This window comes from Caloenas nicobarica, chromosome 7 (assembly GCF_036013445.1).
Source record: "Caloenas nicobarica isolate bCalNic1 chromosome 7, bCalNic1.hap1, whole genome shotgun sequence".
NCBI lineage: Eukaryota > Metazoa > Chordata > Aves > Columbiformes > Columbidae > Caloenas > Caloenas nicobarica.
In genome coordinates, this window is record NC_088251.1 from 28302534 (window position 1) to 28368818 (window position 66285).

General features: G+C 41.5%; 2 protein-coding genes across 5 annotated transcripts; one reads left to right on the plus strand and one right to left on the minus strand.

Moving 5' to 3' along the window:
• The first annotated feature begins 10591 nt into the window (after nt 1–10591).
• TMEM254 (transmembrane protein 254) lies at nt 10592–17663 on the plus strand. The gene is made up of 4 exons (XM_065639138.1): nt 10592–10714; nt 12422–12525; nt 13741–13800; nt 16118–17663. The coding sequence occupies exons 1-4, from the start codon at nt 10607–10609 to the stop codon at nt 16236–16238; spliced, it is 393 nt and encodes a 130-aa protein (XP_065495210.1). The 5' UTR covers nt 10592–10606; the 3' UTR covers nt 16239–17663.
• Nucleotides 17664–22989: 5326 nt separating this feature from the next.
• Nucleotides 22990–54657, minus strand: LOC135990657 (L-threonine ammonia-lyase-like). 4 transcript variants are annotated; one of them, XM_065638495.1, is made up of 13 exons: nt 54445–54657; nt 52935–52970; nt 49980–50006; nt 46985–47327; nt 42868–42984; nt 41757–41998; nt 37416–37581; nt 36879–36975; nt 35903–35978; nt 35078–35203; nt 33643–33810; nt 33275–33332; nt 22990–24758 (listed from the first exon to the last, which is right to left on the minus strand). In XM_065638495.1, exons 1-13 carry the CDS (start codon nt 54543–54545, stop codon nt 24660–24662), a joined length of 1656 nt encoding a protein of 551 aa, XP_065494567.1. In that variant the 5' UTR covers nt 54546–54657; the 3' UTR covers nt 22990–24659. The 4 variants fall into 4 exon arrangements, with proteins under 4 accessions (XP_065494567.1, XP_065494565.1, XP_065494569.1 ...); XM_065638493.1 differs by having other exon boundaries at nt 54251–54538; XM_065638497.1 differs by lacking the exon at nt 52935–52970 and having other exon boundaries at nt 54445–54589.
• Between the last annotated feature and the right edge of the window lie 11628 nt (nt 54658–66285).

Consider the following 66285-nt stretch of genomic DNA (forward strand, 5'->3'; position numbering starts at 1 on the left):
CTGTCAGGCGAAATAGTATTTTCCCTCCTGCAATATTTTTTTATTCATTTCACAAAGCACTATAGAAAGAGATGTCAACTGAATTGAAAGGGGAGAATGGGAAGAGCATGGGGAAAGAAGTACACTTAACAAAACCAGCATCTCTTTTGTTCACAGATTGTCTTCAGGCTCTCACCGAAATCCGTGGAACTTTGCTGTAGATTTCAGCAGGATCCAAATGTGGAAACCCACTGTGTGCTTGCCAATGCCCCTTTATGCCAGACTCGTGGTATGAGTGCATCTATAGAGGAATTTAAATCACACGTGGAATATGCTGAAAATACAGGGACAGGGAGAAGTATATGCATGTAAATAACATTTAGGAGAGTCAGTACAGTTGTTAGACAGGGACTAGCCACAGTGTTCTTTAAAATGGCTCTGAATAAAGGTTTGCATCTATCCTAGGCCAGATCAGGGCACCTGGAGCTCCTCTTCTCTCTCCCTCCAGAGCAACCTCAGTGTTAGGTGATGCAAAGGCGGCCCCACAATCATGCTAACATGAATGGGATGCCAAATTACTCAGTGCAGCAAGGGCTCTGTCACCAGGCGCCTGCCTGGGGAGTGTTAGGACAAGCACATACCTCTAGAAATCCCTACATCAAACATTTTCTAGGGCAGTACAATGCTATTGATGTTTAAGCAAAACTTTCATCCTGAAGGAGGCAAGATCAATTTCACTAGTTGGTCTTCAGACATTAACACCTCATAAAAAGGATGCTCATGCCCTGCTTATCTGGAGTGTATCTTTAATTATCTTTTGGTACACCTTTCGCAGCCCATTACTTACCAGTCAACACTGCTTTAATTATGGGCTTGGCAATAAAAGGCAGCTCTTACATCACTGAAATAAAAATGCTGCAAAGCAATCCTGGAGAATTGCAAAGAGATTTTATGTTCAAACGGAAAACTGTGGAATTCAGCAAAACAATGTAAATTTTCTTCCACAAAGATTTCTCCCTATGTGCAGTACTGTCATAGCCAGGTGTGCCTGGGAACCCTCCAAAGAACATGAACAGCCAAGTGGTGATTGTGCTCTCACCTACTCTTCAGGGAAAGGAGCATTTACAGCAGCCCGTCTTGTTTTGAAAATCATTCAGTAGCCAGACACGCACACACACTTCCATGATGTCTTACGGCAAGCAGGATGGAGGCACATTTTCACCTTCAGCAAAAAGAAGGCGAAACTTATGATAATTCTTGCTTTCTAAGAGCATTCATTCCCCAGTCCAGAACTGGCTTTTGAGAGCTGTCACCTGGACCACTGAACTTTTTCTTACAGTAAACACCTTTATTATGCAAAAGCATTGCTCTTGCCTTTTTTCCTCCCTGAAACAAATTTTGTTTCTAGCATCTGAAGGCAGAGGAAAACAATATTGCTGAAAACAATACGAACTGTTAAATCTTGCTCTGATTCAGTTCCCATTAAAATAACATTTCAAGATCCAAAAGGCATTAGGCCAGTTTCACATAACTTTTGCATAATCTCACCGTTAAGATTTTCTTATATTTAACCTTTAAAATGGCACTGATTCTAAGTATCTGAAACCTGGGATAACTGTAAAGAAAGGACCGTACTCGCTAAGACCAAATGCCTGTCTAGCCTGATATTTAACTCCTCAGCAGAGGCCAAAAATGGATACCTGTCCAGGGAAGGTAGGTATCTGCAGCCAGCTCAGTCAGTCAGCAACATACTGGTACTTTTACCTGCCTTCCCTATAGACTTCCTGAGGTGGACGAGAGTTTATCCTCCTCCTCTACTCTGCCCTGGTGAGGCCCCATCTCAAGTACTGCATCCAGTTCTGGGCTCCCCAGTTTAGGAAGGACAAAGAATTACTGGAGGGAGTCCAGCAGTGGGCTACGAAGATGATTAGGGGGCTACAGCACCTGTCTTATGAAGGGAGACTGAGAGAGCTGGGTCTGTTCAGCCTGGAGAAGCTGAGAGGGGATCTCATCAATGCTTATAAATATCTCAAGGGCGGGTGTCAAGAGGATGGGACCAGACTCCTTTCAGCGATGCCCAATGATAGGATGAGGGGCAAGGGCCACAGACTGAAGCACAGGAGGCTCCATCTGAATATGAGGAGAAACTTCTTTACTTTGAGGGTGCCAGAGCCCTGGAACAGGCTGCCCAGAGAGGTTGTGGAGTCTCCATCTCTGGAGACATTCAAAACCCGCCTGGACACCTTCCTGTGTGATCTGCTCTGGTGAACCTGCTTTTGCAGCTAGGTTGGACTCGGTGGTCTCCAGAGGTCCCTTCCAACCCCAACCATTCTGTGATTCTACGTTTACAGAAAACACAATATGCTTATATTTTGTGAATTTACCCAGTCTTTTTTTGAACCTATATAAAGTTCTAGCTTCCAAAGTATCCTCTGACTAGGACTTGCACAGCTTAACTATGTGTTATATGAAATAACTCTTTAATTTGTTCTTAACATGTTGCCTGCTAGTATCACTTGATGCTCACTACCTCCCACACAAGGATGTGAAATGACTCCACTGGTTCCAGCAGTTGATGCTGCCCATTATTTCATCAAATCCCATCACTTTCCCCTTTCAGCCATCTTTTTCCAGACTGAAGAATCCCATCTTACTCACTGGAGCTGGTCCACGATTACTTGCTCTATGGTAACTGCTCCATGCTTTTGATCATTCATGTTACCCTTCTCAGAATTTTTTCCAGTTCTACTGTGCTCTTCCTGAGATAGGACGACTACAGTGACTCTCAGTATTTAAAATGCAGATGAATCACAGTGTGTTAAGAATTATTATGGTGATTATGATTTTTTCTCCACTGCTTTCCTAATAACTCCTGACGTTTATTTTGCTTTTTTGTCTATCACTGAGCTGGCATTCTCATAGAACTCTCTGTCAAACTCCAAATCTCATTTCTGAGTTGTAATGGTCATCTGTTGCCTGGACCTGAAAATGGTTCCTTACTTGTACTGTCATTATGCTGGCTACTGGTGAGTTTTTGAGTCCTATGACAATCCTTAAAGAAATTGTCATCCCTCTCAAAAGACAAGACTGCCTTAACTTCTAAAGGAAATATGACCCCAGGTAAAACTGAAGCCAAAACATTTGCAAACTATGTGTCTTTTATTAAGTGGTAGCCTGGTAGTGCCTAACACCATTAATTTTTCTTGTGGGTAGTAGAAAAACCTCTCGGGAGATGGATGTAGGAAAGCACAGACTTGCTGGGAAAGCAGTGATGAGTGCTCCCGCTCTCATGTAATACAGTGTCCCGTGCTCTGGTAGGGGGAAATCTCTCTTCTGCCTCACACAGCCACACAGAACACCGATCTAGAGTTTGGACATGCTGCGCCTGAGCCTGTAAAGGGTTAGGATGACCACAGAGAAGGGCAAGTCAGCAGAGTCTGCACCACTGCAGGAATGGTCTGGAGTAGGATTTCCACTTCTAATAAGCCTAATGCATAGATTATCAGTATTGTACCCCTTTGAATGCTGAGTAGAAAAGCCACACAGGACCCCATGTGGTAGAAAACCTGTGTTCACTAAAATCCTGCCTTAAGAAACATCAAAAATTGTGTAGAACATATCATCCTGACATGCACCATGGGCCCCCAGAGAATTACTGAGTGTGGTTCAGCCTGGCAAGCCCTCACTTGCTCCAGCAACGCTGAGATAAAGACTGTTTCATTTACATGCAGCAGTACTTCATGCCCCGTACGGTCAGGTTCACAGTCTGCACTGCTTTATGGTAATCCTTTCTCTCCTGCTTCCTGCTGTCTCCTTCCCTGTCTCCTTTCCTTTGTAAAGGAATGTCTGTCATCGTCCTCACCCGTGTGCTGTTTGTGCAAGTGGCAGATGCCCCATGATGTCAGCTCCAGAAACACTTGTGGACTCTTAGCACCTGAGAGGATCAAACCTCTGAACTGCAGATGGTTTAGGACAAGGACTACATCTTTTTTGTGTGCTAGCAGAATACAAACACACCCTTGTGATACTATAGAAATACTACAAATCTCAACATCATAGTCTGCTGAACTTGATTACGATAACTAGTTGCCTAAAGATGAGTGAATTTGGCCTTAAGGCTAGTCTGCTGGGACTGGAGACAACTTGTCTGGAGTCTTCTCCTCCCTGTTCAAAGAACTATCGCTCTAACCTCCCTTGTCAGTCCTATTCCTTCTCATCTCCCAAATAACATCCCCACCCATGTGGTTGTACTGAAATGTGCTTCCCACCCATCTCACCCATCTGCTAGTGACCCCATTTGTTTGCTGGATCTGCGCTGACTTTTTTGTCCTGCAGCTTGCTTTTCCATCACAATATTTCTATCCAGACATGTAGGAAAAAAATACTCAGAGCTAGAAATCTGTGTCAATTGACATAACTTGTTCATTGACTGAGAAACACGATAAAGACAAAATAGTTGGTCCAACAGACTCTCAAGAACAGTGAACTAATTGGAGACCTTTCTCTTTTCCCAACAATGCACTCCTGTGTTTACTGCCATGCATGTGAAGAACTTGGCAACCTAAGGCAACGTCTTTCAAAATAGGAAGCAGAAATAAAGTTAGGAATTCCTTCAGAGAGAAATGAGAAGTGATACCAGATACCCAATACTATATATTAAAATACACATGCACTGTCATCAAGTGGTTAAGGGATAAAGCAAGGCATCAAAATGCTGATGGTTTGCTGGAGACTTACTCCTTCAACCCGTTTTAACCACCGCATCTATTACGCTGTAGGATGCTGGTATGCAGAGTCATGGACCTTTATCTGTATGTAATCCAGTTTTGAATAGTCTAAACTACTCAGGCTTTTCCAACATGACAAATATGAACAAGGCTGTCTGGTCACATGTAATTTATCCTTACAAGGTACGTTCAGTATTATTAAATAGCCTTCCCAAATGACATGAATTCTTTTTTTCCCCACATACATTTGAAAAACCCATCAAATACCCATAGCATGTATCCAGTTTAAAAAATTCCACCAAATACTTGTAGAATAAATCCAATATTTATAACCTGAGGTGTCCAATGGATCCTACTTGTTACTCTTTAAGTTTTTAAAGCTACCTCACACAATAAAAGAAAGCCACTGCAGATGTTCACAAAATATTTGTAGTAGGCTAGTGTTATTGACTTCCTGCAGACATCAGTAAAACTGTAAAATGCACAACTGTGATCAAAACTGAAGCTCTCTGTGCAACCTGGACTTCAGACTGGTGAGCTTTGGCTGTCTATTTAGAAGAGCCTATTAATCCAATGTTGGCTGAAGTGCATAATGATAAAAAAAGTCTGTTTCACCTTTCTGTTCCTTTTTAAGAACAGAAAAAAAGCTCACGGAGATAGTGTTAGGATGAGTATATAGAACTCTGACATGAATTTATCTCCAAAATGCACAAACTGAATTTTTAGTAAAATAAATGAGAAATCCATACCTTTATAGCTTATAGGTATTGCTTAGTTCTTAGTCTTTGAAAGAATAAAGTACTTGGCTGGAACCTTTATAGCTGACAATTTCCAAGACTTCAATTATGCTCCCAATTCTGTTCAAAATGTGAGAGAAGAGAATTAGTTTTATTAAATATCCAAGGAATCCATTTACCTATGAGAAGGATAGCACAGGCATATGTGCAAAGGTTTATTTACTTCCAAGTCACAAAGGATATTCATTACAACAAATAGAATTACTATACCCCAGTGTTCCTTCTTATGCATGTCTCATTACTTTTTTTTTTTAAGTATGAGAATCTGCTGAAATTTTGACCATTAACCTCAAAACTGCAATCCTTGTCAAATTGCAACATAAAACATTTTTGAAGACAGTACTTTTCCTTGGCTTCTCTAGTCTTAGAACTAAAAGATTAAAATGAAATAATTTTTAACTCTTCATTAAAAATGACAGAGGAGCAGACACATATTAACTAGTTACGTCAGGAATCAGACATTGCTTTTAGTAGTTCCATTACAGTATTGTGTCATTTAACTCTGATTTTTAAATGTTTTATTGATAATTCCATCTCCTTAGGTAACTTTCACTGAATACATCCCATCTCTTTTATACCAACTTCAAATCCAGTTCAAAGTTGGTTGCAGTCCATTTCCAAGTAACTTCCCAAAAGAAGCCAAATCCCTTAATTCTTACTTACACAGAAAGTTGCTGTTTACACAAGTCACATCACTGACTCCAGTAGGATGACTCACACCATAAAGGTTGCTCTGAATTAGACTAATCCTCCAGCCTGCCCCCTGCACCCCCCCTTTTTTTTTTTAAGAATTTTAAAAGACACAGAAGAGCTAACATGTCTCTATCTAGTCTCTGGCATCTACCGAGAACACCAAACAAAAGAGGCAGACTACCTGGCAAATACCCTTTGTACTTCCCGATGAAAGCGAGATAGTCAATATCTCTAAGTTAGAGATAGCAAATGTTTCTAAACTGAAGGGGTAACAAGTTTTCTCCACTACTTGGTACAACAGACGCTTTAGTATTTGAAAATCTAAGAGAATGCTATACTGATATACACAGTATGTGAAATGAGACAGCTATGTCTCAGGGGTTAGGCAGGAAGAATGCACAGGTCCATTATATTGTTTCCAGCAGAACCAACCCACCTCAGTTTACACACCCAGTCACTCTGGAGACCTCAGGACTCTACGGACACAACTTCAGTGAAAAAACTTTTTTTAAACTAATGCAGTTGTCTCTGAAATCTCAAAGAGGATCTCGCATCCCCTTTTCATGTTACTGTATGGTTAGTAACCCTACCTGTTGAGTTCATAACAAACATCTCTTCCGGTCTCAGATTCTTTAAAAGTACTTTATTATCAACCTAATTTGAAATCTAAACCAAGTGATGCAAGTGAAACAAAAAAAAATTGTGTGCAATTATGAGGTAGCACACTTTTTTCTTTCCACTTGCTTTTAAGATTATCTTTTCCCTCTCTTCTATGGCCCTGACTACTATAAAAACAGACTAAGTCTAGCAATTTGTACAGCCTGAAGCAGAGTAAAGCTAGATCAGCTCATCTTCTTCAAATACTTACAGAGCCTGTCATCATGACGGCAGCTGTGTCAATTGCTACCTATCAATATCTGCATGTTCTCTAGCATAGGAAAGGCCTGAGAAAGAACATGGAGCTGCGTTAATTGTGTCACAGCAGATAACATGTTCCAAACCATTAATCTAAATCTGGCTTCCAGTAAGCATGGCCAGAGCTGCCTGAGCTGGCTGTCTGTACTCAGCCGTGGTGATACACTGGTGTGTAGTATGCTAGTGAGAGCTGCCAACCCAGCGTGCCAGGTCTTCGTTCAGTCACCTGGTGGCACTGATTAAGAGAAAAAGAAAGGAAAAAAGTAGAAACCTCAGGAGTTACAGTTGGTAAAGCATGCAGAAATAGTTTTTTTTCCTGTAAACATGACAGAGTAAATTGTTGCTGCATTTCTTTTTTTCAATAATTCACATAACCGTTTGGGATTTTTAGTTTCTAATTTAGATTGTACTTGTCAATAAATGCAATTCACTGACAAATAACATTTCCAGTGTTGTTGCCACAAAGGCAGATAACCTATTGGTCCAAAATATGAAGACGTAAATTCAAACATTTTGCATAACACAATAGAGCAAGCTTTAAAGCTAGGTTCTGGAAAATTGCTCCTTCAAAATTAGTTGTTAGGTACTGTCATAGTAACAACACCTAGGAAACACAAGAAAGACTAATCATTGAAAGCAGTGGATTCTGTGTCTTTTGACATCTTCAAAGTAAGATAAAATGCCCCTTGAAAAGTATGCTTCAAGTAAGGGCAAGTTACTGAGCTTAACTCAGAGAAAAACGCTAATATTTAATGGCTTGTGCTGGCTAGACTAGATGATGCTATGGGACTTCTGGCTTAAAATTATGAAAACTGGAACTATATTTACCCTCTTAAATACTCCAAAGACTCCTCTCTCTGTCAAGAGAAACAGCCTTTTTAAAAAAGTCAGGTCAAAGACACTACTCTAGATTAGAAATGGAACTGCTGAAAGTCCACCTCCACGAAAGGAATGAGCAGGGAGTTGTCTTCATTAACTATTTCACCTTCAAGTCTGAGACTGTGGAGGTGCCCAGGGCTGGTAGAGTCACCTGTGTCAACAAGGCTGGCAGGGAGCAGGGGCTGCTGTCGTACATGAAGACTGGCCCCTTCTGGAGGGGCCACATGCTGGGCCAGCTGGTTTTGTGATCACGGTCTCTCTGGGCCAGGAAGAATATTACTTAATAGTAATAAAGAGGTAAATCAATTATTGTTGGTGAAAGAGAAACAAGAGTAAGCCAGCTACTCGTTCTCTGCCCAAGATGACACAGCACGGGCAGTCTTCAGTGGAGCGTGGCAGGAAGGATGACGTGACATCGTCTCTGACCTCACCTGGCTGCCTGTGGCCACCCAAGCCAGTCTAGCAAAGCAAATGTCCACAGAGATGTGCAAGCAGCTGAGATGTGTGTCCCTCTCCAAGGGGCAAGCGGCAGGGGGAGGGTTTGACTCCTGGTCTCCAGCTGTGGGTCACGCACCCCATGGCTGAGGTGGAAACACCTTCTCCTCCCACCACCTTTCTGCTGCAGCAGCTCGGTTGCTGGCAGCCAGTGTCTCTCCTGGGTACTTGACTGCCGCCTCCAGTCAACTCCCAGTAGCAGCACATCCATCCTTTCAAAAGTGCATTGCTTTTTGTTTACATGCTAATAAAACTGCTTTAATTGTGCCCTTAGAAGTTCCTGGTGTGTGAGCAGAGCTCCTTGTGTGGGGCAGTCCCAGGCACTTCTACCACAAAGATCAGGCCTTCTCAGGATCTCAGCCCAACCTTTGGACATGGATTTACAGGCAGATAGAAGCAATTTGTGCAGAATGTTCTAAAGAGCAAAAAATTAAGTAATTGACTAAAAAAAAAAAAAAAAAGTTGAATTTTAGAAATTTCTGCCAGATACCAAGACGTGGTGGGTGGAGCTGCACACACCTTTCCCCTGCATCAGCAAAGCATCCCAGGCAACCGTATCATGCAGGTGGTTTTCCACCCAGCCAACCCTGATGGTTTTCGTCAGTGGCCTCCCAGCAAGTTTTACCACTGCAGGAATTTCTTATCAAACTCTCCTGTAATCCCCACAGAACACCTCATCAAAAAGGCACACTGCTTTGGGCAGGAATAGCTGGGAATTAAACACAGAGATCAGGAAACAGCCTCAGGACAGAACAGATGCAACCACATGCCAAGTCAGTCTCCTCTCTAGCGACCCTTGTCTGCCCCACAGCGCTTATGCTGGGAAATGCCAGGACTTGCTGCAGTAGTTGTTCAAGAAAACAGTTTTACAGGCACATCATTAACACATAGTTAAGAAAGCAGCTGCATTTGGCCTTCAGGAGAGAGAACAGCACAGTCAACATTTCTCACTCTATTTATCCTCTACCCTGTCAAAGCCACTATCAAGCTAAGCTCTAAGGAAAGCATGAGGGACTTCTGCCCTCAACATTTCTATATGTGGACACCTTTCCCAAGGCCCTAGTGACTTCTTTGGACAAGTTCATCACTGAGTTCAAAGTCCCAAAATGGCATAGAGTAGAAAATGCTGGATTTAATGTGTTTTAAATCAGTAGTTTTCAAAAGGGAAGGTGTTATGAAGTATTCTATGAGTATCTCCTATATATAATATAGGATTGTATTATGCATATTTATGTGTGTGTTTTACCAGGAGCGGTTAAAACAATTTTTTATATAAAGCATGTCTCAACGTGCTTTATAACCAGTTAAATCTCATAAATGCAAGAGAAAATAACTTATAACTTAAACCCTTCAAGCTCCCCTTTTAGTTTTGCCTGAAGTTGCAGGTCATCTAAAGGCATGGTGTGTGTGAGCTCGGGCTTTCCCAGCTCAGCTGAGTTCGCCACCCGTGCCACAAGAGAGCACTCTCGGCTGCGCTGCGGCGCCGTTCGCCGCCGGGCTGGGGGACCAGGCGGGAGAGGCGCGGGGGTCGGGAGCGCCCCGAGCGCCCCGGGGAACGGCGGAGCCACGGAGCGCACGGCGCATATCCAACTACATTCGCTGTCGTCGCCCGATTTCCTACATTTGCTGCTTTTTCGCCATCCCTAACACCGATTGCTGTCGTTAATTCGCAAACAGCCGAGCTGAAGAGCCCACTCCAAATTTTGCGCCGAGTTGCGCAACTCTGCGGGTCTCCCTCCCCTGCTGCAGGGGCAGGGCCGCCCCCGGGGCCCGCCCGGCTTCCTGACCGCTCACCTGCCCCCCCACACCTCCGGCCGCATGCCGCGGCGGGGAGCGGCGGCCGCGGGCGGGCGGCCCGGAAGGAAATGACGGGGCAATGCCGCCCCTGCTAATGGCCGCGGCCCCCGGGGGCGCCCCCGCGGCCGGGCAGGGCTCGCCCGCTCCCGCGGCACCGGGCGCGGCGTCACCCGCTCTCTGCAGGTGACGCCGCGGGTCGCTGCCGTGGCACCGCCGCTCTGTCACCGACGGGGCGGCCCCGCCGCGGCCCCGCCCCCCGCGCGGAGGCCTTAGCGGCGGCGGCGCCCGGCGAGCAGAGCGGCGGTTGGCGGCGGCCCCGGCGGGATGACGGCGGCGACGGGCGCGGAGCGGCTCCGCGATGGCAGCTGCCACTTCCAGCGCTCCCGGCTCCTCTGGATGATCGCCATCATCTTCGGCATGGTCGTCCTCGGCGTAAGGAGCGGCGGGGGGGGGCGGGATGCGGGGCGGAGGGACAGATCCTGACCTGCAGCTGGTCCCCGTCACGCTCCGAGCGGGGGCTGCAGAGCTCACGGGCCGGATCGGGCCCTCCGGCGGGGGTCGCCGAGCCGCCGCGGCCGTCCCGGCGCGACGCGCAGATGCGCGGCGGGGTTTGCGGAACCGGCTTCCTCGGTCGGTGCCCACGGAAAGGCCGCTCTGGGAAACAAACCGGGAGAAAAGGGAAACTGAAAACGTCAGCTTGTGGGTTAGCTGGACAAATCCGTGAAGGATGTTCGGGGAAAAGGAGAAAATACTTGAATTGGATTGCAAAGCAAAACAGGGCGGTGGCACCGAGAGCAAACAGCATCCCCGGGTACGATCACAGCAACCCAAGTGCTGTGGCTCGCGGCGGTTTGCATTGCAGACAGCCTGTGAAAGTGCCTCCAACATTCACAGAACTGAAACCACGCTGTGCATCAATAAAACTCACCCCACGACAGCTGTGGGCTGTATCGGTAAACAAAGTGCATTTACGAGTGATGGCTGTAGTTACAGACTACAGTAACGGGTTAGCGTTGTTGGAAAACAGACTAGTTCGGTCACCATGTTGTCTTAATTAATAATGACTTCAGCTAAAATAGGTCCGATTACTGGACTGGGGAGATTAGTGACAGTTTTGATATATCTGACAAGTTTATGAATCTCATCCGTTGACTTCCACATGTTTTTATTCCGTTTGCATGGATTTTGACACGTAAGAACCACCACCTGAAAAAGTGACAATCAAGGCAGGCCAAACAGCTCACAAAGCAGCTTCTGGATTACTTCAAGAACCAGAACGAGCTTGAAGCAAATTCCTTGTTTAAATCCACCATGTTGCCACGTCTTTGGCATAGCCAAATTTACATATACTTAGAAACTGCAGCGTTGATACCAGAGGAAAGATAAGCCACTCTGAACTTTGGCGCAGCTTTGTGTTTACCTTACATGCCCAATGGACTCTAAAGCGTGCAGCTCCCTGACTCCCTGCTTCTCCACAGCTTGTTACAATAAAGGTAGACAGTGATGAGCACTGCAGACAGGTCAGCGACAGGAAAGATACCCTACACCGTGTGTGCATCTTTGGTCTGGGGCTTCGTGCTCGATTATCTTCTATGCCCTGTTCAAAATAGAAGAAAATCTGTTGTTTTCTTTTTTAATAAAAAAAGAAGACTGATCCCTTAGGTATAGATAGCTAACTCCTGCCTGTCAGTCTGGTCAGTTTGAATTCTTCAGGTCAGGTGCCTCAGATTAACTTCTTCGGGACAGAGACAATGTATTTTTTGCTGCTACTGTGTGTAATAGGTAATGAGCTTACAACTTAAATGCCGCTTAATGTGCAGGTGCCCTCTTAGTACATACATAGCAACCTTAAACTTATCACTTGGGCACCTTGTATGTCAACGAAAATAAATTTCATTGGTTCGAGTCTTCTTAACTAAGCGTGCTTCAGAAGGCCAGTGGTCTTGTTGAAGAATATGGGTCTTGGACAAGGTTAATGGAATCAGAGAGTTGAAATACTATGAAGAGGTGAGCCCTAAACCATGTTTGACAGACATGGAGGGAGGGCAGGAGTAGTAAAAAGAAAGCTAATTTGAAAGTTAAATTTATAATAATTCTACCTTGAAATAAGCTAACAATTTTTTTTTTTTTTTTTTCAAGTGGGTAACGCTTTGGCCTTCAACTATACCTTATAGATATTTGGGAATATTTGGTACCTTCCTTAATTATTTAGTTGCAAACCATCACAAGTGGGTATGCTATGGGTAAGTTATATTTGACTGTATAGTTATTTCGCATCTCTCCTGTTGCCTCTCTCTTCTGCTTAGTCTGTGTTAACAAGCTTTCCTGTAACCCACTTGTTAATTACATTTAAAGAGCTCTCCTTTCAAGCTCATTACAACTAAGGGCATAGGGTAATGAGAATGTAGAAGACTAGACAGGCTAAGACCAATATGAAAGTTTAAAAATTCAACTTAGAATTTGTCATCTGTGTGTGTTGTTACAGCGAGAAAGGAAAAAAATAAGGTACTACTTCTGGAGACAGTTTCTAGACCATATGTAAACTTTTATTTGTAACACTTCCTAAAAGTGGGTCTTCTGTCAAATTGTTACTCAAGTAGCCTAATTCTTTCTTTAGGAGTCTTCTTTTTCCAGCTTCAGTTAAAGAACATTTTCTACCCTGCTAGTAACTTATCCTGATCCTGTCTACATGAGAGAGAACCTGCTGAAGAAACTGCGTAGTGCAAAGTTTGACTGGGTTACAAAATTGAGGTTTTGTTATTTTAATTAACAAAAGAGCTGGAAAACACTTCCCTGTAGCCAGCTCTCTCACTTGCTGACTTCTTGTAAAGACAGGAAGACAGCAAGGCTTTATTGTTTATTTTACCATGCACTGTGTAGAAGATAAGCCTTCATCTTTGCTCAGAGCATCCTAAGGAATTGATCCTAACTGAATATCCTGTTTGACTTTTTTTTAAAAAAAAGCTTCTGTATGAAAATTTGTAGACCAAGTTTGACTGATGAAGTCACGTTATATGTTCTGAATCTATATACACAGTTGTTTTCATAGAACTAAATCTATAAACGCTCGAGCAGCTCATTAGGACTACTAAAAATACTTGTGTAAGTAAAAGGATAGATTTTGCGTGCTTAACTAAGATTAACTTGTACTGCTTTCACTAAGCCTTCGGCTTTTTGTCTAAATCTAAGTGCTGAAAGTTTTGGAAACATGCAATAGATATTTGAAATGGCAGGTCCATGCATATTGCATGAGTTATATTTCTTCTTTCTCACTTTAGTTTATTTTAAGACTCTGCTTTTTTTTTTTAATAAAAGATAAGAAACACACCTCACTTTCTAGGTTGAAGTGAGGCGTCACTTCTATGCTTCCATTTTTACATTGTCTGCATAATGCATCTTGGATACAACAGTCTTCTCCCTACTTTTCAACACAATAAAACATGTTTTCTTTTTATTAGGTTCTGGGTATCCTGGTTGATTCACGTAGTAGAAGCCCTCTACAGTGTTAAGTTATGCCAGTAAGTTGTTCCCTCCCCTCACCCCAGCATAGATCTCTGAAAAGGATTTCTGATACAAGTGACATAAGCTACAGACTGATTTTGGTGGTTGGCAGCAGCAATATTAGTTCAGAGGATACTGCTAAGATTCTTGCTGCGATGGTAGTTTTCTGTCCTCCGCAAGAGGTCAGTGCACATTCTGCTAGTGGTTACTGTCGTGTGGGGTGGCAGAAGTGAGGGCTGGCAGCTGGCAGAGCTGGCAGCAGCAGGTTTGCCAGAGCTGTCTGTCCGCCTCTGAACTCGCTGGGTAACACTGAGCTTCAGGAGGTGTGGGGAACAATAGACAGTGCAGAAATAGCCTGATATCTGATGAAGTTATAACACCCAAAGTTGTTACCTCATCAGAATTTTGAGACTGCTAATTACCTGCTTAAATGATTGCATCTATATTGCGTGAATACAATTGGACACTTCCATTTGGAACTATTTAAGATCTTTGTATCTGCCAGTTTGTGGGATAAAATACTTGGACTAGTCAGACTATAAAAGTAAGGCCAACAAAGTCTTATGGTAGGATAACATATTATTTGGAAAGGTATGCTGTCCAAACACATAGTCGTTCTGTTCATTTGAATTTTGTTTGCAATAATTCAGAAGAATGTAGATAATTGTTTTCATGCTTCACAGAGAAGATGGCTGGTATGTTTGCTATTGTAAAAAAGCTGGTTTTCCACTTCATTTAGTTCAGTTCACAGCTGCCTGTCACAGGCTTCTCAAGTAACATCTCTTGGAGGCAAAGGGATTTTGTTTCATGGAAAGCTGTTTGAGGTGGTTCTCAAGATAACAGAATATGGATGAACATTTTCTGCCTTCAGAATGGGAGTTAGTCATATTTTTTTACCAGGCTCCAGTTTTAAATTATGTAGCTTTAAAGTTTTAACTCTGATTCTGCAGATAGATAGGTATATAGGCTCAAGGGGAGTTTTAAGTACAAGGGAACTTGATTACCAGTGAATGTACCAAGTGAGTGTATTGTAATTAAGATAAGTTTTACAGAGTAATGTTAAAGCCCATAAGAAAGAGAGAGCACAGATTGCCTATCACTGTCTCTTGACGCGTACTTCTGTAGATTACTAAACAGTTGTACTTTACTATGAGCACCAAACACTATGTACTTTTTACTAGTGTAAAAGTGATGTCTACTTATGAACATCACAAAGGAGGCATGAGGAAGAACTAGCAAGGAAGCAGATACAAATTTGTTAATCAATAGTGGTACTGTCATTTGCCTGTATTTCTGCATGTGGTCTATTCAAGGAAGCTTGCTTTGCATAAGCAGGCACATTTCTTAATGCCTAGTTTTCCAGTTTCTGCACTCACTGGAAACACCGCAGCTGGGATTAGAAAAAAAAGTTTTCACAGCTGGTAAGACAGTTTAAGAGTCAACATTAAGAAATATTGTGTTGATCAACACTTGCTACACAATCATTTTGTATGTGTAGAAGCTATGGAACAATTAAGAGCTGAACTGTTCTAGCAAAGGTCAGTAGAGGGAGCTCCCTTGTATACCAATGAGTTGGAGTGCACTTCTGCTTGCTTGACAGAATTGTTTACTGGAAATGTGAAATCCACAGGTTTTGCTATCATTTTTATGCTCGTTCTTTTTCTCTGAAAATTTGGTAGTACATCTCAACATCAATGAAGTGGAGGAAAAAGTGACATTTTCTGTAACATACAGAAAAATTCAGATATGCTTAGATAAAACTGACATAGGAGGATCTCTGCTTCATAAATCAAGTCAGGTGTCTTCAGTCCCCTGTACCTGTATTTTTCTAGCCACAAATTCAGGTAACAGTGCTTCTCCATCCTGCATTGCACAGTAATTGTCAAGCCTCTTTGCCCTGCTAGCATATGATCTGTCTTCTGTGACTGTAGTCAACAAGAAGTTCTACACAGGCTTGTGTTCTAAGATTATTATCAAGCTACTCTAATTTCTTGGTTCTTTGTATATAAACTTCTAGGACAAGTAATTTCAAATAGCACAGACTGAGATTGCAAGGTATCTATTACTGAGGAAATTGTATGCATGAAATCTCTGAAAGAACCTTTGTTCTGTAGATGGCTTAAAATCCACTAAAATCACAGGAACTGGTATGTTTAGTTAGTACAGGAAATAAGTCTCAGTAGATTGAAATTAATGGTGCTAAGTTCAAGTGTTCTAGTCAAGGCTGATGTATCAAGGATGGGTAGAGATATCCAAGCTTGCTTTTAAAGTACCACAGTATAGTCTACAATACCATAAGCTTTTTGACACGTCATGCTTTTGTTAATGTTACAGATCTAAAGGAATCACTGACCCGGTGGCTCAGTTTCAATGGTTCGTTCAGACACTTTTGTTTGGGTACGCTTCCTTTGGTCTCCTGGTGTCTTACAAACCTTCAGCCAAGAAGCAGTACTAGAAGACAGCGAAAGAAGTCACTTCTCAAGTTCTTCATCCTCCTTTTTCAGCAAGCATCCTCATTTACATGTCTAGGTGCTGTAACTAGCTAATTACATTCCTACCACATGATACAGTGCCCTTCTACCCAAGTGACTCTCCTCTTACTAAACAAGACAATTATAATTCACAGGGCCCTGTGGATAGTTCAGTAGGAATTCAACCCTTCAGTCTTGGCACTGTCAGAGTTTAATCCAATTTATGATGCAACAAGCCAGAAGTTGTTCCTCTGCAATTTTTGACATGGACTGTGTACTCTGTCAGTGACGGGTCCTTGACAGCTGGCAGTAGTGGCTGCTAAAGAGTTGGAAGAGTTTTCTTCTACAACAGGGAGAGTTAAGTTACAAGCACAAGGCAACTTGCACCTGTTCTGTGATAGGAGTTAAATTTACCTATATTTTCTTTACAGAACATTTTACTGGCTGCATTGTTGTTGTTAGAGCCTGGTCTTTGTACTTTGTTTTGTGAACTTCTTCCACAAAGGACAGACCAGTGTATTGCTGCAGGCACACTAAAAAGACCAAGTCTCAGTTCAGGTTGAGGTGCAGCGATGAGCTTGGATACATAAAGCACTTCAGCTTGGGTTAATACATGCGCCTTAAATTTCATGCAGCGTAACTTCATCTTATGAATCAAATTTTAATCTTTGATTTAGCATAGCATAAAGTAGTAATCCTGTAGCTTTGAGGGCAGCTTTTTCAAAAAGTAATTTATTATCCAAGGAAAAAAAAAAATCAATTAGCATTCCAAACCCTAGCTGAAAATTTTATATTTGTGAATGAAATTGGGTGTGGTAAGGAAAGGTACATCACTGTTTCCCAGATGCTGATGTTCTGAAATCTGTGGTTGAGAGACCATCTTAAGCATCCCTCAAAGCGCTATGTGTAGTGAGCCTTTTATCATATTGTCTTTTACTTTTGAATATTTGAACAACGATTCAGCCTGTCTTGTTTTAGCACTTTTATAAGTAACAGCTATTTAAAATACTAACTATGGTGTGGGGAGAAGTTTTACCATGCCACCTGTGGTGCTACTGTTCTGGAAGAAAGGACAAGAAAAGGTTGTTCTTCCTCTGACAAAAAGCTCCTTGAGGCAGTAACAAACTTATGCCTTGTCCACTACCTACAGACTGTGACACTTCTGATGGAGAAGTCTTATTCAAGCACAAGTACATAAAGTTTTTGCTTTTAAGTGGGTACTAAAAGCATGGGGAACTGAAGGGTTAGAAATTGTGGTTTGTTTTGGTTTTGTTTTTTAAATGGCAAAGTGATAACATTTTGTAGAGAACTAGAAGGTCATGTTTAGTGGCTAGAAATTCAACTGGAATGTCAAGAGCCTGAACTATGTTTTACTGTGTTACCTTTTATCTTAGTCTGTGACCCTGAAATAAAGACTTTAAAAAAATGAAGTTGTTTTTCTTTTTAATTTATGCTGGAAATAATAGCTGGAATATGCTGGAAATACATAGGCATCATCTTTACACCAATGTCAGTATTCACGCTTGGAACATATAGGATCAGCTGACTATGTGCTTTCCAGAATAAGTCCCACAGAAGTCTGGTATTTCTAACAGGGCAAGGTATTAATGTGACTTGTCTTTACAAAGAAACCAAAAAATTCTCCATGGCACTAAAACACATATAGGTATAATACTTAGTGTTTCAAGAGGAATTCTAATTGAATACTTAACGAGCATTAACTTAATAATGGGAAGCGATAAAAGGAATAGCTCTGGTTCAAAGTTTTCTTTATAGCTTTCCTGTACAGAGGAAAAGATTTAACTTATGCCCGAGTTACTTAAAGACTTAGGAAAGGTAGTAAAAGACTTTTTTCTTCTTAATAGACATTTTTTTTTTCTATTCTTGTTTCTCACTATTCACTTTCCGTTAGTGAAGCTGTAATTAAGGTCAGTACTACGCTACCTTCCCCTCTCAGTGCCAGTCTGCGCACCAAGCACTTGTTCTGCTCACCAGCACAACTCCACAGCCCTTCCATGAGGCTTTGGAGCGGCTGCAGATTAATCACAGCTCTGAGGTGTTCATTGCTTACTGTTAGACTCCATATAACGATCTTCCTTTTACAGAAGCAATGGTAAAAGCTTCCTCGGTGCAGCCCAAGGAAGCAAAGAAAAAAAAATGTAGTCAACTTATAACTGCCTCAGTTAAAAAACATTTCAAATTTAGAACAAGTTTTAGCCGGACACTGGCCTCAGCAGATTTTTTTGAAGCCTCTGGGATTTGTTTGGTTTATGTTTGTTTAGGTTTTTTATATTTATTTGTGTTTTGTTGTTGTTTTGTTTGTTTTAAGCTTGACAGCTCTCAGCAGCTTTCTGTTTGGAGGCTGTTGGGCATTGCTTGTCAAACTTTCTAGAAATGCAACTACATTGTATTTATTCACCTTCAAACATTCTCCTACTCTTGCTTAGCAGCAGTTAACTTTTTCCACTTACTTAAAAGAAAGAAAAAAAAAAAAGAAGTATTTACTCTACAGTCCCAGGGCTGTAAGCAGCACAGGTGCCTGTTTTGTGACGTTTTGAAGCCCATGAGATTCCCAACTCAAAATCCGAGAAGCATGGGATAAACAATGCTGACCTGCTTTTAATGTAAAGTAGCCTTGAGGAAAAGAAAGAAACCTGCAGAATGACAAGATTCAAAATAATATCAAGATACCATTGCTGAATATTTGTTTACAGTGTCCCTAACATTGCAGCAAGATAAACATAGCGTAACACTTGACAAAATTGTTAAAAGAAAGCCAGCAGAAACCTGATTCCAGGTCAGCATCTCACAAAGTCCACAAAGAGACACACATTCATGGCTAGGAACAGGCTCCTTGCAAACAGCGCTGGTTACACCAGGCACAAGCGTTTCCCCAGGCTCTCTGTACAGCAATAACAAAGAATTACTCCTAATTATGTAGAGCAATTCTTTCCACTGCAATCAAATACCCTTTCCACAACAGAAGAAGAAATCAACAGGAGCATACCCTTGTGTTCTCACAGCAGCTCACAGGCTGGGCTGAGTGTCAAACCGTCTCCCACATCAACACCCAACCCACCCAGCCTGCCAAAAGAAAACACTTGCAAATTTCAGTACTTCACTGTAAAAAAGTGTTTCAAAATATTACTTCCCACCAAAAAAACCCCCAAAACACCACCAACAAACAAATGAAACTTACAGAAAGACTTTTACTATTAAAGAACTCCACTAAATCGGAAGATAAATCACCAAGAAAAGCTGACATTAAAAAATGTTTTTCAGGAGTGATATTTCTGCCAACCAGGCTGTTGACAGTACTGGAGAGAAATAAATACCGTTTAGCCATCTATTTCAAATTGAAAACATAAGAAAAAAAAAAAATCAAACCAAACTTGCTATGAAAGCCTAAGTGCAAAACTAGGTATGCTTTATGCTAATAATATAAAGCAGATGCCAAGAAAATGTAAAACAACAGTGCCCATTTTTTCTAGGTGTATACAAAAATAAGGCATTATTTGAGCTGCATTGGTGATAAAAATAAATCATTTTATACAAGGCACAAATAACCACATCACTTGCAACAGCACTTTTAAGCTGTGATTGCTTGGTAACTTTGTTGTAAGAGAAAACACAAACTACACTGATCCATTTTCACCTTTAAATCATAATATACAGAAATGAGCGTAACGTACTTTTTGAAGTAAGGTGAGTAACCCAGATGAGCACGTTCGGCAAATCACGGTTCTAATCAAGCTGTCTGGATGAGAAGCTGGGTCGGGAAGTGCAGCATCAGCTCAGAAGCTTTGCTGAGCCTCAGCAGAGGCAATGAGACATCTCCCATCTGCTTCCAAGAACTACGTCTAAAGCCTTAAGGGCTGCAGCTCACTTTTGCAAGGGAGCCATGCAAAAACCTCTCTCAGAATCACGATATGTTGTCTTGCTTTCCCTCTCTTTGCTGACCTACATTTTTCAGAACACCACAGGAGGCAGCTGGGCCAGCCTTTGGAAATACCCCAGTGCTGGTTAACTAAGGACATTTAATTCACCCTAGGGCTGGACAGCTGGTCTCCTGAATGGCAACAGAGCACAGTTAAAACTGGGGAAATGGCCTCGTTGACCATTGTCATAGAGTCTGCAGTAAGCTGGACTACTATAGGCAAAATCTTTGAAGTCCTACAGTCTGCTGCTTGTGGGCATTCTGGCGTGATCAGCAACCAGGACGGGGGAGGCAGAAATTGCAGACCCTCAGCAGAAATTCAGTAGATTTTAGAGGAACGTGGTTATGGAAAGCACCTGTTAGCTCACTGATTTTAAGACTTCCAGGCAAATGACCTTCACAAAGAAAAAAAAGTAACTAATGCAGTAATGTTTCCATGAACGAATCTGAATTTTATGTTCCTTCTGTATTTATACCTCATATTTGAATGAGGAGCAGGGAACATCAATTCACATTTTTTTAATTACGGTACTGTCATATATGAATCCACATTAATAACACTATCAGTATTTACAAGGCTACACAGTTTAAAAAATATTTTGCTTTTTTGCTTGTTAAATACAAGCTTGTACATTTTCATTTCCCTGCCTCCCAGCATATGATCTCCACATACAAAATGAAAATATATTTCTAGTGGTGGTGTTTGCTTGGGTTGGTTTGTTTGGTTTTTTTGTGACTCCATTCATTTGAGGAGTCATATGGCCAACAGCCTATACATTCAGTTTATCTTGTCAGCAATATGTGCTGTATGCAATGCCTGCATGAGCAGCTCCAGAAATTGTCATGGTTTGTAGAAAGAAAAAAAGAAATAAAAAATCCCTCAAGTTTTCCTTTACTATCACTCTTCAGAGGAGAGGCGGTAATACAGCACAACCTGCTCTTACAATGCCCCTGCAACTCCAAGCACAACTACAGCACGTACATGACTGGGAGGAGGAGAGAGATGTGTAAGGAACACCATTGTATCATTTATCTGCACTCTTTGAGACTCTTCTCTCACAGAAAAACCTCTTAGGTCTGCCTTGTGGGAATAGGCAGGGAGATCAATTTACTGAGTTTAGAAACCATGCCAGTTAAAACCTGCTTCTAATGACTCTCTAGACTTCTTATCAAAAGAAAAACCCCACACAAACAACACGCTTCTCCACAAATTTCAGAAGCATAAAAGATTATAAAAAGTTCATTATTGAAAAAAAGGCAAAGAAGAGTACCTGCATCTAGAAGAGCTTTCAGGCAGCATCAGTGGCAGAGCTGAGCCCCCTCACCAACACACCCATCCCTCCTGTGGGCAGGGCAAGCCCCTCACACCCTTCCTGTGGATGCTCTCAGGTGCAGCTGATCTGGCTCTGCCCCTTAAGGACTCTTCCTTTCATCAAAGGGATAAGCTGCATGAGCTTAGGGACCCTGTTGTTGTCTATGATCTTTATTGACTTACTTCAAAACATGCATATTTTATTGGAATGTTTTCCAACCACAGCCACCAATTCTTGCTGCAGCTTTATTTTTTATAAAAAAACTAAAAAAGTGCATTTGAATAATGCTCAGGAGGGCACAACATTCAGCACAATTCTGCCTCCATTGGGATGTAGCAAAAAGTTGGGAGCACGTGAAGGTTTGTGATAGAAAGAAACCCTGCAAACTTCAATATCCTGCGCATGGCAGGCTGCTTACAGTTCAATAGCAAATAAGACATCAGAAGAACCAAGACCATCAAATAAATGACTGGCAGGAGCTACAGCGCAAACCAAGAGTCTTACAGTTTCCTTTTCTGATCGCTAAACTGCATGCTTAGCTCTGGATCTAGCAAAAGTTTGATATAGCGTATCAAATGCTTTTACTGCATTTTCGGGATAGGAAGGAGGAACACACATTTCTATATCTTCCAAAAGTAGTAGGCTAGATGGAAAGGTGCGGTGCTGCTTGTGAGGACGTGCCACCTGCAAGGGGAGATGAACTTTTCCTGATGCTCTGTAGACATATAATGGCAGAGCTTTAGGTGTTAATCCAGAGCTAACAGGACCTGGCTAAAGAAATTAAGAAATCAATGTGGGAAGAGATTTTATTTATATTAAAGACACGTCTTTTTTTGCATCAGTCCTTGGAAGAAGTTGTGCTGTGTCCCTGACAAACCTTGTATTTGTAGGACTGCTCCCAAAGCTAAGTAGCTTAGCTCTAGCAGAATTACCTGGTCAAAGTGCCCTATTCCCCTGGAGACGAGAACATGTATTTTAGCTGGTGGAGTCTGCTGCACCCTGAAATTGAAGGACTGGTTTACCGAAGTTCATGTTATTTGTGACGAGTATCTCCGAGATCTGATTCACCGGATATCACAAACTTCGTTCAGCCATGCGAGCCCAGCCCAGGCACACAGCCGGGTGCCAGCAAGGCAGCGTTTGCCCCTGGGACAGAGCTGCCCGGCAGGCTCCCACCCCTGCGCAGGGCACGAGCAGCCCTCCTGCTCACCTCCCCACCAGCACAGAGCTTGCCCTGCATGAACAACGTGGATTTCGTGTTGATGTCAACAACGGAAAAAGGGGAAAAAAAAAAAAAAAAAAGAACTCTGAATTTTTAATGCAAAGCTGCTACCAGTACTATACGACAGAATGATAGATCTTTAATTGCTGAGGTTGTATAGCATAATTTTAATTCTTTTCAAATAAATACAATACTTAAATTTACATTTTGTTGATTTAAGAATTTGTGAAATTTTTACATAATCATTGAAGTAATTTTTTTCAAGGTACATAAGAACTCTATACAAAAATACTTCTTTAAATGAAACATTTAAAAATACATTATTAGATCTTTGAAATGCCATAGTCCTATTATATTTCATAATGCAAAAGGTTAATATTATTTCCAATTGCATACATTCATTTTTTTTCTTTTTTTTTTTTTTCTCCCTTGGAAGTATTTCATCTTAGCTTTAGAGCCAAGGGACTGGCATAAAAGCAATATAGGACGGAAATCAACTCTGGTGTCGTTATACTCACATGTAAAGAGTTTACCATTGAAAAGTGATTTACAATTTATATTTAATAAAAGTAAAACCAAACTGCATATAACATGTTTGACATTTTAAGTAAAGTCTAGACATCACTTTTTTTTTTCCTTCTTTCCCCAAAACACATTTTCAAAATCATACAGTGATTCTGAGTGCACTGATTTTTGGTTGTTCTATCTGATACCTCTCTTGCCCCAGTTTTGTGAAGACTTGCTAAATGTGCTTCCCACTGATTAGAAAAGAAAGTTGCCCAAGTAGAAAGGCAACTGCTGGACACACACTTATAAGTGGGCCAGAATTTCTCTTCCACTTCTCGCCATCCCATTATGCTACCTTATTAGTTGGTCTCTGCCTCTACTGATGAAAATGGTATTTAGGTCAATGTGTTCTTTGCTAATTGCATTAGCCATGTGCCTCAGACTTAGGCTGCCTCTTCTGCCAGTATCTGATCTTTAAATATATTTCACTCTTAACAGTGTACTTAATCTGTCAGGTGAGATGGATAGAGTCTGTTTTAGGGAGACTAAGATGATCAGTGGAATACTAATTCCAAAATTTGCATGGGCGGAGAGACCGCTTTTTACAAAGAAACACAAGCCATTTTATGTGCTACTTTTCATACTGAGTTCCCAAAAGCAGAGGGAACAACTACATTTTTGTTCCGCATATGAGGTCTGCTTATACTCAGAATACTTTTTTTTTTTTTATTGCTGCAACATCTTTTGGAACTTCACTTTATAAATGGGATCATCTTGCCTTGGGAGGAAAAAAAAAAAAAAAAAAGGAGTACAATATTGGCTTTTATCTTCCAAGGGTGGTTTTTTTTGTTTCGTTTAAATTGCATTACTTTAGTGTACTTTTTCCCTCACATGATAGCAAAGATCAGAACAGAACTGTGTTCAAACCCACAGCTGCACACATGTATATATCTCCCAAAGCAGATTCAGCAAATGGAGGGCTTCTGGCTTTGAAATGGAAAATCACTATACCAGTAGTATGGCAAAATCCAGCAGAAGGAGCTGCCTTACTTTAATTAGGGGCATCAGAATCAGAAGGCCTTTGAGAGGTCTGTATTCAGATGTAGAAGAAAAATGCCTTCTCCTTGTTTATTTATTGAATGCCATTGGATTCTACATACTAGCCAAAATCCAAGCAGCCAGCTGATAATGAAATATTGAATTCCAACACCGGCAGAGACTATGAAGTTTCCCTTAGCTAAGCTAAAGTTTTGAGTTTAATGATTCCCAAGGACATTCCCTACATTTTGAGCAGGAAATAAATATCCTGAAACTATTCACTAACAGTTCAGCTTTGAAAGATAATACTTGTTCTGAATGCGTCAAGGTTAGGGCTCTGTAAAATACTTGTCAGAGGACCTGGGCCCCCGCCCTCGTGCGGCGCCCATCACCGCTCGGTCCAGGCAGCTGTGGGGTACCGCTCCAGGAGCGCGCTCCTCAGCTGGGCGGCGTGGATCTTGTCTCTGGTCTCCACAGTGCAGGTGACCTGGGAAAAGAATTATGAACATTCCTGATGGCATGGCAGCAATCTCAGACAAAGGCATTTCCAACTCAATCCTAAAATACGCTCATAAAAGCAAAACGATCAGTTCAATGTAAAAACTCTGGGCTGCATGCTCCCTATCTATGCAGGGAAAACTGACATTGCAGACATCTGGGGCTTCTCCAGCCCTTCTGCCTGCTCTCAAATCCTCCCAACAGCCCTAACTTTATTGCCTTCAAAGTTTAAAGAAGATAGGCTGATTCCTGCTGGCTCCAGGGCAAGATACTTGTCTGCTGTCAGCCTCTCTGAAGTCATTCATTAGCAGCTTCTCTTTTCCATTCCCTCAGGTGTGTACGTGGCGCTGATGCACTTCACCCGTCTCTGACTCTTACCTTACCACATTTCCATATTTCTGGGCAGTATTTGTTTCAGTGCCTCTGTCCCTCAAGCTTTTTATTTTCTCCTCCTTCTCTCTCTCACGGAATTATCCTCCAGTTCTTTGTCATTTCTGTAGTATTCTGGCTGGCTTCATCTACTCACATACCTTCTTCTTGTATTCTCATTCTTCATTTGCTCATTACATCACTTCTAGTTTTCTGTTATGGTTGTTCTGCTGCTAAATCAAACTAAACCCAGGCAAACCTAATCTTGATAGTTTTCTTTTTTTTTCTTCACTTACCTCCACAAGTATATTGGCAATCCTGTCATGCAGCCACTGAAGACAATAACTTACATGTCCTTTTTTTTTAACTTCTTCTTTAATCCCTCTTTTCTACATACATCTCTACTGCATCATTTTAAAATCTGGACACCACCAAAGGTGAGGCACCAACGTGAAAGTGCAGAAGGAAAATTACACTTCACAATTTTAGACAAGTAATTTCTGTCACCACTGACCCGGCTGGAATTATCACTGATGCTGAAAGTGCCACATGGAAAAAAGACCTCACAGAAACACGGAAATCTAGCGAGGAAAGGATCCAAGATGAGTCATGGTGCAACAACAGAGAGTTTATTATAGCAGGCAAATCTACAGAGAACAGAGAAAAACCTGGCCATGGTAACCTTAAGGTGGACTACTAGAGATGTTTGCCCAGTATAATGTTCCTGTCAGAGCTATATCCTTTACAGAAAGCAACAAGACCAAAAAAAATTGTCTCTACTGAAATATGTTTATGAGGACATTTCTAAATAAGAACTTTGTGAATTCATGTTTCTGGGCATGAGCTTAAAACAACAACAAATCTTTAGCAAAACTGCTGAATGAGAGGATAAGACTCTAACTCTGGGTTATTCTAAACAGCCATGAGCTCGCTTAATTAGAAAACTGGTTATAGCTTCTTAAATATCCATCTCATAATAATCCACACTTCTGATATGTTTCAGTAATTCTTCACCTCTTATCCTGAACATAGTTCTATTCTTGTTTGGTTCTTCGGAACACAAATTAGATGATAATTTCTTTCTCATCTGAAAAAGTGGGATTTAGTCTCAAGAGAAGGACAGTCACAGAAGACAATGAGGGAAGAGGAGAGAACACACAGATTGGGGAAAGCATCTGAACAATATCTAGGTACCCAACTACCAAATACTCATTATCCATTCCCTGGTTAATATAAAATCTCTAAAGCTTTGCAGTCATATCCTCAAGAGCACACACTCATCTCTCGCGAAGTGTGTAGTTAAAAAAAAAAAAACTCAGCCTTTTTCTCCCCTTCCAAAGCAATCACACCTGTTTTGTCCTGAGCAAATCAGTTGCTGGACTTGGAACCAGTCTGGACTTGCCAGGCTCAGCTTTGAATGCCTGGCAGCTGCTCTGCCCTGGGAGCAAGCACAGGAAAGCATTTTGGTTTGTAGAGCTAAGTATCCTCCTCTGCCCTTTTCTTTCTGCTAATGATTGAAGCCAGACAGACTTGGATAGATTGGAGCCAGAGAGCTTGTAAATAGTTTGGAAAAATACTGTCTTTTTGTTCTGTGCATGCACAGCATTTAACACGTGATATGGCCATTAATATGCTGTAGTGTATTATAAAAGTAATAACAGCAGTAGCAGCAATAATAAACAACTCCAGAAGTTTACCTGATTTTCTACACTTATCAAATAGAGAACATTTGCTCACAGCAGGACCAAACAGAGAATCAGTCTGCTCTTCAGAGCAGCTACAGATCTAAATAGCAAGGAAGGCAAGAATTTGTTTTCTTGCTCAGATTAAGCCAATTTACGTTGCAGTTTTACCTCCACAGAACTCCTCTCTCTTATTCGCTTCACCTGGGAAGTATGATTTACATGAATGTCCAACAGGGCAATACTTGTCTTCATGGGGATGTACATGAGGATTATATTTATCTAGGGGGAAGAGTCACTTCAGTACTACTAGCTGCAGGAGGCTGCATACCTACTAAAGAACTAATAGCAAGTGCTTCAAATTGTCTTATTTAAGAATAAATGACAAAACATTGCCTGATGTTTCTTTTACTCCGGACAAGATAACCCATGACAACTAGAAAAAACTTTAAATTTGTTGCAAATCCGTAAGCCCTTACTACCAAACAGGCTTTTTGACCCAGTAGAGCTCTCATGGACTGCAGGACCATGTTTGCACAACAGACCTTTCCTTTCTGTGTATCAAAAAACCCCACAAACAACGAGAACAAAAAGAGTACATTTTATGTATTTCTCTCCTGCATATTATATCCTTGCTAGATTAAAAAAGAATAATAATTTAAAAATTATCTGGTCCTGTAAGGCTGTTAAAACAACCAGTCTGGTGGGCCTTTTACTGCATTTAGAGTTCTGCTCTCTGTGGCGGATAATCTAAACGTTGGTTCCAGCCTAAGGGTTTCGTTAGTCTTTTGGGGTTTTTTTTAATAGCAGACCTACAAGTAACGGAAAACAGAACAGTCTTCACTGAGTATTGATGTCTTGGGGGCTTTATTTAATAACTCGAAATAACTGAGGGGGCAAGACAAAAGCTGAAAAAAAAGATAAAGGGAGAAATTGATCACAAGTTATTACTCTGTATAACCCAAAAATCCAGATGCATAAATTAAAATATTCATAGGAATTAATTCCATTTCAAAGAGAGGAAAGTTTATAACTTCACAAAAGGAGGAAATTTGCAAAGTTCTGTACTGAATAATATGGGCAAGTGGGTGGGCGTCTTTGCTCCCTTTTAACTGTGTCTCACATGTGAGCACTTAGTCTTTTAGACCATTTTTTTCCTAGATATTGAAAATTAATTTGGTGTGCCTCTCAATTCCCTGATGCCCGATATCTGCGGGTTGTGTGCGCAAATAAAGATATTGGGTGGACGTGCTGAGCCAATGCTAGAGAGCAGAGGAAACCTGAGTAGCATTGCTTAAAAGATTTGTGTATTTTATGATTTTCCATGCTCCATATAAAGATAGCTGCAACTGGCTAGTGCAATTCCTTATGTCCCTGACTCATCCATTGAATCTTTGTGTCACGCTTCTTTAATCCTAGAAACCATATTCATCTTCTTCTAAGCTGTTGGTCTCGGAGGACCACATAAATTAATATTCATGATACACCATGCTCAGCAACAGTATCGGTTCGTTTGCATTAAAAAAAAAAAAAATCACTGGAGTTAGAAATGAAAACTTTATTCCTGTACCTGGTTTCACTTCTATAAATAAAGCAAGTATTTTAATTTCTATTAAGAGAAGTCAACAACTGGGCAATTTTCTGAGTTATTCAGTAAACACCCAGCGTAGGTTACTGCACATTACAGATTGTTTGGCAACAGCACTTCAGTTTATGGTTTGGGGATCAGCTGTCAGATAGTCCCCAAGGTCAGTGCAATGTGATGCCTGAGAAAGAGCACAACACCTGCCAGCACTGTCACTTGGTTGTGCAACCTGAGCCCTTATCTTTTGGCATACTCTCGCGTTCAGGTCAGTGACCACAAGCACGAACAAGTTACCGTTGTGTTACCTAAGTCAGATAATAACCCAACAGGTCTGCTCTTAGCTTCCCTGGAGTTAAGTTCTTATTTCTACAACTGGGACAGGCTGTTCTGTACTAGGTCAGTCTGCTGTGGAATGCCTTGAAAGAAAATGACCGAATAATTTTGGAGAGCCTCAGAAGAAGTGTATTGTCAAACTTCCCACTCCAAACTTCTCCGTTTTGCAGATGGGGAACTGGAGCATGGAAATACTGCCCAGGTGATGCAGGACATGCTTTAGGAACGACAGCACCCTTCTCGTAGCTGTACGCCTGCATGCTCCTCTATATTCTCTTCACAGGACAATACTACGGAATATATTGGCAACTGGGGACTCTAATCCAAAATAGTCTCCTCTAAGCCTTTTACAAAATGCAAATTAGCCCAAAGGCACTCACTCAAATTGACAGAGCAGACTAAAATAATTTAATCAGTTCTGGCCTGAGGTGAAAAAAACTGCATAGAAAAACAGGTATCACACCACAGAGAGTGAGCCATGAAACCCAGCACCGCTGGGACAATGTGTAATGTTATTGTAAAGAAAAAGCAACATTTGCTTTATGAATTATTTTGTTGCAGAGTCAGAGGGAGAAGTAATGTGATGGATGTTCTTTTTACAACTAGTCTCTTCCAAGTTATTTAAAACCACCACAGCAGAGTTAAGCTCCCAAGAGGTTTGAAGGGAATTGGCCAGGCAGCCCCATACCTTCAAACAGGGCTGAGGCCAGAGGGAAAACTGTCACCACGCTGCTTCTCTGCTGCTGGAGCACCGGTTCCAGGACCCTCCTGTACCTGCCAGTCTCTTTATGCTTCACTTTCATCGGTGAGGAGAAGACTTGAAGAGCTTAAAGATATTTTTTCCTCAGCTGCATTGCCTGAGTCCAAATATGCAAGAGGCATGAAGCGGGGAAGCTGCTGTTCAAGAGCAGAACCTTGCACAGCTTCATAGCAAACCTTGCTCTTACCTCGTTAAGTTGCTTATCGATTTTGCTCATTGACTTCTCTGTGAGTCAATAATAATATTAAATTAAAGGGATGTAAATGGTTGTAAAGAGGTTTACAGATGGAAATAATTTACATGATAAATTGTCTCACAGTGAATCTGAGGAACATTACTGAATAAGAAAGGGAAGGTTCACAGAAGCAAGTTGTAGCATCCTCCCACGAACTGTGTAATCCTTTAGGTCACTATATACAGTTAGCTGGTGCTACTAGATGATTTTTTCCTTAGTTCTGATCTTTTTTTTCTGTCTAGATATTCCTGGTCATCTAACCTGCTTCAACAGCTGTAAAATGTGAAGCCTACCAGACTTGTTATTTGTATGATTTATTAAGAGTTATCTATTTCAATACTGGGACTTTGGAAGCCATTTCCTAACTGCTCGGGTAAGAGCGAATTAGTGTGTAATCTTCTGCAAGACAGGAATCCAGTATAAGCCACAAGGAAAGAGAATCTAAACTGAAGGTAGGAGCAGGCAGTATCCAAAATAAACTCCTGTATTATTTCAAAGAATGTAACCAGCCAATCCCACTGCACAGGGCACTTCATCAAGAATCAGATGAATCTAATGTAGACATTTTTTAAAATTAAAAATATCTCTTATTTTTGCCAGTAACATGTTCCAAAAGTTATTTTTCCAAAAGTGTAGTTTGAACATAAAGCTTCATTTTAGGAAGTCCTTACTACTTCATGCAATCAGACTATCAGCAAGGATCTTCCCATAGAGCATTCCAAGTGTGTAGCAGATGAATAAACACTAACCCAGCAGGACATTTTACTAAAGGAGAAAAAAATTAGTCTGTCTTCCTGATAAGCAGTGACTAGAAGCCAAGTTTTTCACTTTCAGAAATGAAGGGGTAAATCTAAAAAGATGATTAAATACAGAGATGACAATCTTGACAGGACTGATTTAGTGTTTCAAATGAGCCACTACCATTACTGCTCTGTTCTGTCAAACGCTTCATCTGTATCCACAGTCAAAAGTATGTATTAAAGTTAGGGTGGAGTGGGTATAGCTGTAATGCCTTTCTTATTGTTACCACCAGTTCAACACACGATAGTTTTGGTTCTTGATCTAGATTTAAATGCATGCTTAATTTAACGTGCTGTGATTTACACTGATTAAAATGATACAAAGTTCTCTGCAGGGCTGCTTTAGTAGCAAATGTTTAAAGTGCTTTGCTGACACAGGGCTTTGGCTCTTATAATCAACAAAGAAAAAGCCAAACCTCCCCCACATGTATTAGCTTTACTATGAAAATATGTACATTTTTCTATATTTGGCTAGAGAAAATTAATTTTGATGCTTAAAGATAAATTCAATATTCTACCCTTTTTGACTACCCTTGTTTTAGTTTTCTAAGAAAAGCTTCATGATTCAGTAGGTGTCACCAGATAGAGCTGCCTCCAAAGTCCTCAAGGTCTATAAATCTGGATCAGTACTTCGTACTTCACATCTAATTATCCAATAGCCTCTTCCAGACTAATTAAAAGCCATCACGCAAATCCAACATCCAATTAAATTATTCAAGGATGCAAATTCGTACCTTCAACCCTCTTGTAGTGCAATACTGTCAGACTCTTGAAGTGGACAGTCAGTGAAAGTACTCTGTGTTTGAAGGGCAGACAATTGCTTACGGCACTTTATCATTCAGGGACTGTATTTACTACAGATTCTAATAAAATTGCCTCATTGGGAGAGGTTGCAAGAGCACTGGAAACTTGTTCTAACATTCTCAATCAAAAACCAAGAGAATGTATTTTCGTTAATATATAATACTTATTTCATAAAAATCACATTGAAAACTTTAGAATTACAGGGTTTGTAAAATCGAGCATTAAATAAAAAGGTTTTTCATACCTAAGTTAGTCACTGAATCGGAGGGATTTGTCTACCCCGTGCAGTGTCACGTTATTTTCAAGTTACCCAAACCAGTAAACTGGCCTATAGTTACAGCACACTGTGGAATAAAGTAGTTTTAGTCCTAGACACTTGAGAAAACCAATAATATCATGTTCTGAAAGACATTTTTGAACTTCATTGTGGTCCTTTGCTATAGTCATCATTAATTTAACCTATTCTTTATATCCACAAGTGAAAATACTGAACAGGTTTTTACATCCAGGTGGGAAATTAGATTTAAATGCCAAAATGGAAGAATGTGGTTACTCAATGGCATTACTGAATTCCAGTTATGAGCCTGTTTAGCAAAGAACCCTAATTTAACTTCCACCTGTGATTTCACAAGCTAAGTCGGGTTGACTCGGACAGCAGTAGCATGAATCAGTGGAACCACACCTTTGCCAAACCAGTTGAAATAAGAGCTATGCCATGAGGCAAATGATCATTTTAAGAGATGCCACTAACTGATAACACCTCGCTGTTACTGTATCAAATACTCAACAAATGAATCATGATTTTACTCTGTGCTCTTTGTGGATGAGGTACAAAACTGAGGCCCTAGTTAAACATGAGGACTCCTTAAGAGTAAGGGTGTTCTCCACGTTGCTTTAAGACAAATTGGTCTCAGATAATTACAGCCAGCCTACACAGCTGGCTCTTCAAGTTCTGGATGGATGCTGCAGCTTGCTCACCACCCCCAGCACACCACCACACATGTAAAGAAGGGTTGCAATAGCTGGAGTATTTCACCCACAGTGTCACAATAGCAGGTAAAACAGGTCCTGGATAATTTGTATGCCTGACTAGTGTTTGGTCAGGCAAGATGCTGTTTAACACAGAGGAAACCATCTGTCATGCTGCTCCCCAAATCACTGTGCACGTTCTTTTGGACTTCCTCAACATAGTCATACAGGAAAACAGAATGAACTGGGGAGGCCTGGGGAAGAGTCGTTGGAAAGCTGCTCAGCAGAAAAGGACCTGAGGGTGTTGATCAACAGCTGGCTGAACATGAGCCAGTAGTGTGCCTGGGTGGCCAAAAAAGCCAAGAGCATTCTGGCATGCACCAAGAATAGTGTAGTGCGGCCAGCAGGACCAGGGAAGTGATCGTCTCCCTGAACTCGGCGCTGGTGAGGCCCCACCTCAAATCCTATGGTCAGTTTTGGGCCCCTCACTATAAGAAAGACACTGAGGTGCTGGAGAGAGTGCAGAGGAGGACAACGAAGCTGGTGAAGGATCTGGGGCACAAGTCTGATGAGGAGCAGCTGAGGGAGCTGGGGCTGTTCAGCCTGGAGAAAAGGAGCTGAGGGGAGACCTGATCGCTGTCTGCAACTGCCTGAAAGGAGGTTGGAGCATGGAGGGGGTTGGTCTCTTCTCCCGAGTACAAGTGATAGGACGAGAGGAAATGGCCTCAAGTTGCACCAAGGAAGGTTCAGATTGGATATTAGGAAAAAAAGTCTTCACGGAAAGGGTTGTCAGGCATTGGAACAGGTTGCCCAGGAAGTATTTAAAAGACGTGTATAGATATGGTGCTTAGGGACACGGTTTAGTGGTGGACTTGGCAGTGCTAGCTTAAGAATTGGACTCCATGATCTTTTCCAACCCAAACAATTCTATGATTTAGGAAAGAAAATGAAATTGCATCTCATCTTACCTTAACTGTGAAGAGCTCAGATGTCACAAATGTGCGTTCTTGTTTGATATCCAAAACTCTAGATCAAATAAGGGATAAATTAGAGATCACAACAGTCCTTTGCCATTGTAAAATAGTTTCTGTGTGTGGACAGTAGCTATCTGTGTTTCTTTCTGTATTAGACACTTATTCTATGCTGCAAAGGTACTTTCACATTGGAACAAACAGGAAGGAAATGAAAGTTTTTCTGAAATATAACAAGAAAAAACCCTTTGATTAATTAGTTACTTACAGACTTGCCTTCAGAGAACATTTGGAAACATGTCCAAATCTCTAATAATCTTTGTGCTGTTCTGTGATTATATTACCCTACTATTAGTCTGATTTACCTTGCTTCTTCCCGAGCCAAAATCTCCAGTAGCTTTGAAGTATCTCCTGGGCAGTCAGGAAGCACAAGGGAAAATCTGCACACTCTGTTATCGAGGGTCAGGGCACGAGCTATGCACTGTTGTAGCAAATGTAACTCTACGTTTCCACTGCATATAACAATTGCCACTCTGAAAATAAGGAGAGAAAAATAGGGGTTTTGATTAGCACTTGTCTGCGCAAAGGAACCTTAAATCACAGACACTGTATTCAATATCAACTTAAGATCTGCTAGGATCACACTTCAATAAATACATGTTGCATGTCAGAGGGGCTCCTGGCTCTCTGTATCAATTGTGGGTAGACAGTGGGAGTCTCGATGCTGGTTGCATTAGTTGGTCTTGAAACTTAGTTTTTATTTTGCATTTCCTGGAGATTTTAGTTTTGCTAGGGATAATTAGCTGGAGAATTCTAGGTCTGTTTCATATTTTTAAAATCTGGCATAATTTTTACCTGGAAGTTCTGAGTCTTAGCCTCTTAATGGTTAGACAACATGTATGTTCAAAGCTTTCTGTAACCATTAATTAAATCCATCTCAACCCTGCAAAATGAGTGCAAGAGTGAAGAGCAAGTGAAAATTGAAGAGTCAGTACAGATCCACAGGGTTAGTTCATGGTAATCTCTCTCTGTGGAGTTGAACTCAGCCTCTTTAAACCCAAACCTTTGCATTTTCCCTTTTATTTTAGCTGTACTGAAATGAAAAGTGTGGCTGCTCTGTGGTGTACTCTGTCAGTCTCTTCTGAAGAATTGCCTCAGCAGTATTTCAGGGTACAATGCTGTGCATTGGAATTCTTATTTTGTCTTGAGTGCATGTGTGTTTAAATACATTCTGAACTATGTCCTAAGCCAAGGCTCAATCCACTTAATTCCTGAGTACTCAAGCCCAGATGCAAGAAGGCGCTTACCCACACGTTTAATGCTAAGCACAAGGATAATCCCACTGACTATTTGGGCAGGAGTTCTCAGGGCTGGGAGGCAGGTGTCACTGAGTGACTGCAGAGGACAGCCTAGCTCCTGTCCCGCTACAGACAGGGCTGATTTCCAGAAGTGCAATGAGACAAGGCCACAGGCTGACAAGAACTGGATGCTGTTCTGGCAGCTGTTACCATGCCTCATGGAGCTGTGTGTAACTGCCTTTCCCTCAACCATTTGAGATTACAGGAAAATGACGCTATTTGTCAGGTCTCCAGGCTGATATTTGTCTTGTTCAACATGGTCTTCAGACTGAAGAGACCACTCACAGGTCAGAAGTAGACACCACAGATAAGCCCATTGCCAGTTCAGGAGCAGGAACTGTCTTGTCACTCATAAAACAAGTAGCTTCTCTTCTTTTCCCGCGACCAAGGCACCCAATCCCATGCCTTTGCCACAGTTCCCTGTTTGCAACAGCTGCCGTACCTTTTACCCTTCAACTCAGGCAGCTTCCCTGCAACCAGCGCTGCGAGTCCAATGGCCCCTTCTGCATCAACTGTGGCTCGCTCATACTCCAGCAATCTCAGCATCGAAACAAGGACGTCCTCCTCCCTGAAGGCAAGAGAGTTGAGTCAAAACAAAACAAAAGAACTACCAAAAGCAGAAGACAATACATTTATGTATAACTGGATTCTGTCCAGGTACAATGACCCCAAGGCGGTGCTACAGAAAGCTGTGCTGCTGGGGGTGAATGTTCATCTTGTTATTAACTGAATGACAGGATGGCATTTTTTACTAGAACCATTGTGCTAGCTAATTCCTAGTGGTAAGTATATTCTGACAGCTCGGCCTTTCTGTGAAGATTTGGGAGTTTTGCCAAAGGCTGCCTTCAAGTGTCGTAGAACACAACAAGGACAAGTTTTACACCCAGAGCATGACCAGATACTAGCAGCAGGTGAAGTTTTGGCCATAGGGGTCATTCTGGATGACACCCTTAGTCATATGATGTAATTTTAGGTAGTCCTGTGAGGAGCAGGGAGTTGGACTCAATGATCCTTTATGGGTAGCTTCCAACTTGAGATATTCTGTGATTCTGTGATATATGGGATTGGGTTCAGTATCTCCAGTGCCCCTCTTGGAAGGAAAGGCACCCCACCAGCACCATGCTCTCACAGTGTGCACGATGGCAGCTTCTGCCAACCCGCTCACCACTGTACATGAAGAACCACCATACCCTGCCGGTACAGCACATTTTTCATATACAACAATGTTCATCCAGTATTATTCATTTCACTGTTTTTCCTCACCTACCTCACAGCAACAACTTTATCCACGAGTTTCCCAGTCAGCTGCAAAGAATTGCTGCCAAAGCAAAGTCCGCTCACATCTGTAGATTTCAAAAGAGAAAAATATGAAGCCGGCTGCTTTAGACAAGCTCAATATTTTTGAAAGTCCCGACTGTTTTGTGCCCTTAACAGCAGTACACTGCTGTTATATGATCTTACATTGCTGACTCTTTTTATATGACAAAAATATGTTTGGTAACAAAAGATCAAATATCTTAGAAAGATTTTGCCATTTTGGACCCCTTTAAAGAAATTATGATTCTTCGCTGGCATAGTTGCACTGTGAGAGTGATCCTGCAGCCCAGCACTTCTCACTGTTCAATGAGGCTTGGAGGAGAGAAGAACCAAACATGGCACCAAGTTTGTCAGCTACAGCAGGACAGCTAGCAAAGGAGTACAGAGACAGGCAGAGATTACCAAGAGAGTTAAGAAGGTGTTTGTTTATAAATCTGCCGTTTAACCCGAAGCTTCCAGAGATTTGAACATCAGGTAAACAGGATATTCTTAAATTGCTTAACAGCTGAGCTTTTTGAGCAAATGATGTGCAAACAACCGTATTGTTTATAAACACTGTTGTCCTGTGAACAATTTTGTGAGTCTAAATATTTAAGAACTGCATTTTCCTGCCTTTTCACAAATTAGTTTTTTACATAAGAGCTTTCCCACTGACACTACTGCTTGTGAGCACAATGGTCAGATAAATATTCTCCTGTTTCTAAGTATTCACCTGAACATTTCACATGCACCAGAAATAGTGTTCCACCCCAGGCTGGTTGCGGAGGAAATGTGGCAGAAGTTGCTCTTACAGTTTGAATTAAATTCTGACTCTTCAGAGATTTCGTTTAAGATATTTTTGAACTGAATTGGTGAGAAAATAATACAGTTGGGGAAATCAGTTATAACCTTTATTTTACCTCCAAAAGGATAATGTGTTTTCTTACCTCCATAAAAGTGATGATTGCTGCAAGCCTGGTCTTCAGTTGGGTGGCCAGCCTTTAAGGACTGTTGCAATACAGGGAAGTTTTCAGATTCAACTCCCTGGGGAAGACAAGTGTAGCCAATTTTTATTGATCTAGTCATAACACAAGTCACCACCAAAGTGGACACCAAAAAAGCTACACAGAGTTTCCTCTTTAAATTGACAATTAATTTCAATTTGCATAACAACTGTGCTATCACTAAACTTATCCTGTGGCTTCTTTAGGGCCAAACTTTTCCTGAAAGAAATTATTTCAAAACACAGATCTAGATTTCTTTTGCTTTGGAAGGGTCTTCCCACATTTTTTCTTAACCCAGCCAAGCAGCCAAGGGACAGGAGGTTTCCCAGGCTCTCGGACATGAAGCGCATGGGATCAGATAGTCCCTGTCCCCAGCGTACGCAGTCTCAGCCAGTGAACCGCCAGACACTCATGCCTTCTGAAAACAGCTGTGGCGAAAGCTGCCAAAATGCAACACTTTGTAAGCGGAAGGCAACTTACAATGACAGAAATGTGTGGGTTGAGGTGTTTGAGCGCAGCAGCCGACCCTGCCAGCAAGCCACAGTGGCCTCCCGCAGGGAAAATCACCGCGTCCAGCTTTGGCACCTGCTCGTAGAGCTCCAGCCCCATGGTTCCCAGGCCCGACAGGTACACAGCACTGTCCTCCCTGTGGGAAGGAAGGGCACAGCTCAGCAGGATTCACAGGTGTCAACACAGCAATAGCTCCATCTACTACTTTAAGGACATCATTCAGCAGAAAAATATATATGTGAGAGTAAATCACCAGCATAACAAGGCAGGGAGGTAATACAACAGGACACTGCCATCAGAGCATCGTGTGCTGTTACCTACTGGGAGAAAACTTGTGCCGCTGACAAGCCCTTTAAAGAGACTTTAGGCTGAAGAGCACGTATCTCCGTTGTTACCAGCACGAGGTGTTTACAGAGCTGGCAAGACAGAATTAATGTTTCCACTGCCATCACTTCCTTCAGCCTCATAAACTCTAAGTGTTGCAGTCCAAACTAAAAGCAAAGTCTCAAAAGGAAATCTCCTTCTCTTTCTCTATAAGTGGAATTTAATGTTTGTGATAAAAGGGAATTTTCATGAAACTTAAGCACTGAGTTCAACCTCACAAATACCAAACAGATTGCTACAGAGTTAAGTATTTCCGTAATCCAGGTCCAACATCTGATACCTTCACATTACTCTGGAAGACTCTGAAAGGGTAAGAGAAGCATTTAGTTGTGCCAAAATACTCGCTGGTAAAACGCTTTCAGGCAAAGGTAATATAATGAGCAGAATAGGGACAAACAGAGTCAAAAGATTGAAGAAAAGTCCACTGTACAGTCACACAATTGCCTTGAATCTATTTCTAAAAGCTGTTTTGCATTTTATCTTTTTAAAAGTTAGCAATGATGTAAATGTAGAATGATATATAACAAAAAAATGAGATGTCTGTATGCCTGTATGTTCTGCTTTTTCTGGCAAATGGATAAACAAATGGAATTATAGAGCCAATGACTCCACTTGATGTACTTGACCCAGGACATTTGGGTACTAGGAGTCTATGCTTTTATTACTGTTAGACACACACAGAGAGGCTCAGCACAGGAACACAGAATGTCTGCAAAGTGGAGACCAAGGCCCTGTTGGGAAGTTGCCTCACGTACATAGCAAAACACAGCAAATTACTCATGACAAGAGTCTGTGTAACTACACAAGAAGGAATGGGAGGAATGAACTTTCACTCCTGTAGCACAGCTAAAGATGAAGGCAAGAGATTGTAGTGGGATGGGTAATTGAACTCTTGAATTTATTGTCTTTATCAAGATACTGACAAAATACGTCACTCGTCTCTGGAGCCCAATTCACAATTCTGGAGCCCTATTTGCGAATAAAATTCAGGACTGAGTTTGCAGAGTTACCCCTGCCATGGTCACTTGGGATACCGTGGGGACCTGCAAAAATGAGTGAGGACCAGGGATGTGTAATTTAAGAATAAAACGTCACTAACAACTGAAAATTCTGTCCAAAGGAAGCTGCTCTGGGCATGAAGATTTCTAGCAGTTTGGATGAATGTTTCAGATAATCATGTTTGCCTTGCTAACATCTAGTTAGAACACCAGTTCACTGATCAGCCTTCAGCTTTTTATAATAAAATGGGTTATTTTATTTGCACTGTGACTGATCACTTTTGCTTTGTGAAAGCAAACATCTCTCTTCTAGTATCGTATGCCATTGAAGGAAAAAAAAAAAATCAAGGAAAGGGCAGATAAATCTAAAGACTGTAGCTTTAAATAAGCATTTTTGAGTCAGAGTTAGAAACTTGGTCAGTTGCCTTCTGAAAGGTGTGATACATCAGCAACCAAAGAATGGGCTCTCAAGCTTCAGTTTCCCAATGAAATATTGACGTGGCAGCTAGCAGGCTTTTTTTGAGCAGGAGCTCAAAAGCTGTCATCTGCCCTCCCTGGAGTAACAGACTAACCAGGTCACAAACGAATGAGGATCAGGTCTGATCGGTATTTGGAGTTAGACAAGGTAAACCTGCACTCTTAAGGAAAGGTGTGCAATTCAACCTGTAGCACTCTCACCTCTCTGATTCACAAATCAATCTTTCTCATATCATCCCAAAGGTATTGTGTTACTTATTGGTGATCTTCACATTTATAATGAGGTCCTGAATATCTGTAGTTATTAAAAATGCCACGTCACCTAGGCAGCAACTACATAGACTTAATGATTGAATTCCAACTTGAAAACTCACATTTCCTTCCTGGAATTTCACAGGAAGTTGCAGTTGGTTAAAACATTTCCTTCCTTTAATTGAACTCTTGCATGATCATTTTCATAACACAGTATTTTAATTGCACTCGAGAAATGGGAAGAACTGACATTGACACACCCAATTACGGGACATTGCCTGTGCAGGTAAAACCAAAGACAGTCACGTAACGTCTGCTTCAGGAAGGAAAGAACGAATTTTTGGTTAAGGAGATTCAGAGACCAAATTGCTCCTGATTTTGTGCAAGCTAGAATTAAACTGAAATAAAATGACATTTCAGAAGTTCCATTCTAAAGCACAAGAGATCAGCTGATGTTTTACAGACGGCTTTGGCAAGTGACAATGAATGTGTGTCAGACACATATTGCAGAACACTGGCTATCCATGTATGTATACATCTCTCCGAGAAAGCTCTCCCAGGCTACACCTAACAAAATACATTTCAGGCATCACATTGTGAAAGGCTCACAACTGTAGTGGGATGTTTTTTCATTTTTTTTTTCTCCAGAATGTAAAAACTTGCATCTCTGACGTTTTAACTAAACATAGTAACAGATTACATAACTCCGTATCTTGTAACTGGAAATATATTGAATCAGACTGCTTTGATATCATTAACATAACGTGTACATTTAGAGTGCCTCAATGCTAGATGCTGAAGTCCTTCATGTGTTGTCCCTGGAGCTTCATGAACCTGGAGAATGCCTACCTTATGTAACACAAATAATTATCTGGAGAGGAGGGGAAGATTGAACATTAAATTACAATATAGTAATCTAGTTCTTACGTGCAAACATGATAGCTGATGCAAGCCATCTGGTAGTAAACACATCGATTGAAAATAGGCTGACAGAAATTTGGAAATCACAAGGTTATGGAAAGCTGTGGTTTTCACAGACAGCCTAAATGGGTTTAAAACTCAGTGGGACCTAGGGCACCTTATTACCTTGGGTTTCTTTGAAAGTCTCGGTCTGGGACAAGGCTGTGCCCACGGTGACAGATGAGGCACAACAACCAGCCCCATGGGTCACTTGCTCTCGGCAGAGCTAACAGTGCAGTTCAAGAGTACAGTTGTTAATATTGCCTTCCCAATTAACCAACTGGGAAAGAAATGAGGATTTTCTCAATTCTGCTTATTCTGGGGTCCTCTTTCCAAGCAGCATTACTCATTACTACCACACTTAACACAGTAGTGGCTGGGAGCCGAAGGGGAACGGGCATTCACTGCAGCAGGTGCTGTACAAACACAAAGTGGTGGACAAAGCCCACACAGAGGTGGTGATGGGGAGGAAGAATAACATTCCAGCTTGGTGCATCAGAGGGACTGCCAGCTACCTCATGCTAATGATTCACCCCTCCGTGCTTTTGGAAATCTTACTTGAAAAAAGGTCAAAAAAAAAAAAAAAGGAATGGAAAGGTAGAAGAGACTGCAGAGAGAAAAGGGAAAAAAAAGGGGGGGAATGGATCAGTTCGAAGTATTTTTGCCTGTCTTACTCTAATCATGTTCTCACTACAACTGACTTGTTCAATGACCTCAAATAGTTCGAACTTAAATTTATACTCATGCTTAGCTACTTTAAATGTATGTGTGAAGTAGACTCTCAATCATCTTTTTTCAAGGCAGAATCACAGTTTTGTCAGTCACACCAGATATGTGAAAATTTTACAGAATTAACCTTCTCTTGCTCTACACTACACCACTCAACCCTTGGCATTAAAGATTAGCTTTTACTCACCTTACTCCAAACAGAGAGACCAAAAATGAATGCTAACCTTAATGCTTTCTGACAAGGTTCACAAAGAGTTAACATATACCCATTATCATACTAGCCCATATAACTCCTAATCGGGAAGTTTGCCTAATTTGCAGGATGAGCGTTTCCATCCCCAGTTGTTATAGAAAGATTCACTATTTGTGCCTGGGAAGACGTAACTGTCCATACCCCAAGTAGTGGGAACATTTTGATGACATGTGATCAAATTCTAACGAAACTAGTTGTTTTTGCAGAGCTGTGCAAGTATCTTATCTATTTTTACTAATAGCCTGACTTTCCACTTACTCTTCGAGGTAGAGGTAACCATTCTCCTGCGCCAGCCTTCTTGCGTGCGTCTGGGAATCCTTAGCCGTAGTGCCATAGGAGATAACCATGGCACCGTACTCACGGCACATTTTCACTCTGGCCGGGGATGTGCTGGTTGACATGATGACAAACACTGGAATACGGAGCTCTGAGGCGTGGTAAGCAACAGCCATGGAAAAGTTACTGTCTGAAGCCACGATCACCCCCTTTCTTTGCTGATCCTAAAAAAACAGGGTTGCTTATTGCACATTATACAGTGTCATGAAGTTGTCCCATATGATCCTGGATCATTCTGATGGTCTCACTTCCTTCTTTTCCTCTACTAGTTGATCATATTATGGTACAATATACGCATGTCTGTTGTGATCTCAGGACTTAAACACAGAGCTAAGACAGCAAAAGGTCAGTCCCTGGTCGTGTACTCATCTGGGTTCAGTTCTTGTTCAATCGGAATTAGCTGCAAAACTCCAGCTGATCCTAGAACAGCCGATACCCGGCCGCTCTTCCCTGTCTGTGTGAAATTATTTCATTCCAGGTTCCCCTTTAATAGAAGGATTTGTTCATTTTAATACAAAAAGCGTAGGAAAAACCACTGTTTCTGGGCTGCTGTATCATGCCAATTATAATTATTATTGCTGCAAAGACTCAATAACCTACAATAAATGATTAACAGGTTATTCATGTAATGATACTGAAATGTATTACCAAATCAGCTGATGATATCAATCCTTCTCATCACCCATAGTAACTCAATTTCATCATCACTTAAAGCTTAGTAGTTTCGACATGTCGGAAGCATAGTACACACACAAACACTTTCCTCTAAATGCCACAGAAAAATACTGACATTTACATTTTGCAAGATTTTCTTTGAATATTTTTAAGCATTTCACTAGCAGATTGGCCAAGTGTAAATAAAGAGTGTTTTCCTTTCAGATACCTGCAGACCTATGTTGTTCAGCACAATGGATCAAAATGTAAGAAACACTGTGATTCCATGGACATTAACAGTAAACTATCTTTAATTCTGCTCCATTTTTGTGAAGCAGAACTAATCTACTTCTTTTTGAACTATGGCATTCTGTTATACCTGAGGCAATGATGTCAGAAGGTAAAGTACACCTCGTTCTTTCACAGATCCCGTGTACTGGAGGAACTCTTTCTTTAAGTAGATGTCCATTCCATACTGCTTGGATAACCTAGAATACTGGAGTATAGAAATGTTGTTATTGGGATGTATTTAAAACTAAGAAAAATTTTACATACCCCATCAGCTCCCTGGTGAGGCATACATTCAACTGCTACATTTGAGCTCTAAAAAGTAAATTTTATAATTTGTTTCTTTAGGAATACATGACAGCCTGTTGTTACCTGCCATTATCTTCTGATTTATAGAAGTGATTTTCTAACTCATAGCAGTGAAATATGTACCCCATTCCATTATGAATTCTGAAAATAGTATTTTGGTTTGTTTTGTTGTTCAAATACAGATATTAATATAAGTATTTCCAATTATTTTTTTTTAAAAAAACCCCAGCCTATGGTCTGATATTTTAGCACTTGCCAGACCTGGATATGGAACACTCAAAAAATAAGGCTATATCCTAATAGATACAAAAGCAGTTAGAAAATTCCTTCTTGAGTCTCATTATGACTCTGCTATCATTTCTGCCACTAATTCACTATTGTCCCTTGTGCATCCTAAGGCAAGTACAACATTAGTAAAGACGTCTCTTATTTGAAGAACGATGGAAACAATTAAAAATATGTATTTCCCAGGATTGCAAGTGTAAGCAGCAGTTGTTTGAAATTGGTCAGTGTTTGGAACAGAAAGGACCTCAGAGTTGAGAGGAATTACCAAGCATAGTACATGTGATGTAGTGTCCAAGTGCATCATTCTTCTTATTATTATTTTAGTAAGACACTAACAGCATGCATTGCCATATGAATTTTCCATGATGATATTATCTTAACCAAGAGTTTTAAACAAAATAACTTATGAAATAGAGCTGCAGTAAGCCTGTGGGTTCCAGTTCTCTAATCTTACTGCACCCCTGTTTTGTAATTGGCTCTATTTCTTCCATTGGCTGCCAAAGCAAATGAGGACCCTGAGATTTAGGGGCTCAAGCCCTCATTTATGATAAGTCACAAATAGATTAAAAGACAGCATGACCATATTTTAAATATTTATCTCAAACAGTATCCGGCAGTGTCATGCATATGGTGTAAAATGTACAGAATAATATGTACAGACATATTTTTCAGACTGGGGGACTTTCAAAGTGAATCTATGTAAACTAAGTATATCTGAAATAGATACTTGTTTTAAGGTATACAATTCAACTAAATACTTCAGATGAATGTTTCAAAGCTCTTTAGCAGATTTACAAGTATATATAATGTTCCTCACCCATAGGTGGGGCCAGATTCTCTATTTTACTCCTGAAAATCCTGCAATAGGAGCTACCACTTGGTGCTCCTTTGCAAATCTGGCTGCAGAACTGAAAGAAGGGAAAGTGCTTGGTAGAGTAATAATAGTTTATATCCTAAACAGCCTAATCTATGGAGAATGCCTATGCAAAACAGAACAAGAACAGTAGACGAGAAATATGACTTTACTGGTTCTTCACATATCACACTAATTTTATCGCTTTTGCTTTTGTAAAGCATCTTGGATACTAGAGTGAACAGAGTGAACAATGAGAAAAAGGATTAAAGGATATGAATCCTGTGACTTTATAAAGTTACTAAGTCTCCTACATTTAAAAATGTGTGTCATCAAGTCACTGTTTACCACAGAAGTGGTGTACTTCAGATTATTATTATTTTTCTTTAATTTTGATACTCAACATTTTAACTCTTTAGGTTATGCTTTTCTGCTTCCTTTAACTGAGGCACTTTTTTTAATGTAGCCTAAATATAGCAATTACTTCTAACAAAGGAGGTGTCAGTGCTATTTTCAGCTGTACTGACCAGTTGCATGACCTTGTAAGACTCATTGAACCAGCCTGTGAGTTTTCCCTTTTGTCACCATGGTCTTACCTAAGGACTACAGACAACATGTCCAACGTACAACACACAACATCCACAAAAGCATAGTTCGTAAAAAGAGACTAAAGAAATTTAGCCTGTTTAGCTTGGCACAGTAAATGCAGAAAGGGGATACAACCGCATTGCATAAATCTGCAGGGACACCCGAAAGAAAAGATCTGTTTAAGCTGAGGAACAAAGCTGCCTGGTGTGAACTGGTGTTTAACTACTTGTGAGGAGGAGCATGGACTCAGTCGTGCAGTCTTGCCTTATCCTGCATTAGGATGTGTTGGTTGGTTCATTTTCAGAGCAGGAGCCATACCTTGGGAGTTAGTAGATTGCTCGGGGGATGTGGCCAAGGTGGACTTTACTGGTTTTGAGTTGTCAGTCTGATCCATCTGAGCTGAGGGTATGAATGAGGTCCCTCAATGACCCAGATGGCCAAGGTTCCCACAGTCTCACCCTGGCAGATGTACAGAGACAGGATGCTGTAACTGTCTGGCAGAAGTGCGTGATGCCAAGATCTGCAGGCAAGGGATGACCCAGGCTGCCAAAGGGTACAGAGCTAGTTAGTTCTGCTTACCAAATAGAGCCATGACACTCTCACTCTCCCTGCCCATAGACCTACCTTTGTACAGTAAGATTAAACCCATCTAACGAATATGACAGAGAAGCGCAGTGCTCACCACCTGCAAAATAAATGCAAATCTTCTCTTCCTGGGACAGTCTCTCCACAAAGGCAGAAGATTGACACCTCTGTCTAGAGCACTGTCTGTGCTCTTCAAGCATGACGGTCTGAGAGTTTTGGTGACAAATGATGCAACGTGCGGAGTTTGGCACACTTTCTCTGTTCTCCCAATCCCTGGCCCCCCAGTCAGCCAGGCTACACGTGTGTTTCCTCACTCCCCCACCACCTTCCCAAGCAAGCCAACTTTTTCACTCTGAAGGGAAACCGAGGTACAGCTGTCAGGATGGTTTACTCCCAAGTCACCCTTAACAGGCAGGATATGAATACAAAATGCATCCAATTTGATTCCCTGCACTCCAGCCAACACTACCCTGCAAATTTTTTGGGCCACTTTACAGCCCCAAACAGTCTTGTATCCCCACCCTTTCTCATGAGGCATACTTCTTCAGCAGCATGCTACAAAAAAACCCACAGCTATCCTTATTTTGGGAACTCTAAGCTAAAAAAAAACACCGAAAGTAGTTATGATGTCTCTGGATCAGGAGGCACCATCTGGGAATCAGGAGAACTGCTGCACCTTGCAGACCCAGCCACTTTTCTCCAGGGACTGTTAACCCCAAGCAGTGGCTCAGACACCAAGGTCCTTTCCCTGTGGGCCAGAAAGACAACCCACAGCCAGTGAGGCTGGCAGGGTGCCCTGGGCCAGCAACAGGGAGGGTTTCCTCTACAGGGCGTTTTGGGATTGCTGCTACAAACTGCCATTTGGCAAAGACACTCTTCTTACCCACCACAGGGAAAAGCAGAGATTAGCCACAGAGTGCCTACAGTAGCCTCCATTAAGAGCTCCCAACAGTAGAAATACACTACGAATTAAATAGCTTGCAACTGTACTTCTCTTCCACTTTAGAAAATGCTTGCACATTCATGGGAGTGTCTCAGTTATTTTCACACCTCGACCGATGGACAAGTGCGTATGTTTGTGTGTGTATCTCTTAATGTCCTTGTTTTGTTGAAGACACGCATGGGAGAACTGCCTGGTTACAGAACATACTCAGCTTTGCCAGGTTGGCCAGGCTAGGAAGGAAAATCTGTACCTTCAAACTCTCCAAACATGAAAGTTGGTTCCAAATCAGACCCTCTCACATGACTGCTCACCCAAACACTGATAGTCTGCTGTCTCCAACTCAGGTTCCTTGTAGTAAGAGTTTTTCACCAGGAGCATAATACCACAGTGCATTAAGTCTATGCCTAATGTGGTTTATCCTTTGTTTACGCAGGTCACCTAAACCTGAGGGTTTAGGTTAGTGTAAACAGGTAAGAAAAAAAATTATTATTGACAGTTAACAATGACTATTAATATTATGAACGAGTCATCTTACACAGATCTATCTACTGCACCTCACAAATACTTTTCATTCATTTCCAATCAACTTTCATAAAGAAAACAAAAGAAATACTGAGAGAATGCAAAGCCATACAAACTCCCTACCATGCAGGGGGTTTTCTGAACACCGCACTGGATTTTGAAAGCTGCTGCACTAATATCTTCAAATCGAATCAGCTTGTTACAGCTTGACAGGCTGGTCCTACTGCTTGACTGAGGGATGCGGGAAACGGCATCTGTAAGTAACTCCTCATTACGGCTCACTATCTTCATTTCCCAGGTCTTCACGTCCCCATTCAGGTAATCCTCCTCACCAAAATCTTTCAGTCTTTCAGGGTTGATAGAGGGTGGCTTCTGCCCAATAAGGCCATTTCTTATTGGCCCACCCTTACAACAGTGAAGATCACAAAGTGCCGGAGCAACTTGATTCTTTATTTTATTGTCATCCCTAAAAACAAATTGAAAAAAAACTTGTTAGGAAAGCTTGGTTTTAGCATTTAAGAAGGATGCACATCTCAATTTCTCTTTGCAAGCCTCACACAGGCAGACTGGATTATTACTGTCATGTTACGTTATCTTGTAGGTGGATTTAAAGCTACTGTAACCAGCCAGCTTTTAGAAAAGCCACAGATAACTGGACATGTGGACAAACTGGGAAACTGTCATTCCCAAGAAAATAAGCAAGATATAACCTATGCTGTCTGGGCAGCCAGACCTTCCTCAGTACTCAGTCTCAATCGGCAATGACCCTAGTTCAGTGCTTCTAGAAATGTTGGAATAACTGGAATTGTGTTTGCTGTATACAACTCCGGGTTTATCAAAAAAGGCAAATAGCTGCTGCAGAGCATTGCCTCATACTATTAATAGCAACAACAAATGTCACTACGTTGTGTACAAGACGTCTGCTTCTCTGCTCTTCCACACCTGCAGCGCACACTCTTGACAGTCATCGATTGTCTTGTGTCCTGGTTTTACAGCAGCGATCAGCACTGTAATATGTATTGTAATTATTTCCAAAAACAATTTTAAAATATTTAGAAACAGCTGCTTTTTGAGCAATTGCTTTACTTTTGGTAGTGCCATCCATTTTCTTTGTGGTCCCAATAATTTGTGCCAATAGTTCTGCTTCGTATTACACTTCCAATTGTTCCACTGAGGACTTCGCATAACAATATGGGCAACATAAAAGGGTCAAGCAATATACCAGTCGCAACAATTATTCTGTATATCCTTCACAGGAGAGAAAAAAGAGAAATTTTTGTAGCAAGGTCTTCTCTCTCCAAAATTAATGAGATCAACAATAATTTTAGGAGATAAATAAAGCAGTTACACATTTGTAACTTATTTATGTTGACATTTGTGATTTAAAATATTTTCCCAGTATCGTATCTTAAAGCTGATACACCCAAATAGCAGGCATTCTGTCTTCAATTTAAATAGCTTTTCAAGTAGCTCTGTTCCATACTTTCCTGCATTTCTGCTCCTTTGGGGTTAGATGCTTGGAATACTTCATTAAGCAGATGTTAAGATTCCAGCGTTAGTTCTCACGCATATTAGTTAGCTTAATGCAAAGATGAGAATCAGATCAGACTGTCTCCCTGTGAACTTGTTACAGCAACAGCCCCTGGCATAAACAACAGCTGTCATCATCTAAGAGGCCACATCCCTGTTAAAGAGTCCATTCCCTAACTCCCCCTGCCCCCCAAAATATTTTCCATATCACAGTAGCCCATAACCACTCCAAAAAATAGAAGAACGTATGTATCTTATCTCTAAACATATTATCTAAAATTCTTAGCAAGCACTAGCAATGAATGATATTTCTTACATTGGCAATGGGTTATAAGGGTAAGCATAGGGTAAAATATACAGGTAGATCAAGGATCTGATTTTTCTAGGTCTTTTCTTTTTTTACTGACTGGTATTTGACATAGGATATAAATTCATGCTTTTTCCTTGCATTTATTACAATTGATTGCAGAAGTCCATTTAAAAAATAAACAAAACAAACAAGCAAACAAACAGCCAAAGATGAGCACAAAAACTCCGCTGATGACACTGATGAATGAGGATTCTGCTAGAAAGTACAAACTACAGGGTAATGCCCCACCACTCTAGTGCCATCAAATAATTTTATCTGCAAATAGAAAGACCAAAAAGGGATACTAATTTTGGCCCTACATTTGAATTTCATTTTTTTGGGCAGAACTAGGGAGGGAAGTAAATCAGCTTCTCAGTCCTTGATCTGCAGCACTGCTCTCATGAACAGTGTGTATCTGCCCAGGACCCTGATGGAGACACCACCTTATGACTATTGGAAAAAAAGAACAAAAGTCAAACATCCGTAAAATATGTGTAGGCTTTTCAAGTCTGAGATAGGTTTAAAGCATAGCTTAAACACTACCATCTCAACATTTAATATGGCGGCTGTCATACATTTGCATCTGAAAGGTCAGCAGCCTCATGACCATCATGTTATTGTACATATTTATTTCAGATGAATTTTTATTCTCCTTCTATGTATGTATTTTTCATTCACGTTAGTGAATGACATTTTTCCCTATTGAGACCACCTGGGCGTGCACCACAGACCCACTGCGAGCTCTCAAACTCCCAAGTGAAACAGTGGGTTGAGGTTTGAAAATCCAACACAAACAGGCAATAACCCTTTTGGGTCAGGTGCATTTCTCTCCTCAAACACAGTTCATATGCTTGGTGTCGATCACCTCAGCATGAATTTCTGTTGAAGGAGCAGTCAAAGCAAGCAGCAAAGCATGCAAGTGCTCACAGAAAGACTGCACGTGACTCCTCATGCACAGTAACAAATTATAGCCCCTGTTCCAGCGATCATGCCAACGAGATTAAAATCCGAGCCAGTATAAATACAAACCCCAGCATTATAAAACATTGCTCCTTTCAAATGGATCACGTTTCCTTTTTTAGAGTATGTCTAGGAAAGTTTTCATTTAAAAGTCTGTTTATTTCCAGCCATAAAACAAATATCCAGCTGGCAAGCATTGTTACATGGTTATAAATTAGGACATTTTACCTTTAAAGTGATTAGTAAAAGCAAACATGAAAATACAGTTTATAAACCTACTTTCTCAAGAACAGCTTCTCAGCATAACTGCAAAAAAGAAAACAGAACATCCATATGCAGACATTCCATGAATAATTAAGGAACAGGAAAAAATATCATTTGTTTAAGCAGATAGCTTTACATAGTTTGAAGTCTCAAAGCCAGTGAAAAGACAGTGTGTGCCAATATGTACCCTTAGAATGATAAAAAGCAACAACGTGGAATGCATAATTTTTCTGTTTCCAATTCTGAATATACTGATAACTTTCATCAAGTTAAATAGCACTGGGGAAAACAATTTTGGAAAAATAGCAATATTAATAAACTAAGAAATTAATAAAACAATAAAAATAATTTTTGGAAGATAAAATGCAGTAGTAGTGCACACTATACCTAAATACGACAACTGTTGCCCCCATTGCAAGGAGAAAGAAATGCCCAGGCAGTTATCCTGCAATGACGGGACAATTACAGGTCCCCATCAGATGAAGCCCGTGCAGATTGCTTTCCTTGGGATCCATGAAACAGATCAAACAAATTTAACCGATATAACTGGATCTTTTCAGCTTCTGAAACTGAAGCAGCAAAAAAATCTGCAAAGTCATGGACGTCCAGGAAATAGCAAACTGGGAAGGATTAGTCACTGTTTCTCCCAGTATAAATGTTAGAGACACAAATCATATGGAAGTATCAGATTGAAAATTTAAAAGTTCCCTTCTTACAGAAAATAATTAGCTCACAGAACTCATTGCCTCGGGATGCTATGAAGGAAAATGGTATAAATGGTTTCCTAAAAGAACCGTGCAACTATATGGACGTGTGTCTAATAGTGACCACATCAGTCAAGAAGCAATCTGTGATTCAGGAAGCACCTTGGCGCTCACTTGGCAGACTCCACAAAAGGATACGAGAGAAAGCACCTTAGGTGGTGTTCTTGTTTGGTTGGCTTTTTTTTTTTTTTTCTTTTTCTCTCTAAGCTTCTGTTACTGGCCACCACTACAAAGAAGACAGAAGTAGACTGCTCTTGGTCTGACTCAGTGTTGCCATTTTGATTTGCAGATGTATCCCACGTCAGCACTTGGCCCACTGGGCAGTTTTACAGCATGGATCACAACAACGTGTTGTAAGGCAGAAATTAAGTCAGTATTATGGACATACATTCCCATGTTACTGTGCTGCTTCACAGATAGAAATCCAAGTGTCACAAAAGGAAGCAAAGAAATTTCGGTATAAGACTGAAAACTCAGCATTTCTTAGTCGTTTATACAGCAGTTTTTATTTATCATCTGCATTCACAATGATACACACTTAGCATGAAGAGGTACTGATAGTATGGCACAAGTTCTGTAGTGTATTTTAGCATCCTTATAGGTCTACACCATGAAAATAATTTCATACTGCAATGTCTAACTTGGACTGATCAGTGGCGTAGTGCAAACTCACAAAGTGTTAAGCTTGAATACCTCTTCAAACCACCCCAATGAATTTGGGCTAGCCTATAGTTAACTCATCAACACACATACGCATATGTTCTCTATATGTGGATGTTTTTATGTTCTTCTTTTGTAATGTTTTGGGTGCAGGGGTTTCTGAAGCTTGTGTCTATATGCTGCCATCCTCTTCAGCCTCCCTGAACACTTCCCTGGAGGACACCGAGCAAAGGACTAAGATACAGTTTTAAACTAAGATACAGTTTTAAAGATACTTGTCATCTGCTTTCTGGATATGTGGTCTCAGATCTGATGGCTGCAAGTTGAGAATACCCCTTTAAAGTCACTCCTACCTCATTCCTCAAAGTGCTGAGCAGAGGTGGGTCGTGTCCTGGGGGGTGAGGCAGGGAGCACAGCCTGCTGCATGGAGCAGTCTGCTTGGTTCATGACAGAGGTGTGACTAGGGCTGGGATCTGCTCTCAAAGGAGCGAGAAAGAGGTAATCCCAGGATATGACGGAGAGGGCCCTTTCCTTCATCCAAATCCCTCTTTTACCCAGCACCTCCCCAGCTCCATTAATCCTTCTTATTCCATGTCCCCAGCCTCGTCTCCTCTGAGCCATCCGCATCCCTCTGATACTTCCCCGTTGGTTGCAATCCCCTTTCCCAATATCTCCTAAACACATCTGTTCCATCCCCACTCCTTTTGGCAGCGCAAACCCCTGTGAGCTCCCCTCCTTCTGCAAAATCCCTGCTGACCCCACTCAGTCCTCTTCTACTTTTTCCCCCGCTCCCCAAACACACCCGAAGGCTGCAATAGCAGCAATTCTTAAAAGCATCTCAGCAGCTTGTGCAGGCAGGTCTTTTTGAAAGAGAAGTGATAGAAACATTGGAGCTTGCTGAGAAATAAATAGCAAGAAGCATCACAACGTCTGTCATCTTCACTGGTAGTAATTCCAGGTTACTGCACTGTATAGTGTCTGAGTGTCATCTGCAGGACTACAGGGTGACAAGTAAACTCCCCCAGGCAGGGTGAAGGAACACACTACAACTCCGACAATACAGTCAAAACAGACCAAAGGCAATACTGCACTCAAACACTGCTTTCTCAAATTATCATTATTTTGTACAACACTAGTATCTGGAAACACCAGTCTAAGACTGTATCACCCCAACTAGTAGCAACTAGAGGATGGGAATGTAGAATGCATCTATGATAGGCAAACTCTCCGCAAAGTGATTGTTCCTAAATCATACAGGAATCACTAATATCTTCCCCTAAACAGAAAGACAAGTTCAGTAAATATTAGCTCAACTTTATTGATAGAAACTGGGGTACAGACAGATCAAATGACCAGCCTAAGACTCCTGCAGGAAGTTCATAGCAGGGCTACTTATCAGAGTGTCTTAAAGACTAAGAGATCAGGGCTTAGTTACCAGCCCGTACAACACAAATGTTAGGGAATGTTTGCACTGTGACCATCCAGCATAAACAGGTACATAACAGCCAAGCCTTGAGATTGAGCAGGCATTTATAACTCTACTCACCATATACAGGGCTGACAAAACTGTGTGATGTTACACCTGCAACAAGTGTAAAGAAAGCTCAGGTTCACACAGGGAACAACCAAGCTGCATTATCGCTTCTGATAAAATATCTCCTTACTTTCAGTAATTCAGATTTACCAGAGCTTGAGCCTGGTACTATATTTGCCTTCGTCTGCGGTCATAATCCACTGCTAGTCTTCCAGACACACTACTGAAATGTCATTGCTTACTGCTGGCAATAGCAACTAGGTGTCAGCTGCTAAATAGGTAACATGAGAAAAACTCATCTGAAAGCAAGAACTCAGAAGGTCACCCCTCTTCGTTACCTCTGCTTCGTCACCTTCCACGTGTCCCATCTCCCTTAGCGCTTCTTGCAGGACATTCACAGCCATGAATGTCAAATTATAACTATCAAACACTGCACACAATTTGGCAATTAACACTCTTCAAGTAATTACACTTTTTTCCTCTTTAAGTTAAATCTATTCTGAATTTAGAGGTTCTCTGGTGATTAACACATATCCGCAATTCACTTTCAATAAAGAGCTAATAACGCAACCCAAATGAGAGGAAAAGGCAGTTCTGAGATGAAAGAGCTGGTTTAAGATTCTCCATTCACTGCAAAACATGTCACACCACGTATGACTTTGGGGAAGTCATTTTTTCAATGCAGAACTAGGATTTTGTCTTCCCCTTTGGTGTTCCATGAGGGTTTATTAACAGCATTGAGCTCACTGAAAAATTTATGTTTTAAATATTACCAACATCTGTAACAAGTGGCAGGATGCAGAAGTGAGAATCATCCCTTGTTTATACCACATCTGGCAACACCAGGTTGTAGTCTTGCTAGGGGTGTCCAGATAATGAAACCAGGGCAGAAGACAGCTACGGAAAAGGTTAAGAGTGAGACTGTACAAATACGACCATGCCACACGGGTGCTGCGCAGGGGCACTAGACGTCTCCCAAATTCCCTGCTGCACCATCCAAGCCTGAAAACAGGAGTTCAAGACGACCATAAGCACCAGAACAAAGACAACCACAGAACATCTGTAATAACTGGATCTGATACAGGCTATCCCAAGATACGTTTTCAGCAGTCCCTCAGCTTGTCCAGGGTTGTTTCTAATACTGTGCTCTGAAGAACTGAAAAAGCTGAACCCCACACTTTTAAAGTACTGACAGTCCCAGTGCACCCAGTGGATGACCCCAAGAGCAATTGAACCACAGAACCCTGGGAGATACCAGAAAATTATTTTAAAAAAATTTTTTTTTTTCTTTTTTTTAGAGAGTAAGGAAAAGAAAAAGAAAGTATTACCTATACAGCACAGTGACTAAATAAACAACGAAGCGAAGCAAAACTCCAACTACGACACCATAAGGAGGCAGGAGGGGTCCAGAGGTTGTCATGTCCATGGGCCTGGCCCTGGGTGGACCCCGAGGGCTGACCATGACCCCTGAAGGGGAGAAAGGAGCGCTCTAGCTCTAAGTCAGACAGCAATATTCTCCAACCTTTGCCAGAAAGGATCGTAGTCTTCATCTTCCCTGGAGCGGTCCCTGGGACTTCTGTTTTTTAACACCCTGGAGTAGAGAAACTGTGCTGCAAAATTCATTGTAATTCCTGGTGCAAAGCAAAGCTGGGAGGCTGCAGGCAGGCGACACACTTGCCTGTGAGAAGTGCCAGCCCTGCAATGCCTGGGTGGGAAACAGTGGGTGACGTGCTGTACGCAGCCCTCCAGCGCCGGCTCGGGAGGGAAGCGCCTGTGCGAGAGATGGCTGCTGCTATTTAAAGAGATTATTTCAGAGGCCAGCCTGTCCTTGTCAATTTGAGTCAGGGCCTGGATTATGCTTGGGTGACGCTCTGTTAGCAGGACACTCGAAGCTTTGGTTACTTACCACTTAGCTGCGGAGCATGATCTAGACCTGCTGCAGGGCTCACGATTTAACGGCGTGCACTTGGGTAGGCAGAAAGAGCAAGAAAGGGACACCCTTTTAGTGGTGGTTGAGTCACTTGCATGGATCCTTTAAGGCAGCACCAAGGGACACGGGTCTGCATGACTGAGGCACAGAGGAGACTAACTACATTGTTTGGGTCTTCTCTTGGCACAAGTCCTTGTAGCAGAAAAGCAAAGGTATCCAGAACATACAGACAGAAAAGAAGAGATCATCTAGGGAAAAGACTGCAGCAACAATATAAACAAGAACATCTAAATCTGTTTTTCATTGCCCTGAGGGAGCGTTAGCAAAGGCAGTGTCAGATTTCAGATGCAGGATGCCTGTGCAGTGGGGAAGGGAGCGGGGGTCCTTTCTGGTTCCTCTCCTCTGGAATACAGCCCTGATGGAGCACAGGGCTCCAGGCTGCTCAGGGACTGACCAGGTGACCCTTTCCAGGTATCAGTGGTCCCTCAGTACACTCTGCTTTCTGCTCATAGCATAAACAACCTTGACTTCCAAGAGAGAGAACAGGCACATTGTAAAATCTAACCCAAGCTGTGACCTAACTCTCCCCACAGAGTACTGTGAGAAATATTATAAACTGCTCTATGTGGGAGAGTTAGAATAAATGATCGAATAGTCTTCTGGGATCTCCAGGAAACTCCGAGCTGTGCTGGTGGACCCTTCCCTACACAGGTGCAGCAGACAAGTCCACGCTCCTTTGACTTCACCAGTACAGATGGAGCTCTGGATTGAACACTTTTTCCCATCTCTCCCACCCCAAACCCCTCAACACTTCTCTTTCCGGGCAGCGGAGGTGCTGGCTGCGGAGGTGGCACGTGCTACACGTGGCCACAGCCCAGCAGCAGGCGGCTGCCAGAGGTCGAGAGACGGCCAGGCGCTGCTGCCAGCACCGGCAGCGCTAAGCCCGAGGCGAGTCCGGCCCAGCCTCGCCGGTGCCTTGAAGCACAGAGGGAAGGCGGGTGGAGTTCTTACTTTGCTCGTAACACATCTGCAGGGCGACGGTGGGCAGGAAAGGGAACTTAAAAAGTGGTGAAAATCGCAATACCTAGCTTCTGGTGTCTGGGAGTCCAGACCGATGCACTCACGTCTTGACATGAGTTCAGCTCCCCACAAAACGAGGCCCTGATCTGTGATCAGCACTTGTCGACCGCGCAAAACCAGTAAAAGGATTTTTGGGACCACTTGGTCAAGCAGTTCAAAACAAATTCAGCAAGCTGTTTCAGGGCAGAAGTACATGAAGCACTGAATTGCTGTCCTTCTCAAATACTCCTAGACAAGCAGCCCACTAGGGAAAAAGGATATTTGGAAGTTTCTGCTGTAGATTTAGGCCCACGTCAAACATTCAGTCAAAGCCTTTACCTAAGTGTGTGCTGGAAATGCTGAGTGTGCAGTGTCTTAGGAGGTACTGCATCACTGTTAATTGCTGTAAGTTAACTACGACCATTTTCTAAGCTGCTTATTTCCTTAATGAGAGATAAACAGTTAAACACACACTATTATTAGATGTGTCTTCCTTTCATTCTTGCTTGTCAAACTTCATTGTCCTTACAAGCTTCTTATGTTTTGTCCGCCACTTCATGTATCCACCTTCACCATTTGTGCACACAGGGAGGACGGCTGTACATCCGTCCTGCTTTCTCCTTCTAGAGCAATTGGATTTTGTAACCTTTCACAGGCACTGGTTCTTTTAGCTTCTGTGTGTCTTCTCTGAGACACCTCTCTCTGTTGTTACTTGAATCCTTTAAATAACTCAGCCACCTTCATCTAGGAAGTTAATCTGGTCTCCTACTTCTTCCTAATTTCCTTCTCCAGGAAATTCCTATTTATTTCCTTTGTCTTTATTAATGCAATTATTAGCAGGAGTTGGCATATCTGCTGCTGCTGCTGTCCAAGAACCAGAACTCTCCAGCAGAAGGCAATAGCCCCGTAAATGGCATTTTTTATGGGCAGTCTCACATCAAGGTACTGCTGCTGGGGATGAACTTAAGAACATATTTTATGCTTTTTGGTTCAAGGTTTAATACACTTGAACTAGATTAACCCATAGTTTAACAGCTATGTCAAAATGGTGTGATGGACCTTCCAGCTCCTTCTTGATTTCATCGCTTTTCCAGATTTTTTTTCCCAAGAGTTGTGCTGTGGCTTTTAGAGAACCTTTACAAATCACAAGGTGGATGCAAACAGCGAAAGTCACAGCAGCAGGGTGTCACACAGCCTCCTTCCCACTGCCACCAAGAGCATCCAGTCGGGTGTGGGGAGAGGATTCAAGCCCTGTTACCTATGGTGCCGTCTACTTCATTTACATCAAAAAGGAGACTGGTCATGGTAGACCAGTTATGCATTTGAACTTGTTGGCTATAAAGGCTATATCCTACTAGTGATTTCCCAGATACCATCTTCTGTCAGTTCCTTTTTCAGTCTCATGCCTCTGAATCAATCAACTGTCTGCAAGGGGTTGTTGTCTGCTGCACTTCAAATTCCCAGGATGCCCTGAATTCTCTCTGATTTTGCACTTAATCAGTAAAAAACTTCTCTAGAATATCATCTTTTAATAACTAATCCTGCAAACCTTTCTCATAAAAATCTCACTCCTGTCTCTTAGCCTACAGACTGAAATACATTATTTTCATTATATTTATTCATCTTGAATAGGATCAAGCCAGTCACTACCAGCAGAACAAAACATATGAAAGTTATCTAAGTATCTAGGGATCAGTCCAGTAACCGCTTGAAGATTTTAAAATATGGACCCTAAGACTAATCAAAGAATTAACACGTGAACAACAAACCAGATGTCCTGGGATAGGACGGGGTTGACTTTTCTGTGCCTTTTGCATTGATTCGATCTGACTTACAGTCTATTTGGAGACTTGTTATCTAACTTCCAAATAAGCCAAACTCTTCAAATAACCGTTTTCCCCACTTCTCTTAAACAATAACCTGGAATAATTTAATATAGCCACTTCCAAACCTATTCAAAGTGCTTTGAAAAACACCATAACCACCACAGGAAGAAAAACTACCTTTCATCTTTGACTTTTTATATGAGAGTGTGCATGAGCGTGAGAGAGTGTATAGGTAAGATGTAATTGCATTGTTGGTGTGCTCAAGTGAAACCCAACAAAATTACCATCAATCCGTCAAGGATGACACTAAGTCACAGGTCTTCCCCAGACCAGATTTCTTTTCAAATCTAGAGCTTCTTACCTCCTCCCAGTTGCTCTTTGGTGGGTCCTAAGGGAAGAAAGCCAGAGCCTCAGTGCCATGTAGCTTTCCGAAGGTTTCATTTACATCTCCCATACTGCCGCCACTCACACTTCTTGTATTTGTGCAAGGAAATCATCATTCCTATCTGCACAGCTTTAAGCATACCTAACCGAGACCTCAGTACAACCGTCCTCTATCAGGGGCACTGTATCCATCTGAAATGGCAATTCTTGAGCAGTGTTTTTATTCACGTCATTACACAATATTATTGTCTTGTGCTTAGATAATTTTGAGTCCAAAACAAACCCCCACTTTAATCAAGGACCAGAACTGAAATTCAGTGCTCACGTGCTAGTGTGCAAGACCAAGGATTAAGACTGGAAAAGTGAGGAAAATCCAAATCTCAGATTAACAGTTTTACATTCATCAGGTTGTATATAATTACCTGCCTTCCTCCCTCAGTCACTGGCGCAAAAGCCATTAAAATATAGCATAGGGTGGGAAGTAACAGCTGCTTCTTTTCCTAGAAAACCTTCTAAACAAGGTTATGCTGTGTTTTCCCCAAACTGAAAAATAAAATAGGACCATTTTGCCATGAAAATGGAAAACAGTGCTTCATTCCCTTGTAACCGCAGAAAACTCACTTTGGACAGCACTGGGAGAAACAGCTATTACCATTGTAAATAAAGGCTACATTGAATTACAGGACTTGAAAGATGGTTTTGAAGGGTTAGCCAAGTTTTTCCCCACACGAAATAAAATTAATAACATTTCCAGCCTCAGTGAGAACAACATGGGTGGGAAGAGATAGTCTATCCAAAGCAGAGAATTCTTTGCAGAATTTGATCAGTTGCAGAAGAGGGTGGAGAGAGTCTGCAGTTAAGCCAAGAAAAACAATAAAAATTGTTCAGAGAGTAGCAACACAGAAAACCAAAATGATAAGTTAGGATTATGCAATGTACTGATGCAGATGTGGTGGTAAACCACTATAATAATCGGTATGGATAAATAAATATAGACAATTCAAAAAGAATTGCCAATTAAAAAAAGGAAAGGGGAAAGGGGAAAGAAGGAATATACACAAAAAAGCTTCACATTTTCTTCTAATTTAGCATACTAATTTAACTTCTATCTCACTTTCTGCATAAATCAATATTTATAAAGGAGACCAGAGTTTTAGCCGTCAGCGTATTTATTACAGAGAACAGCTGATCCATGGTAGTGAAATGCCATGTTTGTTATCTTTAGGGATCTGAGAAAAGACTGATACGGTAGATTGAAATCTGCAGAAATAGATCTAGCTTCCTTGAGCTATATTTTGTAGTGGCTGAGAGAAAGGACAGGCATCAATTCAAAGAACATATCTGCTGACACAAAAGGCTGGAGGGAAGCCTGAGCAGGCTTTGTGTAAAGCTATGATGTGGGACAGACTGTGTCTGCTTAGCAAGAAAACATTTTGCAGAAAGTATGAGATCTTTCTCAAGAGAAAGAGCAAAACTTTACATCAGAAGTCCAAAAATTATCTCCTAAAAATAGTATTTATACCCATCAGAAGTCTAATTCTAAGATGCTGAACAAATAAATTTCAACAGCTGAGCAAAAACTGGGAACTCCAGCACAAAGCTTGTGTTTTGCTGTTACAAAAAAAAAATACACACTCTCTACTATCCAGACTAAATAACTGAGAAAAACCAGCAAAACATTTTGCATTGCTATTTGGGATATTTGTCTCAGTTGGAGTACATGGCCTTTAAAGGTCCCTTCCAACCCAAACTACTCCGTGATTTTATATCCTGCTTATCTCAATTTCAAGTTGTAGGATAACATTTTGAATACATGCAGAAGCTGTAAGTTAGCATTGCAGATGCATGAAAATATCCAATAATTTGTTCAAATACACCTCACGAAATGTTATTAATTAGCAAAGACTGCATCTAGATATTTTTGGGTAACACGAGATACCTTATGTTACCACCGACTCCAGGCTTTTTGTCCCCCTGGGTCTAAAGCACTGGTCATGTCTCTGTGTTCACGTTAAAGGACAGGCGCACCGGCTGCAGCCCACACAGGGAATCTCTGAGGAGCCGTGTTAGTTTTTCTGTGCAGAGCAGAGCGACTGTGATCAACAGCTTCACCTTCCGCTGTTTCAGATGGCATTAGAGCATCACGGCGGTACTGCATAATTTCAAAGTACTACTATAACCATTACCTTTATTTTCACTAACAAAAATCACCAAACATTCAAACAAGAAGCGGATGCAAGGTGAAACACAGCTTCCTACAGACTTACTGAAAGGGATTCTGATTTGCTGCAGTCTATAGATTAACTATTACATGATGCTTTCAGAGGTTCAAAAAGACTTTGAAGATGTTTAAAATGCCACTGCTCAGATATCCAACAGCAGTGAAGAATGGCTGGTGGTTTCTGCTGAAATAAATAAGCGCTTTGCTGGGGTGCTACATGCCAGCCCCCCTCAGCATCAGTACTTGTGCGTGCTCCTCTGTTTTACCGCCAGCCTAAGCAAGCTCAAAGTCAAGTACGTAACAGTTCGGGGTCTGTTACTTTGGCCTAGACTCTCATTGATCTAAATCCTCTTCCCTCCCCTCCCGCTGTGTCTAATTAAAACACTGAACTCCCGGTTGCAGTTCAGACTGTGCCGGAGATCAGCTCATCCTGAGCTTGGTCGAGTGCCATGGTGGGGAGAGCAAAACGAAGGAGCTAGCGGAGCCAAAGCCGGGGTGGGAGACGAGTGGCTCCTGGGTGACCTGGTGGCCATGCAGACAGAACTAGGTCACCTCACTGACCACTCCCGAGGCAGGTCCCTGGCTGCCAGGTGATGTTCGCCACGTTATCCAGCTGCTCCCCGCACTCCCCCCTGCCCTTCTGCTGGGCCACCCCGACCACCTCTCCTCACCCCTGCCCGCTCCTCTCTCTGTCCCACCCACGCCATCAAGTCCCTCCCAGTGTTTTTTTCCTGGTCTTAGTATCTAACACCAACAGAACACTTTCTGCACCCCAGACTGGTGTCATTTCTTCTCCTAAGTTCAAACCACAGAGGCTCCTATCCCATTAGCTTCTCCTAATTCACTTTCTTAATGATAAAGAAGAGAGATTATCTCATAATTATTTATAGCACCCTGACGATTCACATGACTTCTCTGTCCTCACTTCTGATGCTTCTTATTCCTTGAACACATGCAATGAGCCCTTCATTCCGCTGCCATGGTTTTTTTTATCCTCTAGTCTTCTATTTCCCCTTTTCTCAATGTTAATTACAAGAGATCTCAGATAGTCACCGCTGTGAAACAGAAAATTATCCCCTCATCATGTAGGTGGCAAAAAGTATTATCTAAGAAGGAAAAAACAGAAAGCACTTACAGAAATAAAACCGCAAAATTACACAGATGAATATCTGAATTAAGAAATAACATTTCTGTTATTCTTACAATGAGTTGCAGTGGTGGGTCTGAATTAAAGAACAGTTGGGACAGATAATTTAAAGCATTTTACCACATCTGGACAGAGTATTGTAACTGATATTTTAATATACTTAGAGCCAACTGGTCTCTTAAAGCAAGGTACGATGTCCTAAAACCTGGCATTAGAAACAGCATCCATGCTATCCTAATTTCCTCCAAGGACTTTGTTTCAAGTGATAATTCTTGCTCTTATTTATTTAATCCTTAACACTGAGTAGAATATCCATGCAGAGGCAGCAGGTGTAACCACCACCAGCCTCCTCCCTAAACGCATGTGGAATTGATCACAATCCAAGGATCTCATTAGAAAAAAATCCAAAATAAGGGGCAGATGACAAGAATACAGAGCCCACATCTGGTTTCTATGAATCTGAATTAATTCCTTGCCTCTAGAGCTTGTGGTGCATGATAATTTTGTTAATATATTAATTTGTTCAGACTCTCACAAGGTTTTTCATGTCTTGGATCAGCTTTTAATAGGAAATGTTTCATGAGCACTTCTCTTCCCATTCATGATTACACAGTTTCCCTGTGGCAACTACCACAAATTCTTCTATTAAATAGTGGCATCGTAAAAGTATTTAAGTTATCTTTTCACGCAGTTGTGCAGCTGGAATTAAAGAGGTGAGAAGCCAGTACCATACAGTAATAGCTAGCTGCACTGTTGGGGAATCTTGCTGGACAGGAACCACCACGTGATTAACTACACAGGCAGCAGGATGAAAGAATTCGTACACATTCTTGCTCAGTCTGCCTAGAAGCACATGTCGGAAGCATGTGTGAAGAAAAATTGCAGCTAAAGATGTGAGGGATCTGTAATAACAAAGGAACTATGACTATCCTGCTACAGTATTATATTTCCTCCAACACACATATTTTAGAAGGAGTCTTAACCTGGGATTTTTACTACATTGGCTGTAAAATAATACATGTACTGTAAGTTTTCAGAGGAATGGCAGTGGAGTGATTAACTTGGCTTCTCTCTCTGGCAAGTCATTCTTTCCCTTGCATCTGTCCATGACCTTGTGGTAATTAAGAGGAAAGGAGAATAGGCTGACTAGTAATCCAAAACAGGATTTACTTACAGCTGTTTCTCTGTTTCCTCAGATATCTCCAACTTCACAAGGCCCTCATATGGTAAATATTACCTATATTCAAAGGCTTCATATGCTTGGCTGATGCATTGCCTAAGGAGAAAGGTACACAGATGTTAAGTAACACAGACCTCTGCTTTACTGCTGTTCGTCATGACTTGTGTTCAGCAAGGTGCTATTTAACAGATGAATAGCTTCTCAGATATTATCTGCTCCTTCACACAATGAAAATGTTGGTCTGGTTTCAAGTAATTATCTCATTTAATTGGTATGGTTTGCAATAGCAATCTGCTAAAGACACTAGCCGAGTAATTCTAATTTGGGAATAATCGAGAACTTCCCTCATGAGTATTATTTTCTAGAATATTATCTGCCATGGACTCACAGATCTATTTCACATTTTTGTGTGACTCAAATGAGTGGATGTAAAGTTACAACAGCAAAGACTGGGAGTCAAGAGTTTATTACCGAGTCACTAATTTAGCTGGGAATATAGTCAATCCGAGTTTGTTAGGACAAAGTTTTCCTTTCTCTAAAATGGGCAGGCACACTGCATACTGTATTTCGCAGGGGTTTCTGAGGCATGGCCAGGCTTCATGAAACGCATGAGATTTGTCAAATGAAAGGATCTAACAACCGATTAAAAATGCAAAACAAACAACAGCATTCACTAATATTCCATGTGACCCGCCTTTTCCTTCAGTTTCCTCACAGATGATTGCCCAGGAAGCTGAAGCCACAGATGCGAAACAGCCTGAAGCCATCGGACACTTACCTAATGCTGCTAAACAGAATCCAGCCTGGTGTGTTGGCACCAACATGACACAAGAGAGTCAATTCCTGCAGCTGACTCACTGCTGGCTTTAGGCGTAGTACAAAATGTATTGTTTTGAAGTAGGCTGGATCCGAGTCGTCTGCTCCGTGACACACACGTTAGTTAACTTCTCCAGGGAGGGTACAATTAGAGACAGAACTGATCTTGACAGTACCTCATACCATCAACCATGTGATTTATTTCTTTTAAACAATGTCAAACATCATGCATTTATGACAACAGCAAGAGAACTTCACACTTTTTGATGTCCCTTACAAATCAAGATAATAAACACTAGTACAAGTTGATATATGACAGACTGGAGAGGGCATTGCACTGGCACAGAACCTGAAGGTATCCACACATTGAAGCCTGCAGCCCATGAGACCTGTAACATCAACCCAGGCTGCCCCATAAACAAAAAAGGTATGGAGGCTCAGTGGAGACTGGCAGGAACGTGGTGCTAAGAGTCACTACTATCAAAAGCTTTAAATGGCAACACCTACTTAATTCTGGGGAAATCACCGCTGCAAGACGTCTTTCATCTGTTCACCAAACAGAGGCGTTGGTTGCAGAGCAAGCTTTTGCTTCCCTTAGAAGCAGTCCACAAGCTGCATACCTGCTCTGTGGAAATCAACCTCTCCAGGTAACAAAATTTTTTCCACATCTATCCAACTGCTGTTTCAACTCAGCAGCCAGAAAGTAAATAGAGAGTGAAAATAATTGACCTCTTCTAAAAGGATCATGAATCAAGCCTTATTTTACATAAGGTGTTCAGTATCCTCCAAGTAGCAGGAACTTTGGGTCTAGCTAGCAGATATCAAGGTTGTGATGAAACCTCCACAGCCCCTAATGGACACAAATCTTCTCCCACGGGCAGGTAGGCAGGACGTATGAACTTTGCACTGATTTTGCCATCCACTAGCATTAAATCCAGAACAGAGATTATTCTCTTTCATTTCCTTCTCTTCAGTGTAGGGCGTTTCCCTCTCCCTACAAGGATGGGTTTTCTACCATATTTTTGTTCCCTGAAATAATCTCCACTTGATTTTCTCTCTGTCTCACTTAAGTCCCAAGGGACTGCAGCACAGTACACTCCGGTTTTTGCCAAGTGTATGCTCAGCTATATCCTCTGTCAGTCCATGCTGCAAGATTTCACACCCAAGAACAATATGATCTTTTTCACATGGCACATATGTCCTGTGCTGACACATGCCCTTTGTTTACGCTGTTCCTTCTCCCTGTGCACTCAGTGGGATCCCTGTGCACTTATTTATTGCTTTTGCCACGCATTTGACTAGTCCAAAAAGGAGATATGGAAGGACTGTACAAAAAAACCCCACTCCCAAAATAGACTTAGTCTTTGTGTTTGTTCTCCCTTTCAACCAGACTGCCTGCTGGCAAAAATTCACATCCCTGTTCACTGGTATGCTTTTTTTGGCTGCTGGTATCTTGGGAACATCTCAACAGCTGGATTTTTTGCAAACCTATATTCATATGATCTCATTATATTCTCATATATGGACATTTCCAAGATGAATGTGCTGAAGAATGCTTTCTCTGAGGGTAATCAACTACAGACTAACTTTTCAGAAGACAAATAGGTTTGTATCATATTCTTTCTGCTCTCAAATCTTCTGTCTTGCACTAAAAAAAAAATTCTACTTTGCAATTGAATTTGTCACACACCCTATATTTTTTGTACTTCATGTTGCTAGTTCAGTTGTCTTCATCTGTAGCTTCGTTCTGACTATTTACAAAAAACAAAAGTCATCTTAGGTAATTAACCAGGATCATCAAAATTCTCAGGACAGGTAGTCCTACTGAAAACCAGAATCCTACTTAGCAGAAGCATTCATCCTGCCTTCATTTTCCTCCAGCTGAAAGACCTTCTCTCTCACTACAGAAACAACCCCAGGACTATGATACTAGAAAAAACCCTCACTATGTTGTTCAGTTTTCCATGGATATCAGAAAAGCTCCTCACTACAGTCAAACATAACACAATATGTAAAAATAAGAAGCAAGTACCTTGGAGGGACTGAACTGTTCCAGGAGCCAGAGAGCGACTCAGGAGGAGCCTCAAGGAAACGTGCTGTAAAGGGGGTGAGTGACCACAGCTGAGGTGGTCTGGAATGGAAATCGTGTTATTTTTTATAGCGTGGTGAAGAGAAAACTGATTCAATGAATGTTCATTGCTTTTTAATGGTATGGTGTAGAGAACAGCAGAGAGCACGCAGAAAAGCAAGGCTCCCTTTGCAATACAGAGAATGCATCGGGTGATTCTGCTTAAGAAAGCACAAAGATAAAAGACACATTCAGAAAACAGAAACCAACTACTCATAAATATTCTTCTTCTGCCCCTCAGTCTCCTCTCGCCAAAGTACAGACAACTCACGGATAATCTCTCGTTTCAAAAATTCTAGCCTACCACGCCAGCGACGTGTATTCAAACAAAGAACAAAACAGAGCGGGGACTCACTGTTACCTGTCACAGTTCCTCTCTAAAGACTCATTTATAACAAAATCAAAACTTCTGTCATTCTTCATTAGGAATGATCAGATTTATTCTCAAAACAAGAATTTGTAAAAATTGCAGTACTGCTACCTGGTGATTTAAGCCCAAACAATCACCCTGAAGAGCACTGCTGCTCTAATTCTCATAGACAATTTTGGTTTTATTTCACAAAAAGGTTAGCTTAGTATCACCAGCCCTGAGGGCTCAATACACACTAAGGTTGTTCAGTGCCCTGGTTTCCTCAGTGCCTCAAAGAAGTTACCGGCTAAATTCCAGCCACA

Coding starts and splice junctions, on each gene's coding strand:
- TMEM254 (XM_065639138.1), top strand. CDS start 10,607: ATGACGGCGGCGACGGGCGCGGAGCGGCTCCGCGATGGCAGCTGCCAC. Junction 10,715..12,421: donor TCGGCATGGTCGTCCTCGGC/GTAAGGAGCGGC, acceptor TTTTTTTTCAAG/TGGGTAACGCTTTGGCCTTC. Junction 13,801..16,117: donor TACAGTGTTAAGTTATGCCA/GTAAGTTGTTCC, acceptor TTAATGTTACAG/ATCTAAAGGAATCACTGACC.
- LOC135990657 (XM_065638493.1), bottom strand. CDS start 54,384: ATGGTCAGCCCTCGGGGTCCACCCAGGGCCAGGCCCATGGACATGACA. Junction 41,999..42,867: donor TTCTGACATCATTGCCTCAG/GTATAACAGAAT, acceptor CTGTTTTTTTAG/GATCAGCAAAGAAAGGGGGT. Junction 36,976..37,415: donor ACCCACACATTTCTGTCATT/GTAAGTTGCCTT, acceptor TGTCTTCCCCAG/GGAGTTGAATCTGAAAACTT.